Source organism: Protopterus annectens, chromosome 3.part1, assembly GCF_019279795.1.
Source record: "Protopterus annectens isolate FY-2018-M chromosome 3.part1, PAN1.0, whole genome shotgun sequence".
In the NCBI taxonomy this organism is placed as follows: Eukaryota; Metazoa; Chordata; order Ceratodontiformes; family Protopteridae; genus Protopterus; species Protopterus annectens.
Window position 1 is genome coordinate 1,257,699,659 of NC_056732.1, and position 72,089 is coordinate 1,257,771,747.

Genomic DNA, 72,089 nt, shown 5'->3' on the forward strand with positions numbered 1-72,089 from the left:
GCTATCCAGACCTTGCTGTGGTAGCGGGAAGTCCTACTGCTAACCAGTGGGAGTGGTGAACATTGTACTGCCTATCTAATGCTAGAGGAGTGGTTTCCAGCTCTGAAATTGTAATTTTATTAGCCATTTTGGGCTGATTTCTATCTCTTTCAACTTTCTGGCTTAAAAATGCGTGTGTTTGCACATCTTTCACATCGTGCAGCACTGCGAGGCTACAGTTAAACTATTCCAGGTGCCAGAAAGTCTGCTCTTCAAATTTTCCCTTAGAACTAGCTGGTTTCTCAGTAGTAGCACTAAAATCTGAACCCCTGTGACTAGCACTTGCTCTAGAACCTGCTGGAAAGCACTAGGAAGCCTGAAACTGATTCAAGCACTCAGCTCTCCTTGTCAATAAGGAGAAATTAATTATAGGCACTAAACAGCCTATAACTGCAAAGTACCTTGCAAAGGTAAGGGAAAACAGCTCTTAAACTTTACAAGAAAGCACTACGAAGCCAGAAACTGATTCAAGCACTCAGCTCTCCTTGTCAGTAAGGAGAAATGAATCATAGGCACTAAACAGCCTATAATTGCAGAGTACCTCAGCTCTTAAACTTTACAAAAAAGCACCTAAACAGGCATGTCCAAGGGTCAGTTTCCGGAGATTTCTCCTATCCACCTGGTGAATCTGAGCATACTGGGGCAGTGCGGCAACTGCCTCATGTGCACAGACAATCCTCTCCTCCTACCGCCCAACACTACAAACTGCGAGAGATGCACTTACATAGCCAAACTGGAAGTTAAGCTCTCTCTGGCCAAGATTGTGCTAGACAGTCAAGAGGAGAAGGTTAACACCTGCATTACACCTCAAGCAACTCATAGCCCTTCAAAACCCACACCATCAACACCCACACAGAGCAACACTAAACCCACATATGCGGAGGCCCTTAACATTAACCTGCCCAAGCAACAAGGAACTCCGAAGCCAAAACGCAAACAAACACCAGTCACAACCAAAGTGACACATGGCTCACAACACCAGTGTGCCATCCAACAACAGCCCCTAAGGCAAGACAATGTACCCAACACTTTAGTCATAGGTGACTCTGATGTCCCACTCACCAGGCTGAACAAGGAGAAAATTACAGTCAGCTGCCTGTCAGGTGGCAGGATCCGCCACATAACGCATGCACTCAAGTCACTCCACAACAAGTACAAATACGACTCTGTCATTGTCCATGCTGGAGTGAATGACTTGAGACGTACGTCCCTGGACTACATGAAAAGTGACATGGAAGAGCTCTTGGATCATGTGACCCAGGCAGGTATGACCCTAGCCCTGAGTAGCATCCTGCCTTCACCCAGAATTATACCAAAGTATAAGGACAAAATATTGACTTCAAAAATTGGCTAAGCTTCTGGTGTCATTCAAAGGGGATCCAGTATTTGTCTGCCTGGGAAGACATGATCGACAAACCACAATGCTTTTCCAGAGATGGTCTGCCCCTGTCACCCCTAGGATTTAGGTTACTGGCTAAAGCTCTTGCCACCCCTATAGTGCCTTTTTTAGGCAAGGTTCAAAGGATAAAACCACCACTGTAACAGATACAAGCATGCAAAATCTGAAGGTAATGCTACTCAATGCTAGAAGTCTAAACCTCAAAATGCACTCTCTCGAGAACATTGATATCTGTGCAGTAACTGAGACCTGGTTCAAGGCTCCAGAGAGCACCCCTGCAATACCAGGCTACAATTCTTACCACACTTTTCGGCCACAAAACCAAGACCGAAACACTAAAGGTGGAGGAGTGTCCATATTCACCAAGGATATTCACACCTCCAGGCTAGTTGCCCAACACAATGCATCTGAAATTCTCCAGGTGCAACTAACACTAGGTAAGACTGCAATCCAAATTGTAGCTTGCTACAGATCCCCCACCATGCCCCAAGATTCTCACTACACCTTTCTAAACATACTGGAAAATATTAAGATACAACCAAACACCCTAATAATGGGTGATTTCAACTACCCTGTCATTAATTGAGAAAACTACTCGGGTACCAACTCCTTTTCCCAACGGTTCTTGGAATTCATAAATTCCAATGCCCTGGATCAACTAATCCATTGTCCCACCAGAGGAGCCAATATCCTACACCTGGTCATTACCAACATGGGAGATAGATGCTCCACACCAGTGGTTACCCACTCATTGGTCAGATCTGACCATAAGCAAATCACCTTTGACAGCCACATCCCACCCCCACCTCCCAGTAAGGAAACCTCCTTAAAAAACTTCTCCAAAGCCAACTTCATGCTACTGAAGTCAGAAGTGACAAACTTCACAGCACCCATGCAGATGGGATCTGGAAGTTCGACTGCAGAATCCCACACTAAGGCACTGTATGAGCACATCCACACGTGCATGAATCATGCCATCCCAAATAGAACCAAAATGCTCTTTCCAAAAAAAAGGAAGCCAATATGGTGGTCCCCTGCTATAAACAAACTATACAACAGAAGGAAGAAACTGTTGCAGAAAAGAAGAAAATCCCAGGATGCAAAAAACTCCCTCACCAGTCTCAGTAAGAAGCTGGGATCCCTCATAAAATCTTCAAAAGCTAGTTACGAAAATAAAATTGCCAAAGATTCCAAAGACAACCACAAGGCATTCTATAGTTATGTCAAGAATCTAAATGACAATGCTCAGATCTGCTCTGACCTACAACAGAATGACATTAAATATACTGATCCCAAGGATATTGCCAATATCCTGGCAGATTGATTTAGTGCCAACTTCACCCCCCTCTCACCCCTTAAAGGGCCCATCTCAATACCAAAAGATTGCCAAATTCCGATAATCATGGCCATACAGGTAGAAACCGCACTCTCCAAAGCTAAGAATACAGCATCAGTGGGACCAGATGACATCCCAGGCTGTGTACTACATGAACTACAAAATGAACTGGCACCTCACCTAAGTGTCATGTTTAATCATAGCCTCACCTCAGGCTTCGTGCCCACTGAATGGCACACAGCTACAGTTATCCCACTCCACAAGGGAGGATCCACCTTGGATCCCACGAACTACCGTGCCATCAGTCTGACAAGCCTGATCTGCAAGGGCATGGAACGCATTATTATGGAACTTATAAACAAAGAAATTGGCAACCTTCAAACAGTGGACCCCACCTAGTTTGGGTTTGTGAAGGGCTGATCTTGTCTCCTGAATCTGATTGACTTCTTTGAATCATTCTCCAGAGCTGTGGACGAGGGTAAGGTGGTCCACACAGCCTATCTGGACCTTGCCAAGGCCTTTGACACCATCCCCCACTCTGGAATCATAGATAAACTTACTAAGCTGGGCATAAATCCCTCCGTCACTTGATGGGTTGCCAACTGACTTACTGACAGAACCCATACTGTAAAAGTAGTCGACTCCAAATCCAGCTCCAGACAAGTGACAAGTAGAGTACCTCAGGGTTCAGTCCTAGGACCACTCTTGTTTGCCATCTACTTCTCTGAAGTACAGGCCAACACTAAGGGACTCTGGCTAACAAAGTTTGCAGATGACTGCAAACTGGAAGCCATTATTGAATCCCCAAATGATGTGGATATTCTACAAAAAGGCCTTACAGAAACAGATGCCTGGTGCCAGAGCCATGGGCTCAAGCTTAATGCCAAGAAATGTATAGTTATCCCCTTTGGAAAAAAAACATGTACCCATGAATTACCACATAGGTGGCAGGACGCTAAACATCGAAAGTGTGATGAGAGACTTAGGGACACAGGTGGACAGTGGTCTCACTTTCGATAATCTCAGCATTAGTTGGGCTATTCGATGTCCAAGCAGTTTGTTTAATCAGCGTGTTCTTGGTTGGTTCACTCTTTGGGATATACACGTGGCTGAAGACAGCATTTGCCATTCCAATATGGGCCTTTGGATTATACTCGTTTTTTTGGGCCTTGGACTACACCTATGAGGTTTCCCATATTTTTTGCCTCATATAAGGTATTTATTTAACATTGCATGCTATTGGGTTGCCTTGGTGTTTGGGAGCATACTACAAATGATTGAGCTTAACAACTTGTGCTTCTAAACGGAACATACTTTCATATTGCTACATTGTTTTTCGGATGTTATTGGGACCTTAAATTACTTCATGGTTGAGAGGAATCAGTCATTCTCAGTGTTTTGGGTGACATTCACTCATCAGCAGTTTGTTCTGCTTTAAACAGACTGTTATTCATATTTCAGTCGGGTTTTGTTTGGAACTGTGCATAATTTGCCTCACATCAGGTATTATTCTAACTTTGCATACTATTGGGTTGCCTTGGTGTTTGGGAGCGTACTACAAATGATTGTACTTAACAAATTGTGCTCTTAACGGAACATACTTCAACACTGCTACGTTGTTTTTTGGATGCCATTGGGACCTAACATTACTTTGTGGTCGAGAGGAATCAGCTATTCTCAGTGTTTTGGGTGATATTCATTTATCAACAGTTGGTTCTGCTTCTCATAGACTGTCATTTATATTACAGTCGGGTTTTTGTTCGGAACTGTGTATTATTTACAGTATTAGGTGCAGCCTTGCTACTCCTTTGTGTCAGTTCTCTATATATTTTTTTCATCACGACGTATTTCTTCATTGAACAGACTGATTTTGGATCCCATTGGTGCCAGCTTGAAGGATTGTTATTCAAATTATTGAACACACTGTTTTTTACTATTTGGGCCATTATATCATCATAGTGGTATAGTGAGCCTTCACTGTTATATTATTTTTGGAACACTGACATTTGCTTTTTGTTTCATACATGGACCAGTTTATATTTACATATTTGGAGTATATTATGATATATTAACACCGACTTTGTTAATTTTTTCTTATATGCTTTGTGTATATTTTGATAAATAACTATATTTTTTATCTGAGTTTTTTTTTCTTAAACTTCAGATAGGGAGACCAATAATTTTTAAATATAGTTCAACAACTAAAGGTCACTTTCAGATTTGTATATTTGTATATGTTTTTCCTGTACTTATTCTAATCCTAAGGAGGCCCCCCTTTTTTTTGTGTGTCTTTATGTTTGATATTAGTATATTAGGTCACAAAGCCAGATTTTATACACTAATGCTAATTATTTGAAATTAATATAGACATCAATGACAAGTTTATATTCATGTCATAGTGATTAGATTATTTGTATGATCTGGGCAGGTATTCTGGATCTATATCTAGTCCATTGTTATAGTAATACAAAATTTTTTGTATCTCTTTGGGGGCATTATTTTCATGCCTTCGGTTTACTAGTGGACAAGCAATAGCTCCTTACACATATATATATACATATTATTTTGTCTCAGCACACCAAGTGGTACTCCTTAGAGAGTTTATGTTCAATCATTTTTTTTATTTTTGTTTATGGGCAGAATGATAGACAAAAATTATCTGAAGAGACCTATTCTGTATTTCCTATGATTTATTGGGATTGTACATATGTTACACTACTGCCATTATAGTTTTTTTTGTTTGATTCTCTTTTATTACTGTACAGTATTTTGACTGTCAGATGTTCTTGATTGATATCTAAACATTTTTACTAGTCCCTTTATCATTGTTGTGCCCTGTTCAACATTAGCATTATTTTTGTGGGTTTGGTGTGGATCATTTTGGTTGTTGTCCTTGTTTTTGTCTTTATCTACATTGGCAGCATGGATTTGGACAAAATATTATCGGGTTTATGTGCCGATCGGGAAGACATTGCAGTTTTTGGCATTGGGTCTTCGCCAGGCAGTAACCCTTCTGAGTCTGGACAACATCTACCTTTAGATACTGATTTGGCATTTCAGTCCCTTACTAAGGGTTTAAAAAATTTAAGATCCAATATTTGGCACCTAAAATTATTTAATGCTTATTTAAATAAGAATATTGCCCCAAGAGGACTTAGGGTTCGGTTACAACCCTTAGTAGGCAGACCTGAGGACAGACTCAATTTAGAATGGAGAGAAGCCTTACAACAGGCATCCATGCTATTTGTCAATTTACTTGCAAAATATTATGGTAGAATGGTTGACATTAATATTCAAGAAGTCAAAATTTTGTGTGATCAATGTAAAAAATTTGAATCACTTCCCACTTTTCAGCAATATGTCAACAAACTTTCTAAAGAATTGACTAACCATGAGACAATAACCAAACAAAGAAAAATTCGAAAATTCAACAGAGATAATTTAGATTATGAAAGAGGACGACCATTTGAGGTCCAAAGACATGTCAAATTTGCAAATGCTGATCAGGGCACATCAATGACTAGGACCAAAAAACGACCGAGGTCGATTCTCAAGAATAGTGATAGAACAAATACTAGCACTTCAGGGGAAGATTCTTCCTTGACTGATAATGACAGTACTGGACACGGGGAGTCTCCTACACATAAGAGAACTAACATGTCAGTCCCTTTAGACATGGTTTCAAGCGTAGAGGGGGACGTAAACATAAATGCAAAACACAACTCCCTAGAGGGTATAATACAGAAATTCATAACGTAACCCTTACTGAATACCATAATGTTTTAAATTTGTCTGATGTTAATTTATCTGATGAACAGGAACAATTACTAAATAAAGGACTTGGATATGTACCTGGGTTTTTTTCAGACGAATATCATATTGTCAATGACATTATTAGTTTTTGTCGTAATCTTAATTTGAAATTATTTTTTCAGGATAGGGAATCTCAAAGATCCACAGATTTCAGGTTTCTCAAATCCAATTTTCAGCCACCAATGAATAAACATGTTTCTATCTTTATGCAATCGGTCCTTAGGGACCTACATTTTGAACACAAGGAATATTCCATACTTGGTCATAATTTATCATCACAGGAAATATTGGCTTTGGAACAACTACGACATAATCGCAATATAGCAATCTTACCCGCTGACAAGGGTGGAGCAGTTGTGATACTTAACATGGGTTATTATCTTAGTGAATGCAGATCACAATTATCTGACACCAAATGCTATATGCACATGGAGATTGATCCCACCCCTGTTTTTAAAAAGGAAATTGACTCCTTTTTAAATTTAGCTGAGGAAGAAGGTATTATCAGTAAAACTTGTGTCATGCACCTCACTGTTCAGGATCCTCAAAAACAGATTTTGTATCTCCTTCCTAAAATTCATAAATCTCTTTCCAAGCCACCCGGTAGACCCATTGTTTCAGGTATAGGTTCATTAACTGAACCATTATCAATGTTTTTAACACAATATCTTAAACCTTTATTGAATTTAGTAAGGTCTAGATTACAGGATACCACCCAGTTTTTGAATATCATACAGGAGGTCCAGTTGGAACCCAGCTGGCTTATGTGTTCTCTGGATGTCAAGGCCTTATACACTAGCATTCCCCATTGGGCGGGCCTTCAAGCCCTCAAATACTGGCTTGATCGATCTGCCTTATATAAGCCTGGCTTTAACACACTTTTACTATGTATGACCGAACATGTGTTAAATAAAAATGTTTTTTATTTTCATGGTGAATGCTATTGGCAGCTTCAAGGCACGGCCATGGGAGCTTCCTTTGCTCCCATATATGCCGATCTATTCATGGCCTACCTAGAAGAATGTATGATTTATGACCCATTACATAACATCTACTTGGTGGAAATCGACATCTGGCGGAGATACCTCGATGATTGCTGGATGGTGTGGCGTGCAGATGCAATCTATCTGGAAGAATTTTTGGGTTACCTCAATGATAATATCTGGGGTATAGAATTTATGGTGACCTATGATCTTCAATCTATCAATTTCCTGGATGTAACAGTCAGTAGAAATATGGACCATACATTAAATACCAGGACTTTCTGTAAATATCCCCAATATAATACTTTATTGCATGCTTCTAGTATGCATCCGCGCCACACCATCCGCAATATTCCCAAGTCTCAATTTATGAGGATGAAACGTATTAATTCTACCAATACGGAATATGAAAAAGCTAGTCAGGACTTATTCCACAGATTTGTCCATAGGGGTTACAAACAATTGGATTTAGTCAAGACATGGGATTGGACAAACAATCTGGACAGGAATACATTACTGCAATATCAAACTGCCAACAGGAAACCCTCTGCATCCCCTATTAGATTGGTGACAGCTTATGGTAGAAACCAGAATGCCATTCGTAGCATTGTTAATAAACATTGGAACATCTTAATGGCCAATGATCAACTTAGACCACTATTGGGATCTCAGTGTCAATTTAGTTACAGAAGAGGTAAGACCTTGGGCTCATTGTTCAGTCATTTTAAACACAAAGAAAGTGGTGGGGCTATATACCAACAACTTACACTATCTGGAGATAAGTTGTTGGGAACTTTTGCATGTGGACATTGTGGGTCTTGCAAACAAATATACAGATCTAAACATTTTTCAAGTCAGAATTCCAGCAGAGTATATGACTGTAAGATATTTGGGAATTGCAGTAGCAGTTGGGTGGTCTATTTGGCCACCTGTCACTGTTCTGCTTTCTACGTAGAAATAAAATTGTAAAACCACGCCAAACCAAATATGCAACAAAAGAGGAACCTTGTTAGCAGCACAAACATACAAAACATTTTAAAATGTCATAACATCAATAACATAAAATCGAAGTATAATACAGCATAGTATATTTGCAAGTGTGTATACAAAATGAAAGAAATGTTTACCTAATATAAATGCATGTGTATATGCAAAAATATGGACTTCAAGCAAGAGTTTTATGTATATTAACAAAGCACCAATAAAGGGAGAAAAACCACCCTACTTCAAAAGTGCATACATCTATAAAGTTGCTACACATAAGTGTAGCTTCCCAAAAAATCACAACCAGTAAGAAATATGCTTAACTGTAGGATTAAATAAAATAATGAAACTCCCAATCAGAAAAATCAGCCAAACTGGTTCCTTTAGTCTATCTTCTGTCTGGTGCAAAACACAACTAAGTGTCCAAATCTACCAGCAGTACCAAATACTTGGTCAGAATCAGACCCCAATAAACCATGGCTTAGTAATAAAGCCTAGCGGATTTTACCTAAAATAACTTTTTAATTTAAGAACAGGAGCAATGTTGCAGTTAGAATTTAGACCAGGATGACTAAAACTGCCATTCTAACTCACAATTTTCCAAAATTAAAAAGAAAGGACCTCCTCTGATCTTTAAGGGCACGTGGTCAATGGCCATGAAGTGGAAACTGTGGCCTGGGTGCAGGGCAATATGCTTAGCCAGTGCATTATCATCTTTACTGGTCGTCCGTTTTTCCTATGTAGAACACCGAGCAACAGTTGCACATGGCAATGTAGATGATAGATTTGCTCTCACAGTTGAGTGCAAACCTAATAACATACTTCTTGTGATATACTATGCTGTATTATACTTGATTCGATTTTATGTTATTGATGTTCGAATATGACACTTTAAAATGCTTTGTATGTTTGTGTTTTTAACATTGCTGCTGTTAAAAGGAAACAGGAAGATGTCACTTCCTGATGTATTAGTTTTAAATAGAGTGTTTGTTTTGTTGGGTGGTTCTAATAAAATTTTTCTTTCTGCTAACAAGGTTCTGCTTTCTACGTAGGCCAGACATCCAGACAACTGAGAACACGTATTAATGAACATAGGAGCGACATTAAAAATAAGAAGGAGCATAATGCTCTCTTCCGACATACTGTTAAGCATTCTACAGCCAAGTTCACCTTTATGATTATAGATCGAATTATTGGAGATCGCAACAACACCCAAGGATGGCATAGCATTCTTAATCACAAAGAAAGATATTGGATAACGACACTGGGAGCACTCTTTCCACCAGGTTTGAATGATCACTTATGATCATTGATTATTTTGTGTCATACATTTATAGTTATGGATTATGTAGTAACGTATAATATAATCTTTTTTATATTTATGTTTTTCAGATTCTTGTGCAACTCCCAGTACATGTTGGACAATCGTGTTCATTCATTAATAACCACATATTTATTGGGAACAATCGTATTACTCATACAATATGCTTCATTCATCATACATCTGCAACTTTTGATTTATTTTTCATTAACACTGTCTTTTTGGTCACCTTATTATTGGATGTTATGTGTTGAACCTATGGACACACTGAGTGTTTTTCATATTTTTACATATATGGTCTATCACATATATTGTCTTTTATATATATGATTTATAACATACATTGCTTTTTCATATATATTGTTTTTTACATATGTATAAGGTTTTCACAAACCAGCTTTTTCTATATATCTGTTCATTTATATATATGTCTTTTTACTAGTCTTGGTTTCCTGTGTAGGAATATACCATTGATCTCATTGGCTAGTCACTTGTATAAATAGTCATTAGACATGTGCTCAAGTTTTTTGCTGTATGTCACTGATGAAGGCTAAAATTTGAATGCCGAAACCGGTCTGATTATATTCTAATAAATTTTATTTCAGCAATCACTTGGTTTGCTATATTTTGGCTGTTACACGCTTCTGCTGGCCAACTGTGTTTTTTCTCACTTTCGATAACCACATCGCCACAACAGTCAGGAAATCTTTCTATGTGGCACACCTCAGCACTAAGGGCTTTTCATCTGGAAAAAAGGAGGTCATTGTCCCACTGTAGTCATCCCTCATTAGACCCATTATAGAGTATAATGCCCCATTTTGTATGTACCTCACAAGACATCTGCAACAGCTGGAAAGGCCACAGAAATACCTCACTAAAAGAATCACAGGCCTAAAGCAGATGCCATATGCTGACCGTCTAAAAAAACTCCAGCTATACTCTGTGGCATATCGTCTACTCAGAGGCGATCTCTGCTTAACATACAAGGCCATGTCAAACCCTGAGCTGTTGGACATGCTCCACTTAAAGAAATCCCAATCCCTCAGAGCCACACGATCCAGGGCTCTAAACCTTGTCATCACAATGAACAAAACATGCTGGAAGGATAGTTTCCTGACCCAGAGACTCCCCATACTCTGGAATAGACTGCCTATACATGTCAAGCAGAGCGCCTCATTGGCACTCTTCAAAGGGAACCTTAATGATTGGATGAGAGATAGGAAATTCACCCCGGGGATCATGCCAGTCACCCTGCTAGACAGGGGCCCAGAGAAGTAAATATTGTGGGAAGAAATATCCAGGGAATTGTTATGGCTACGCTTGCATAGGCCCTAGGGCCGATAGCCTACTACTAACCTATGAACCTATGAACCTATATTTTCAGAGCAGTTTTCAACTTGCCTCTCAATGGAAGACACACAGCATCTATTGCACATGCTAACATACCAGGCTGTATCCCACCTGTGGTCTGACAAGAATTACCAACACCATTGGGCAAACCTTGCAGTCATACTGACACCACGGGCTGCATACCAGCTGGGTGGACAATGGCAACTGTAAACCCTTGCACAGAGGTAGTGCATCCACTGAGCAGCAGAACTATACACCTCTTAGTCTATGTATCTATATCTGTATGCCCATAGAGGCAATCATAATGGAGCCAGCACACATATATGTGATCTACACACAGTTGACTGTACACAGTTTGGATATGTGACAGGGGAGCATGAATGTGGCATGTGGTGGACATGTCTGAGGCAGTCACCAAGAACATGGGTGAGGAGACATCAGGGAGTACAACCCCCAAACTGAGGCAAGCTGTATGACTATATCCCTTGCTTCAGAAACATTTACAAAGTACCCACTTAGGCATCCATGATATTGTCATTGTAGGGGTCACTAAGTGACCCATTGATGGCACATATATGCAACATAAGGATATCCACCTCCAATAGATGATCTGTACGCAGGAGTGCTCACCAGGATGCAGTGTTGGGTCCTCTAGTGCTTGGAATCCATTTAACCACAATATACATAACTACTGACTGACTGTGGCTAACAATGTTGGCTGATGCCTGCAAATTGTGAGCACTCATACAGTCCCTGTGGTATGTCACTATCCTGCAAGAGGGTATTGTGAACACATACCTATTGACATAACAATGGCCATAAACTCCATGCAAATATATATATGTAGTATCACTTCCATCAGTTATACCGATGTAACTGGTAAGTAGTACATCAGTGACAACACATGATGTACATACTCAGGGGTGAAAGAACTGGGCACACAGACCTGTCCACACAGGTTTACACTTAATGTGCCTGAGATCACCATGTCTCTACAGTGGTATGGCAGGAATCATATGGCATAGCTGAGGCCATAGTCACCAGTAAGTGACATACTCATAACCTCCACATACTCTACCCTCAGCATGCCAATATCTGAATGCAATGGCCATCCTATTGATCTACCTTTCCAAGCAGTACTGGCAATTGCACACAACAGTATAGTCCCTCACAAGGACACTTCATGTCTTCAGTATGTGTTCAATGGGGATCATCTGCAATGAGTGTCATTATAGCCTGTGGCATATAGACTACTCAGAGGTGATCTGTGCCTTGCATATGGGCAATGTGGGACCCTGCTTGATTGCATATGGTGCCTATCTGTAGGAGGCATAGTAGATGGATAACTCACTGTAAGGACATTAACCTCATATCTGACGGTAGTAATACATGCTTGTGGGAGAGATTTGTCTAGCAGACTTAAACACGCCCTTGAAACAGAACCCTGCCTAATGGCACACAAAGCACCTCAGTGCACATCAGCACATGCCATCTCTATGACTGGCTGGGTGCCCGTTATTTCAACACAGGACATCTGCCTGTGTCCCTCTTGGACCGGGGGAATATGTGCTGATTCTGTAACTACAGGTATAGAGTTGTCCAGGATTGTGAGGGCTATATGGCCATTATACTAGTGAAGTTTATCAATGAGTTACTTCTAGTGTACTTTAACGTTCAATGTAATGTTTAAATTTCATTACTAATTACTGAGTTGTACTAATTCTGCTCCTGTACTATATGTCATCATCACTATTACTGTATATACACCTTTGGCTTTATTGTAAACCACTTATCATATACAGCCTGTGGAGCTTTTCTCCCCAGGCCTCCGCTGAAAAAGGACCTGTGTCTATTTGGAATTTCCTGGTAAACAAATGTAATAAATAAATAAAATAAATAAGTTCAATTATCCTATGGTTCCATAACATGATGTAAAATGCTCTAGCAGCCTCACACACAAACATGGCTACATTGAGGCTAGCATCACTTCCAATCACTGCATACAGGACACACCAAGGCACACATGTAGTGCAAGTTGGCTGTATGTAGATTAGAACACTTACCTATGTTGTTGTACACACAAAAGAGCACAGCATGTGATGCACGTAACAACCTCATGTCTGTTAGTACTATCAGTTTTGGACATATAGTGCTTGATGACATCAGTAGGCCTTGTTGTTGTCAGTCATTTGGGAGCCACATCACCCACTACAAATAAAATACTGCAAAACCCTGCCTATTTCTAAGTTACCAAGGTAATCACATTTATGCCATATGGACATACACATGCACCAAGTAGTCCGGAGTGAGATTAGAACCCCCTACCTATCTAGCCATATTCACTATAGACCATAGTACTTATCACATGCACCACAGCTCAGATCTGATACTACCCTGGCAGCTGGTAGTCTTAACATATATGATGTCATCAGGCCTTGTAGAAGAGCACAGTTTGGAAGCCAGAAGCAACTTACAGGGCCAAAAAGTACATAACCATTGCAGGTGGATAGCCCATGAGGGCTTGTCCGCTGTTTTGCAGGGGGATACACACACACACACACACACACACACACACACACACACACACACACACACACACACGCACACACGCACACACACACACACACACACAAAACTACACACACACACACACACACACACACACACACACACACACACACACACACACACACACACACACACACCAAGTAGCCTGGAGTGAGATTAGAACCTTTACCTATCTAGTCTTATTTACTATAGATCATAGTACTTATTGCACATGCCACAGGTTGAGTCTGTTGTATATGTGATTGCAGGCACAGTACTTGTGTATTACACAAACTAGACTTGTGTTGAACAGCATCTGTGACTTGCAGAGTGATATTGCTTTGTACTGTTATCTGCATCTAGTATCCTAGCAGTGGGATAACTGTTCTGTTATTATCCTAACTATGTGTGTACAGTTACCAGTATGGCCTTATGTGGCTGCTTGCAGTTAGATAGGCAAACCTGTGGGCAGGAACAATGTGCCCTGTCCATGCGTGCATTGGCAACATTATACATTACACCACCTGCTCACTGTCTCTGTTTACGTGGTGACATCCAGCAGGCACAGGAATCTGTAGGTGAGTGAATTATGTAATGTTGTGCCCTTAGTTTAAATCCTTTGAGCAACAGTATGGATGTGTGATGGTGCAGATTTACTGACCATTCTTAGGGTATGTAGGACAATACAAAAATCCACACATATTTCTGTTTATAACAGGGATGTATATATAAATGTAGCTGTGTGTTTATGATATGTATATGTGTTATGTAGATATACAGGGAGAGTCTATGTATCATTGTAATATATATAGCTATATATATTGGTATATATCTATTTGACACTACATAGTGATATATACACTATGTATGTGACAGAGAGAGAGAGTAATAGATGGATATGTATACGTATATGTCTGTCTGTATAGACATATTTATACATAACAGGTCATTCTGATGATGGGATAACAGAATTGCAGTCATTTTAACTAAGTGTTTGGGCATGCCCAGAGGGACTTTTAGTACTTATAATGTGACTCCAGGCCACACCTACCTGTAGTCCAGTCTGGGATTTTGTGTGTTACACACCATGCCTCTCAACAGTCCAGATTTTCACAAAATGTCCAGAGTTTTGGCTCATATTTTTGGTCAGTTCTTCATAAAATGTGTGGTTTTCTGGCAAATCACTTGGATGATCTGAGGATTGAAGTAACTAAATAATGACATACATTTGAATTTCTGACTTCAAATCCTTCAGAAAAAAATTGTGTTGAAACAAACCCTGTTAATCTAGCAATTGTTTTAAGTTTGTAAGGGCAGTATTTAAAATATACCCCTATTTGTGGGCCTTTGTCCTCCCATTTTGTTGGGCTTTGTCCAGATTTCTTGCACTAAGAGGTTGAGAAGTATGTTACAGACATTGACATCTGTCTCTGTTTCTGTAGTACTGCCCTTTACTCGAAATGCCCACAGCATGCACCAGCTGTCTGCTGTACTTAATATGTGCCTGTGGTTCATAATGTTACACCACACACAGAATGACAGTATGTGAAAACACTGACATAATAATACCTCACATGCAAAAGATGTGAATACTTCCAGATTACAACCATCAACACCAACACCCATGCTAACTTCCCAAAGCCACTGAGCCACACAGACTGCCAAACAGCAAGGCGTCATTCATCACACAGCATAAATATGTACGTTATTTTTGCTTACATGGAACATATAATGTGTGATAGAGTACTATGTTACAGCCCTGAGATCGCCTGGTCTGCTGATACTAATGGACTGGGTAGCTGTAGTCCCATGTGGATGTTACTTCTGTACACACAGCCCACTGTATTTCCTTGCATAAATGCAGTTGATCCATAGGTTCATAGGTTGGCACTAGGCTATCAGCCCTAGGGCCTATACAAGCCTAGCCATAACAATTCCCTGGCTATTTTTTCCCACACTATTTACTTTACTGGACCCCTGTCTAGCAGGGCGACTGGCATGATCCCTGGGGTAAATTTCCTTTCTCCCATCCAATCGTCAAGGTTCCTTTTGAAGAGGACCAAAGAGGCACTTTGCTTGACATGTATAGGCAGTCTATTCCAGAGTCTGGGGAGTCTCTTGGTCAGGAACCTATCCCTCCAGCATGTTTTGTTTATTGTGATGACAAGGTTTAGATCCCTGGAGCGTGTGGCTCTGAGGGATTGGGATTTCTTTAAGTGTAGCATGTCCAACAGTTTTGGGTTTGACATGGCCATGTATGTTAAGCAGAGATCGCCTCTGAGTAGACGATATGCGACAGAGTATAGATGGAGTTTTTTAAGGCGGTCAGCATAGGGCATCTGCTTTAGGCCTGTGATTCTTTTAGTGAGGTAATTCTGCGGCCTTTCCAGTTGTTTCAGATGTCTTGAGAGGTACATACCAAATGGGGAGTTGTATTCTATAATGGGTCTAATGAGGGATGAGTACAGTGGGACAATGACCTCCTTTTTTCTGGATGAAAAGCCCTTAGTGATGAGGTGTGCCACATAGAAGGATTTCCCGACTGTTGTGGTGATGTGGTTATCGAAGGTGAGACCACTGTCCACCTGTGTCCCTAAGTCTCTTATCACACTTTCGGTGTTTAGTGTACTGCCACCTATATGGTAATTCACGGATACATGTTTTTTTCCAAAGGGGATAACTATACATTTCTTGGCATTGAGCTTGAGCCCATGGCTCTGGCACCAAGCATATGTTTCTGTAAGGCCCTTTTGTAGAGTATCCACATCATTTAGGGATTCCGTAATGGCTCCCAGTTTGCAGTCATTTGCAAACTTTGTTATCTAGAGTCCCTTAGTGTTGGCCTGTACTTCAGAGAAGTAGATGCTAAACAATAGCAGTCCCAGGACTGAACCCTGAGGTACTCCACTTGTCACTTGTCTAGAGCTGGATTTGGAGTCGGCTACTTTTACAGTGTGGGTTCTATCAGTAAGCCAGTTAGCAACCCATTGGGTGATGTAGGGATTAATGCCCAACTTAGTAAGTTTATCTATGATTCCAGAGTGGGGGATGGTGTCAAAGGCCTTGGCAAGGTCTAGATAGGCTGTGTGGACCACCTTACCCTTGTCCATGGCTCTGGAGACTAATTCGAAGAGGTCAATCAGGTTCAGGAGACAAGATCGGCCCTTCACAAACCCAAACTGGGTGGGATCCAGTGTTTGAAGGTTGCCAATGTCTTTGTTTATAAGTTCCATGACAATACGCTCCATGGCCTTGCAGATAAGGCTTGTCAGACTGATGGGACGGTAGTTTCCGGGATCCAAGGTGGATCCCCCCTTGTGGAGTGGGATAATTGTAGCTCTGCACCACTCAGTGAGGCTATGATTAAGCATGGCACTTAGGTGAGGTGCCAGTTCATATTATAGTTCATGTAGTACACAGCCCAGGATGTCATCTGGTCCCATGGATGCTGTATTCTTAGCTTTGGAGAGTGCGGTTTTTACCTGTGTGGGCATTATTACTGGAATTTGGCAATCTTCCGGTATTGAGATGGGCCATTTAGGGGGTGAGAGGGGGGTGAAGTTGGCACTGAATCGATCTGCCAGGATATTGGCAATATCTTTGGGATCAGTATATTTAATGCCATTCTGTTTTAGCTCAGAGCAGATCTGAGCATTGCCATATAGATTCTTGACATATTTATAGAATGCCTTGTGGTTGTCTTTGGAACCTTTGGCAATTTTATTTTCGGAACTAGCTTTGGAGGATTTTATGAGGGATCTCAGTTTCTTACTGAGGCTGGTAAGGAAGTTTTTTGCATCCTGGGATTTTCCTCTTTTCTGCAACAGTTTCTTCCTTTTGTTGTAAAATTTGTTTATGACAGGGGACCACCAGATTGGCTTCCTTTTTTTGGATGATAGCATCTTGGTTCTATTTGGGATGGCACGATTCATGCATGAGTGGATGTGCTCGTACAGTGCCTTAGTGTAGGATTCAGCAGTTGAACTTTCAGTTCCCGTCTGCATGGGTGTCATGAAGTTTGTCACTTCTGACTTGAGTAGCATGAAGTTGGCTTTGGAGAAGTTTTTTATGGAAGTTTCCTTACTGGGGGGTGGGGGTGGGATGTGGATGTTAAGGGTGATTAGCTTATGGTCAGACCTGACTAACAAGGGGGTGACCATCGATTTCCCATGTTGGTAATGACCAGGTCTAGGATATTGGAGCCCCTGGTGGGACTATGGATTAGTTGATCCAAGGTGTTGGAATTTATGAATTCCAAAAACCGTTGGGCAAAGGTGTTGGTACATGAGTAGTTTTCCTAGTTAATGGCAGGGTAGTTAAAAATCACCCAGTATTAGGGTGTTTGGTTCTATCTTAATATTTTCCAGTATGTTTAGAAAGGTGTAGTGAGAATCATGGGGCATGGTGGGGGATCTGTAGCAAGCTACAATTTGGATTGCAGTCTTACCTAGTGATAGTTGCACCTTGAGAATTTCAGACGCATTGTGTTGGGCAACTAGCCTGATGGTGTGAATATCCTTGGTGAATATTGACACTCCTCCACCTTTAGTGTTTCGGTCCTGCTTTGGTGGCCGAAAAGTGTGGTAAGAGTTGTAGCCTGGTATTGCATCGTATATCGTATGTATATGTTATTATATTATATTAATCCTTACAAGTAGTGTGTAAGTTACAGACTTACCTTGTGAAAGCAGCAGTTGACAGAACTGTAGTTCAGGGCTGCCTCTGTGTGATGCAAGCAGTACACAGCCAATACATGGATTGGTACAGGTTGCATGGGTTGCCTGGCATCAGCAATTTTAATATATGTAAGTGAGTAGGAGTAAGGTGTCAGTCCCTAGGGCCCTAGGTTGACAGTGAATGTGCTATGCGTTCTCTCTTAGCCAAAGCCAGGGTGTACTGGGCACACCTGTGTCTGCCTACAGTGACATCATCAGGGGATTCCACCTCTGAGTCTTCCTGTGAATGTGGCTGTGGTGGCCTAGGCACTGGTGGGGGGCTGTGTATCCCTTCCCATTGCTGAACTTGCTGCAGCTGTTTCCACAGGATCATATTGTGTAGCATGGCCCATACTATGAATATCTGGCTCATGTGGCTGGAGTATACGGCAGGGCTCCACCAGATATATTGAGGCACCAGAACCATGACTTCAGAAGCCCAAACACATGCTGTATGATGTTCTTAGTTTGTGCGTGTGCCTCATTATGGTGTTCTTCTGTGGGGTTGTGTGCATTTCTCATGGGTGTCATCATCCACATTTCCAGTGTGTAGCCAGCATCCCCAAGTAAATGGTCATGTGGGATGTTCCCCCATAGCAAGCATCTTGTACAGCTGTGATGGGTGCCAGATAGTGGAGTGTGATAACTGCCAGGGCTTCCAGCACATACATTCATGATAATGCCTGGGCATTGCACATGACCTGGCAGTTGATGGAGTGGTACCTCTTGCAGCTGACATAGATTCTACCCTCCTCAATGGGTGGTGACGTGATATGTACATGAGTGCAATCTATGGCACCCAGTACCTCATGATAGTGTGCTACATGATGGAAGTGTTGCATACTGCTGGCCCTCACCTCAGGGATGAGGGGAAAAGAAATGTGTTCACTGGTATGTGATAGCATGGCATCCAGGAACTGGTGGATTACCCTGGGTGCTGATGCCTGTCAGACCCCCATCATGTTCCCAGTTGGTCTTTGGAGGGTACCTGTGGCTAGTATCCTAAGGGCTACACATACTTTGTTTCCACTGGGATAGGTTCCCCTCTGTTGGCCCTGGGTCTGAGCTGAGGGTGGCAGAGCTCAGTGAGTTCTTGTAGTATGTCCATGTCCACGCTGTAGCACTCTGCAATCTCAAGCTCATGTAGCTCCTGGAAGGTTACTCTGGGCCTGAACACTCTTCTCCTTCTCTGCCTCAGCCTATTGTCAGCAGCAGCAGCACTGACTTCAGCATCTATCACATACATATGTAGCAGACCTGCAGCAGCCCCTAGCATTCTTTTAGTTAAAATTCCCAAGTCTGTACTCTTATGGCGCATAGTATGAGGGAACATCAAATTGTAGAGGGTATGCATATGTTCTAGTGCTCTGTTGTAGATGCTGGCTGCATGATTGGCTACCTATGATGCATTCCACCTGCCTAGTATATAATTAACCTCATTTAATGACCCTAGTTTAAATTAAATAGGGGTAAAAACTAATTAATATATCATTGGCTTTTAGATACACTCAGCACTGTTGCGTGCCACGCAAACGTGCACCCCATAGGTAAACAAAGCTTAGCACATAGTGTACATACCACCCAGACTTTCCACACTCAGCAAGGTGGTGCACTGTGCAAGCATGTGGAAACACATGCCCCTTAGCTGAACAAAGCTTATAAATTAGTGTACACACCTCCCTGAAAGGACACAGTAAGCACGGCGGCGTGCCACACAAACAGACACAATTAAGCTGAAATCAACTTAGAAGTCATTGGACACACCTCCCTGATGTCAGTTACCTCCTGTGTGAACACCAACATGGTTATCTGCCTACAAGAAGAGGATATATGGACACGATTACCCCTTTATGCTATTCAGTAACTCCACTCATTTGCATAGGGATCCGTGCTCACAGCCTGGAAATTACATGCTTCAAAGCCCTACCACGTTAGCAACAGCACCAGTGCACCATTGTAGATACTCCACATAGGGTCCTGTAATACATTTCTGTCACAAAATATTAATTTTGTTTTTTTCCATTTTTTTTTATTCTTTTATGATGTATGTTTGCACACTGCAGCGCACTGTGCAAATATGCTCAGATTATTAAAAAATAAATAAAATTAATTTAACTTATTTTCTTTAATTTTTCAGACATATGGAGGATGGTTTCACTCATATCTGTATATGGTATGCTATTTCTGTCCATATGTCTACATTTTTACAGCCCCTTTTGTCTGTCTACATTCTGTACAAGGAATTTTTCCATGTACACTATGGACTCTGACACGGGGTCTGCAGAACTGCCTATCTGCTTGCTGGATCACTCTACCTGCCTCATTTGCTTGAGATTCACATGCTTATGAGGCGATTTGCATGCCACAGAAATTCCCATGTTGGCGTGTGCCTGCAAGCCACCCGGCAGTGCTTACTGAATCTAAAACCTGCTTACTTTCATGTAAACAGTGCGGCACAATGCCTACATGATAAAAATGACCGTGTAGGCTTTAATAATTTCCCCTTCAGTCTAAACACACACACACACACACACACACACACACACACACACACACACACACACACACACACACACACGCGCACACATATATTCTTTTCACACAATTACTCTGATAGTTCTGAAGAGTACACGTCTGAGTCTTACAGTTTCATTGGACATGCTGTGGGGACCAGCAATGTAGAGTGCCCAGTTCAGGCCAAGGCTAAAGTTATAATCATAACTTTGAGAGTGGGAATGTATCTTTATAACTTGAAGCATGAAACCCCCTCACCCTAATGTATTTGTTCTCAGCTAGAATAAATTATTTTGTCTTACAGGAAATGCCATCCCCACCCGGGTCTTATTAACTGTCATTATGAGATCTGTTTCTCATTACCGGTATCTAGTTACAAACTAAACCGCTGTTTTATACAATGTTGGCTACAGCATGTAACTTACATGATGGATCATAATAACACTTTAAAAGAACAGCTTTGGTAAATGCATGTATATCGCCTCCTTATGTGCTTAGTGGTTTAACAGTATATATTACAATAAAGACGAAAAATGTTAGGTGACAAGTGCCAATGGAAACCAAATGGAGGAAATTTGAGCCATAATGACTGAATCCATATTTTCATTTTCAAACTGATCATTACATATTTAGCTTTTCATTCTTTGTCAGGCTTTGAGATACTCTCAGTTTTGCTTAGTGGAAGGGGGTGACATCTTTGCATTGGTGACATTCCCACTTTGCTTTCTGACATGTTTGCTTTTAGATGTTTTGCAGATATTTTGCATTGTACTTCTGTTGTTTCCTAAAGATGAAAGAGATGCAAAAGTAGAGTTTCCTGATGGTGCCTCAGAATTATAAGCTGCATCACTGAGAGAAACAACAGTAGCAATATCCTGCCATATAAGTGTATGAGTTGATGACAGAGGTCATGTATAGAAACCTGTACTCATTATTAAATGAAGCATATCAGCTTATAATAATACATTGTCGGAATGACAGTTATGCATAGGTTTAAAATGTTATTCGTGTGCACTAAGCGAGATAATTGGTAATATCAGGGAAAAAGCCTTATGGCAGTTTTTAATAATCTGATGCAAAATTTGTATTAATAAAGCATGCTCATTTTTTCTTTAAATTGTTATTAAAATTTGGTGGAGCAGAATATAGCATAGCACCAACAAATATATTTATTAAAGTACTCTCTTAAAATAAAAAAAATATTAAAGAATGTTTTCAGCAAGGAAATAAGTCAATATATCTATAATTATATCATCATCTTCTTTCGGCTGTTCCCGTTAGGGGTCGCCACAGCAGATGATCTGTTTCCATTTCTTCCTGTCCTCTGCATCTTGCTCTGTCACATCAATTACCTGCATGTCCTCTCTCACCTTCCTGTTACCTGGTAGCTTTATCCTTAGCATCTTTTTCCCAATATACACAGAATCCCTCCTCAGCACCTGTCCAAACCAATGTAATCTTGCCTCTCTGGCTTTGCCTCCAAACTTTCCAACCTGGGCTGACCCTCTAATACGCTTATTCCTGATCCTCTCCACCCTTGTCACACCCACTGCATATCTTAGCATCTTTAACATCCAGCTCTAACTCCTGCCTTTTTGTCAATGCCACTGTCTCCAACCCGTAAAACATAGCTTGTCTCACTACCCTCTTGTAGACCTTCCCTTTCACTCTTACAGGTACTCATTTGTCACAAATCACTCCTGACACCCTTCTCCACCCACTCCATCCTGCCTGTACTCTCTTCTTCACCTCTCTTCCACACTCACCATTATTCTGAACTATTGATCCCAAGTATTTAAACTCATCCACCTTCACCACCTCTACTCCTTGCATCCTCACCATTCCTCTATCCTCCCTCTCATTCACAAACATATAGTCTGTCTTAGTCCTGATGGCCTTCATTCCTCTTCTCTCTAGAGCATATCTCCATCTCTCCAAGGTCTCCTCCACCTGTTCCCTACTCTCACTACAGATCACAATGTCATCTGCAAATGTCATAGTCCACGGGGACTCCTGTCTGATTTCGTCCATCAACCTGTCCATCACCATTGCAAATAAGAAAGGGCTCAGAGCTGATCCTTGATGTAATCCTACCTCCACCTTAAACGCATCCGTCACTCCCACCGCAGACTTCACCACTGTCACACTACCCTCGTGGATATCTTGTATCACTCCTACATACTTCTCTGACACTCCCGACTTCCTCATACAATACCTCAATTCCTCTCTAGGCACCCTGTCATATGCTTTCTCTAAGTCTAAAAAAACACAATGCAACTCCTTCTGACCTTCTCTGTACTTCTCCATCAACACTCTCAGAGCAAACATTTCATCTGTAGTGCTCTTTCCCGGCATGAAACCGTACTGCTGATCACTAATCATCACGTCCCTTCTTAATCTAGCTTCCACTACTCTTTCCCATAACTTCATGCTGTGACTGATCAATTTAATCCCTCTGTAGTTACTACAGCTCTGCACATCACTCTTATTCTTAAAAATTGGTACCAAAACACTTTTTCTCCATTCCTCAGGCATCCTCTCACTTTCCAAGATTTCATTAAACAATCTAGTTAAAAACTCCACTGCCATTTCACCTAAACACTTCCATGCTTCCACAGGTATGTTATCTGGACCAACAGCCTTTCCATTCTTCATCCTCTTCATAGCTATCCTTACTTCCTCCTTGCTAATCCATTGCACTTCATGATTCACTATCCCCGCATCATCCAACCTTCTCTCCCTCTCATTCTCTTCATTCATCAACCCCTGAAAGTACTCTTTCCATCTGCTCAACACACTCTCCTCGCTTGTGAGTATGTTTCCCTCATTATCCTTTATCACCTTTACCTGCTGCACATCTTTCCTAGCTCGGTCCCTCTGTCTAGCCAATCGGTACAGGTCCTTTTCTCCCTCCTTAGTGTCCAACTATTCGTACAACTCTTTATATGCCTTATCCTTAGCCTTCGCCACCTCTCTTTGCCATACACCTCATCTCCTTATACTCCTGTGTACTTTCTTCATCTCTTTGACAGTCCCACTTCTTCTTTGCCAACCTCTTTCTCTGTATACTCTCCTGTACTTCCTAGTTCCACCACCATATCTCCTTGTCATCCTTCCTCTGTCCAGATGTCATACCAAGCACCTTTCTAGCTGTCTCCCTTACTAGCTCTGCTGTAGTTACACAGCTATTTGGTAACTCTTCACTGCCACCCCGTGCCTGTCTTAACTCATCCCTGAACTCCACCTCACAATTACCCTTTTTCAATTTCCACCATTTGATCCTTGGTGCTGCCCTCACACTCCTTCTCTTCTTCTTGATCACCAACGTCATCCTACAAACCACCATCCTATGCTGCCTAACTACACTTTCCCCAGTCAACACTTTACAGTCTCCAATCTCCTTCAAACTGGCTCTCCTACATAAGATATAATCCACCTGTGTGCATCTTCCTCCACTCTTGTATGTCACCCTATGCTCCTCCCTCTTGTTAAAATATGTATTCACCACAGCCATGTCCATACTTTTCGCAAAAATCCACTACCATCTGACCTTCTGCATTCCTTTGTTTAACACCATACCTACCCATCACTTCCTCATCCCCTCTGTTCCCTTCACCAACATGCCCATTGAAATCTGCTCCAATCACCACTCTCTCACCCTTGGGTGCAGTCATCACCACTTCATCCAACTCACTCCAAAATTTTTCTTTCTCATCCATCGCACACCCAACTTGTGGAACATATGCACTAACAACATTCATCATTACACCATCAATTTCCAGCTTCATAAACATCACTCTGTCCGACACTCTTTTCACCTCCAAAACACTCTTAGCATACTGTTCCTTCAGGATAACTCCTACACCATTTCTCCTCCCATCCACACCATGATAAAACAATTTGAACCCACCTCCGATACACCTAGCCTTACTCCCCTTCCATCTGGCCTCTTGCACATACAATATACCAACCTTCCTTCTGTCCATCATATCTGCTAGCTCTCTCCCTATACCAGTCATACTGCCAACATTCAAAGTTCTGACCCCCACTACCGCAGCCCTAGCTTTTCTCCTCTCTTCCTGCCTTCAGCCTTGCCTTCTGCCTCTTCTCCTCCTTCGGCCAAAAGTAGCCTTATTTCCACCAGCACCCTGTTGGCTAACAGTACTGGTGGCGGTCATTGTTAACCCAGGCCTCGACCGATCCGGTATGTAAATATTTACTGCTGTCCACATGAATGATTTGGCAAAGTTTTACACTGGATGCCCTTCCTGATGCAACCCTCCCCATTTTTCCAGGCTTGAGACCGGCACAAAGAAATGCACTGCCTTGTGCATCCCCAGTGGCTGGGTTATCTATAATTATATATATATATATATATGTGTGTGTGTGTGTGTGTGTGTGTGTGTGTGTGTGTGTGTGTGTGTGTGTGTGTGTGTGTGTGTGTGTGTGTGTGTGTGTGTGTGTGTGTGTGTGTGTGTGTGTGTGTATTTATACAGCTATTTTATATATATATATATATATATATATATATATATATATATATATATATATAATCCTAATGATGTACTGGGGGGGTCATGCTTTCCAATGTTCATCCAGAGTTTTTCTCATTTTTGGCCTACCCCTGTTTCTCCCCCCCTTCACGTCATCTAAAATATAATTGATGGGGTCAGGGCAACATATTCAGGTATACAAAATGTTGTAGCTGTGTAAGAGGCAAACATGTGAGACGTTTATTTTAGAGAGGTATATGAGTTGACAGCATCACTGTGATGGTTGCCAAATGAAAGAGAGTAATACTGAGAGGCACAGGTTTTGTTATATCAGCCATATTGTTGATGGGGCTATGATGCTGTCTACTTGTTAGGTGAACGTACCTTTTTTTTGGATGAGGGGACTGCATCAGGCCATTAAAGTGATGTTTTTTTCTACAGGTTACACCTTAAGTTAAGTGTAATGCTGGACAGCTTGTATTATTATTTAGACTGTTGTTTGTATTTTTTAGAGGTGCAGGTATGTTTCTGTTACACTTTACTATGCTGTTTACTTACTGTTGCATTGATATATTTTGTTCCATAACTGTAAACACTGTGTACTTTCCTGTGTGTTAACTTGTGGTGTGTGATATCTGTTTTTCATTCCATAACAACAGAAATATGATGCCTAAAATTATTAAAGGCACATCCTCGCAGAAGTCTCATTTTTTCAGATGCTCAAAATAAGATGATACTACAGGACCTTCATCTTCATGGTGGATGGCTCCTTGCTGCACATTTCTTTGACGTACCTTTCTGTGACCATGTCTGGCAGCTGGTGGTCAAGGATGTCAGTGCTGTTGGTGGCCAGGTCCATATATGTAGAATGGTCTGGCAGAGGACAAGTGACTTGATTCATGAAGCCAAGATCTGAAAAGAGGCTGTGGCATGGGAACAGAGGACAACTGTTGGTGGGCCATCTATCAAACCACCAGTTGCAAAGGCAGAAGAGTTCTTGACATCTATCAGGACTTCAGGCAGCTCATCAGAGTTCACAATGATGTACTTGATGTCAAGAAAGAGCTGGAGCAGCCCTCGGGTATTTCCACTAGTGATGCCCCAGTTATGCCATTCAAATATTTTTACATCCACCTTTACAAATGATAGTCATATATATGCTTATACTACCTTTCTCACATGTGGTGTACATCTAGCATTGAGGTCCAGTGATCGCCTGCACATGATATGGCCATACTTGAATGTATTAGTTATCTTTAGTATTTACTGAAATTAAAGCACATGCATGTGTTGTAGTTGTGGTATTTTGGCATAAGAATTTTTTATATATAAAACTGCAGCTGTCTTTTGTCAACTAATGTTATAATTGAGATATACTGGTAATCTACACATTTGAACTTGTTCTATAATCCTACCCTGACACAGAAAGATTAGTGCTGCCACTTGTATTGAGAAATAACAAACAGCAAGCACTGTCAGGTGGGATTTTTTTGGTTTATTGCTGGGATGAACATGTCTCTATCACCGCTGTCCTAGTCACTAGTATTATTCATTACTCTGTAGTGTGGAAAATTAGTGTCTGCTTTTCTCACTGTTTTCTAAGCTCCCACTTTGAACTGCTTTCCTCTCTCATTCTGTACGTAATCCTCCCCTCCTTTACCCTGTATTTCTGAACACCCATATCTACTCTCTTATCTTACTACCTTTTCCACTTTTATTCCCTCCCCCTCCTGACTTTGTTACCTTACTACCGAACCTGCTCTTTCTAACCTTGTTTTGTTTCTTTTTTATTTTAGTTTTCTTCAGCCTATAGCCTGCCTGCATTTAGCTAACACTGCTCATCTTACACCATTCTCCACACCACCCTCTGCAGATTTCAGCCCCTTGGAAGGTGTGGAACTTGGAAGTGCACATCAGCTCCATTTAAATAGTGCTGGTGTTTTTTTCCCTGCTGTACTATAAATTACTATCTAGTCTAAAGTGCTTAATTTAGCAAGGTCTGCACACACACTGAGCCCCCCAAGCCTGCTTCTTTTTTGTCTGCATTCCCTTACCAGCTTGTCTTCACAATCGTTTATATTTTTTATTGCTACACACTTGATGTAGAAGACCTAATCGGGCACTAGATGACAGTGTTGCCTGCAAAAACCTAATTCTCATACTGTTGCACATTTCAAAGCTGTTATTATACATTTTTGTATTTTTAACTTTGTTTTTTTTTGCTTTCTCCTTCTCTGCTGGTGCATGCCCTGCTAACCGCATGCTGTATTTCAACTGTTTTCTCACATATAGTTAAACACACCCAACTTAGCCAAATAGTCCATATGCTACATTTGTCCCCAAGCTTAGACAGTGTTTTTACCTTTACCTGCGGCCGTATTTACTGGTACACAGCACCTTTCTATCAACTTTCACCAGCCCTAACCCTCGTACTTTTTCTCCTTTTCACCCTGCACTTTGTCTCTCCAACATACCTGCACACTGAACATACCTTTTTGTATGATTGTTTTTCTTTGTGCTTCCTTTAATCAGGTCATCCCGCTCCATTCGCCCTCGGTTTGCTTGGGCTCTCTCTGCTCCCCTACCCTACCCTACCCCAATTACCACCCACCCCCACACTCCTACACTCCTCCCCTTCTTCCAATCAGCCAATCTCTCACACTCAACCAATTAGACCCCTCCCCTTCAACCTACCTCTCCCCACCCAACTTTCTATCTCCTCCCACTCAACTACCATTCTCCTTCTCTTAAACTTCTCACATCCTGTACTATCCATTTTACCAATCAACCTTAGCCCTTCTCTGCAGATTACTTACCTCTCTTATTTCAAAACATTTTCACTACTTCTCATTATTCTATTCTAAAACGCAACTTACTCACCACAACACTCAATCACCTTATACTTCCCTCACTATGTCACTACTTTACTTTACTATCCCTCTCCTCCTATCACTGTCTACATCCTATCATACATCTCTGAATTTCACATCACCAACTCCTACCTTCTCTCACAGTTACCACTCAGTCTGTAGCCCACCCACATTTCTTATCTTACCATACCTATTCCCAATTTCTCCTTCCAACCTCTTTACAATAAAAAAACAACCTTAATGTATCTCTTTCCAATTTTATAACACATAGAACTCCCTATACTCTTAACCTACTCTCCCCAGTACTTGGCTTCTTTGACTCACTACTTCTGGGACAACCACTCTGATTCACTACTCCTGGATGGGGACATACACCCCACCCCAGGACCTAATTCATCCACCTCTCTCTATCACCCCCTACCCTTCCGCATCACTCACTACCCCAAGCACTTTATCTTCCATCTAAATCTCTAACTATTTTTTCTCTAAATATCTAAAGCATTGTAAACAAAATCCCAGCATCACATGCCTGGCTCCATCTTAACTCTTCTGACATCATTACCCTGTAAGAAACATGGTTAAAACCCCACATCTCCACCTCTGAAATCCTACCCCAGGATATAACATTTATCACGTTGATAGAACAAACAAGAAAGGTGGAGGCATAGCCATCCTTTATTCCAACCAACTTACTCTTTCTCCACTCCCTACTTTCTTACCCAGTTTTGCCCCTGCTGAAATCCTAGTTGTAAACTGCCATCTCAACCCTCACAAAAAAATTGCCATTGTATCCAGTTATATCCCCCCAGGTGACAATATCCCTATTCTAGAAAGCTGTCTCTCCTGGCTAACCCAACATGTTCCCTATGAAACTATTATACTTGGTGGCGTCAACATTGATTGAACTTCACTATTCCCCTCTTCTTCAACTCACAGCCTCAATCTATTTGGTTTCCACCAACTTATATCCTCCCCTACCAGGACAAACAAATCTCTACTACAGGTTCCATAACGGATTGGATCCTTACTTCTGACCACAGTCTCTATCATAGCCCTGGCATCCTTCCCAACTCACTCAGCGACCATTCCCCTACCTATATTTATTGAACTTATAAACATTCTCCCAAATAACACCATTACAGAGAATGTCATAATCTAACTCAATTTGACCCGATTAAGTTCAGCTCTATACTGTTCAACATCAACTGGACCTTCCTTCATAACCACCCCCTTAATGACACAGTAGCTACTTTCACAAGGCATTCCTGATGTTCTCAACTCTTTGGCTCCAACCTGAAAAATTAAGGTAAAATCAAACTGTGCCCCCTGGCTCACTAAGCAAATACACTCTATTATGCATCAGAGGGATATTGCCTGGAAAACCTGACTCAAAAATAAACCCCCTACCTTACTTCAACATTGCAAACAACTTAGGAACTTGAGTAAAAAAAAATGGTCATTAAAGAAAAAAAAAGAACATTCTTTAACTCCAGCCAAAGTAGCCCACACAACAACCCTAAGAAATTTTGGAATACAGTTAATAGTACCTCACAGTCCCCCTTCCCCCATTACTATCTCCTTTCAACCTGTTACCACTGCATTCATCAAAACATAACTGAACAAACTCAAAGCTTGTTTTCTCTTAGTTGATAAATTACCCCCCAATTCCTCAAAATCACTGCCAATTCAATGGCTTATCCTGTATGCATCATTCTAAATCACTCTATTACCAAAGCCGTTGTCCCTGACATTTGGAAATCCTTTTTCACAACCCCTCTCCACAAAGGAGGTTACTCCACAGACCCATTCAACTATCACCCCATTGCCTTTCTCTCCCCACTCTCCAAAATTCTTGAGAAATGTATCCACACCCAACTACTTAAACATTTGCTAGATAACAATTTTCTTGCTCCCACCCAACATGGATTCAAACCCAACCACAGTACATCTACTGCACTACTCTCTTTCACCCAAAATGTATCAGAAGCCCAGGATAATAACTTCCTAGTTTCCTGTCTATTCATTGATCTTTCAAAGGCTTTTGATACAGTCTCTCACCCCAAAATGCTATCCAAACTTTCTGATCTCCACCTGTCTACCCATTCTATAAACTGGTTCTCTAGTTACTTATGAAACAGACAACAATCTATATGCTGGCAATCGGTCACCTCTCCATTTCTACCCATCAACACCGGTGCTCCCCAAGGTTCCATCCTGGGACCCCTCTTGTTCAATATCTTCCCTAACATACTACATACCACTACTAACCTCTCTACACTCTTACAATATGCTGACGATTCAACCCTTATCACCACTGCCCACAGTATCCCAGAACTCCTTGCACATACCCAAGATATCTTCACCTTCATTGAAACCTGACTCACTGATAATCAATTAATATTAAACCTAAAAAAAAAGCTTCTACTTTTCCTTCCAAAAAATGATTCATCTTAAATCCTCTTTCTCTATTATCTCCTTAACAATACTAACATCACACCTGAACCCTATACTACCTTTACTTGGTGTAACTATCAATGATGAACTAAAGTTCGATATGCATATCAATCACTGTATAAAGAAAACCAACCAAAAACTTGGACTTCTGTACCGTAATCATAAACTACTCTTACCTTCCACCAAACTCTCCCTTGCTGTATCTCTCCTCTTACCCTGTCTTCTGTATGCACCTCCAGTACTCATTAACCTTCAAGTAATCTCTCCTCTCCAAACTAGAACAAACCTACCACAAAATAGCTAGATTTGCCTCCAACCAACCATTTAAATCACACCACTGCCATGCTCTTAAGTCTTTACTCTGGCCTGAATTCCATAAACAACTACTTCTTCCACAATTACACATTACACACTTTATACTCTACAACCCTACAGCCTGTCCCTCCATCTCAAACCTAGTATCACTCTGTAACCCCCATCGCCAGCTTCTCACATCTGACAAAAATCTTCTTAACATCTACAAACCAAATAAAAATGTTGGTAAATCCCTTTATAAATTATCTGTTACTCATACCTGGAATGCCCTCCCCTATAATATAAGAATTATCCCCCATAAAGCCCAATTAAAACTCGAACTTAAAAACTACCTGCTAAAGACCTGGTCCTGTCCTTGTCAAACTCCTACTTGACATCTTACTGCTCTCCTGTTAATTCTATCTCCTGACTTTCTGCATGCATCATATTTTTCTATTTGTCTTTCTAATACAACTATTACTGTAGACCTATAACCTGATTCTTGTAAATACTGCTGTACATAGACTTATTGCTGAAACTGGTATATATTTCTACATGTGAACTTTTTATTGTTATTCTATAGTAACACTATACAACTTGTACACAACTCTGTAAAATGGTGATTTCTTATTTTCTGTGTATAACAACCTCATATTTTTACCTTTGTAAATATATCTCTGTCTTTATATTATGAAATGTATCTGGAGCTTTTCTCCTCGGGTCTCCACTGAAAATGGGCCCCTGGCTCAGTTGGACCAACCCGGTTAACAAATAACAATAAATAAAAATATAGATCTATATCTGATTATTGAAGTTCTGAAACTTCAAAATTCATATGGCCAAGACCATATGATTGAAGTTTCAGAACTTCAAACATTAAAAAAAAAATAAAAACAAAAAATTTTATTTTTAATGTTGCACCACCCATGTGGGTGTCTGTGCCCCCCACACCCTGTGCTAATTAAATATACCAACTCCACGATTGCACTACATTGCAAAAATGGGTAAATTTCCCATTCCATGCTGTACCTTGATATCATTTCATAACGTTTGAAGTTTCAAAACCTTTATCATATGGTTATATGGTCCTGACCATATGACTTTGGAAGTCTGAAACTTCAATAATCTGATATATAAATTTATTCTTGCTATTACCTCAGGTGTCACACACACACACTTCACCTATGAAAGACATGCCTGTCTGTAACCCCCTCACCCCACACATACTGAACAGATGATGATGATGACTGTGCTCTGCCCTTTGCACAATCTGTAACTTAAAGTTGTTTATGTTTGATGCACATAGTGGCCAGGCAATACATGGGTAGGCAAGATCTGCTTTTCCTGTGTGCACCCAATCATTTGAATGTGTGCTAAGTCTGCTTATGTTCAATGGAAGGAGGCCATAGTATCTTAAACATGGTCTGAAAACCCTATACCATTAGGGGCAACATCTGGCAACATTGGCAGCAGCCCCTTCTAGTACATTCTCTTGCAGATACAAATTTACAATAGCTGCACCAACCCTTAACATATTTAAAAAAGTGTTCTGGTGGCTGAGTGCAAGCATATAGGATAATAAATAAATACTAGGTGATCAGAGAGCAGAATCAAGTCCTTTATCTTGTGTCCATGAGGTAAAGATCTTAACCATTATATCAATATATTATATTTTAACTAAACTGAAAGCTAAAGTAAGTGCAAAGTGTTTGTGAGTGTTTTATACACTCCTTCATGCTTTTTTTAGTTCATTGGTATACAGCATGACTTATTATATGGTCATCAGCATACACGTCTGCTAACTGTTGTTTTCAAGCCATCTATATCATGTTGGAGTGATTCCTGAATTGCTCACGCTTTGCCCATCTCTGCTCATCGTGCAAACAAGGTTAGGGCAGCATGCTCGGTTTCTTTAATCCCTGCCATTGTCTATGAAGTAGCTGTACACTTGAAGCATACTGCTTCACATTGCCTGTTTAATCACTGTTTTTCTGCCTGATGTATCTCTGAGTGCAATGGCTTTACTCAGAGTAAAGTGCATGCTTGTGATTAACAAACCATTAAAAGTATCAAATATATCTGAATTATCCATAATTTGAATGTGTATTCAAGTCTTTGTCCACAAATGTACTGGTACGGAATGGTAGAGTTTGGGCTAGAATCTATATAAGCACAACACTCATATTTCTAAAGTGACATTAACCACTCAAAGCTTAACGAAACACAGTATCATGAGTCTTCATTTTTTTCAAAAAGATCAGTATAGTACCACTATTAAAAATCCTAAATAATGCACTCCTGTGTCATCATCTATATTCTGTAAAATTATTTTCTAGGTTGTTGTACGGTTTATGGACTTCTTTGTAGAAGAAAAAGCATGACAGTTTCACAGAAGTAAAGAAATATAAAGTTTCTTTCATTAAAAGCCATGATCCATAAACATAAGATCATACGAATGAAAAGAAATGATAACCTCTTTATTGATATCTGTGTGATGAAAATGCCTAAGAATATACATATAGCTGAAAATTATTGCTTAGCGGAAACAAAACACGTATCAGAAGGAGGAAGAGAAGGAGGCAGGAAGAATGATTGATTATTTTATTTCACAGTCAACAATGCAATTTTCTGAAATCGCAAAAGTAAGTATAAGGAAGGTACAACAGAATATGCTTATTTTTGCAAATACATGCAAACTGGACTAATATTTTTGTTAATGTTTCATAATATTTGTCCTTCAAACAGCAGTTTTAATAGATCAAATTCAAACTGTAATCTGAACCATGCAGTTACTTTTTTTCTTTTTTCAGTTACTGTCCCTATTGTTATTATTAAGTATTATTTATTGTTATATTAAATTTGTTAACCAGGATAGAATACTAATCAGATATTACTAGTTTCAGTCTCATCCAGGGTAGGAATAGAGAGATGTACATTTCAGGGGGAAAAACAAGCTTGTGAGGACATCACATGGCAATTGTATACACTTTCATACCTCTCAATTGTCCAGATTTTCCCAGAATGTCCAGATTTTTCCCTCATATCTTTGGTTTATTTCTTATAAAATATGTAGTTTTCTCACAAATTACTGGGATGATCTGAGGGCTGAAGTTACTAAATCATGACATACATTTGAGTTTCAGACTTCATATTCTTCAGAAAAATGTATGCTAAGACAAATCCTGTTATTCTAGCAACTTTCTAAGTTTATAAGAGCAATATTTAAAATCTGCCCTATTTTTGGGCCTTTGTCCCCCCTTTATGTCAGAATTTGTCCATATTTCTTGTGCTAAGAGGTTGAGAGATATGACACTTATTAATAGCAAAACAGGATTGAAGAAGTAAACAGAATATTATTATACAATGCTTACAATAAGATAAAAACAAAGTGAGCAATATGATGCTCAAAGTTTTAAGAGGATTAGAAATGTATAAATTCATCAACAGGTTAGAAGTATGAATGGTAGCTATGGTGAAGTGGAGGGAGAATTACAAAGATGATTTGAGAACAGTTCTGTGAAGATCTCTCTTGTTCTTCCTTTTGGTCTATCTCACTCTTCATTGGCCCTTTAGTTATCATGTTTTTATGCATCAGCCCAGCAGGGATACCATACCACATATGAGTTGCAGTCTTGTTTCTGTTCATATCTACTGATGACTGGGCAGGGTACATAAAAGGCTAACTGAGTTTCTCAAGGGAGCACTGCAGAGCTGTCAATCAGCAGAAGTAACAAGAAAAGCTGGACAATGAATGAATTAACTACAGTGTTTTATAATCAGTGCAGTTTGTCTTACCACATGTCTGAATATAAAGCAAATAAAAAGTTTCACCTATGCTTTATCTAAATTAATAATTAAAAAAGGGAATATTTGGTAAAAAATATTAAGCTTTTCAAGTAACTAAAAGCAATGCATAAATGAAGAAAAGTTTGGGGTAAAGTGAGTGTCTGCCTTCAGCTTCCCACTCTTACTTCAGTCATACTTTTATTAAAATGTTTTGTGTCATGAGAATATATACTGAAATTTCAATTCCAGCTTGGCTACATCTAATATTTAAGGCTTAGAGTTCACAAGAACAATCCAGGAAGACATGCCCTGATGCACATTATTTTGCAGATTATTGTATGCCTTGTCATCTGTGTGATTTTAAAGAAAGCTGTTTCACCGTGCTTGCTTTTCCTATTTTACTTAATTTCATAAAATACTGTGTAAGTTTGCCATCTTACTTATCAGAAGTCTTGTTACTTATTATAATCACTTTTACAAGTGTGTCTTTCTTGGTTAAAGTTAGTAAATCAATACTCATGTATAATTGCTCAACCATAAACACGCACGCACACACACACACACGGGGTACCATTTCTATATCTTTTTCAACTCATCCATTTATTTTGTGTCTGCCTTCCAGTCGTGAGGATTATTTTTGCTGAGGTATTGTATTAGCATGTATAATTGATACAATCAGCATTTAATGTATTTTTCAATTTTCTGGACCTGGAGGTGCATCCATGCAAAATTCAATAACTGTCTCAGACATTTCAGGCCTTTGCAAAAATACATAAATATTAAACTCAGGAAAGAAACAATCAATTGCCTCTACAAATCTACTTATTCAAATCTCTGGAATTTTATTTCCTCAAAATGTATTCCCCAGAGTAATCTGTTGCAGACTTTGTTGGGTCTGTTGCACTGCTTTGAAGATGTCTGACATTTGTTTATTTGAAGCTTCATCATGAAGTTAATTTTATGCTAATGTTAACCAAATAATTATTCTGATTTTATCCCACACATATTAACAGATATCTGTTAATTTATTCCCAATTAGAATTCATAGTTTAATAAAAAATTACATTCATTAAAAAATTACATAACAGTTGTTGATTATTAATAGATTCATTTGCATATTTAATTTCAAAATTTTATATCATCTCCAAATAAGCTATTAACTAGCCATGGTATTTGTTTATGTGCATCTTATATACTGCATTTACTTATTTATGCATTAACAGTAAATTAATTATTCATTGAGGCATTTTTAGCCATTACCCAACCACAAGGGCAAAGATGTATCTGGGCATTTCAGAGTAGCCAATCAACCAGCATACTTCTGTGAGATGGGCTGATACTAAATTAACTGAACAAACCACCCTATACATATATGAAGAATGTGCAACAAGCCATATAGCAACCAGCTGTGCACCCCAAACCCTGGATCTGTGAGGTAACATCACTAACTGCTGTGCTATACTGTCATCCATATCACTTTTCCAAGGTCAATACCAAACCATTTACTTATTGCAGAATAAATTAGTAAAATTCGATCATTGCTGCAGGGTTATGATTTCTTAATTTTAAAGCCATATGCATTTTAAAATACTATAAAATTAATTATATTCTTTGAAGTATACGATGCAGTTAATAATTAGTTTGTGCTATTGGATGTCCAACCTGTGAGTCTTTGTTTCTGAACTTGATTTGAACAATAAGTAATATCGGGATGGTATTCATACTCTTGCACTGCATGAAGGAGCAAATTAAGCATATAAGTGGTGATGCTACACCTATATGCAAAAGTAATACGTTTGAATCAGCAGCAGTGGTTTTCACATATGTGAAGCTAGTGAAAAATTACTCACCTAAACTGTGCAGAGATGAAACTGTGTAAATGTGGCTAAGATGTATGCAGGGATGTATGTTTAGCTTGTACATGTATGTAACTGCTGCCTGCCTTTGTAAGTTCTTTTATTATTTGGTAGTTGAGAGTCAGGAGTAGTAGACATACATGCAAAACCATCAAGGAAGGCCTCCAAGAAGCAGGAATGCCTACCTCTAAAAGATTATAATATCTTGTTTGCACATTGTAAATCTGTTTAGGCTCCCATTTATAATGTTCCATCATGTTTCTGATGGTTTCCCCAAATAAAGCTTTTCCAACAGGGGACTCCAGAGATAGGGAGCCTTCATCATCAGAGGTCACTTGACCTGGAGAATGGATCTAAGAAGAGTAGGCCATGGAGGGCTCATCAGAGCCTAAGCCTGCCTCCACTTCCTCAGAAGTAGATTTGAAATGTCTGTTTGGGGTGTAACAAGAGAAGGAGCAGATGACGCAAAAGATGGAGGCTTGAGTACCATTATGGCCTTAAACAACCCTGGAAGAAACCCATCCACACCTTTTACTTGGACATCTTGATAGTGCAAACATTTTTAGTTTTCTGGGTTTTTTCTTTTTAGGTGTGAAATCCATTTTCACAAGATGCAAAGGTTCTGACCCCCTGATGTACCTTAATAAGTGACCCTGGAAATACCTCTCTAACTAAAATTTGCAGTGTACCCTTGAGTACTTTGCATATAATTATACAGGGTCTCCCCCTTCTCAAAACTGTTGATAACATCAGTCATTCTGGGCATGTGAACTTTGGACACCATACAGGCCTGTAGCAGGATCACACTAGTGGGTATCAGAGATGGCATCGGGCATACCGCAGGTTCTGAGACCTCAGCAAGTAAGTCCAAATCCAACTGGGTAGGCATAATGTTGGGCTTAGTTCTCTTAAATTTCTTCTTCTTCAGTATAGGTGGGATTTCAGAGGTGGAAGGGTCCTCCATCTTTGTCTGGGCAAGGCACTTAAGACACTGGGTTTCCAAGCACATAATGAGGAAAGAAAGTCATGTCCATAAAGTTTTCAATACAAAGGAGTGTCAAATTGTACAATTCTTATAATCATGCTTTGCACCTAAAAAGAAGAGGCACTGGGAATGAAGATCCTTGTAGGGAGTCGGCCAACTACAATCACACTTTCACATGCTATCTGATATTTACTAAAGTGCTAATCAGCAATACCTGAAAGAAAATAAAGGGGGGATTCCCCAAATGAGCACTTATCGGAACCAGTGAAGGTCAACAGTACCAACAACCACAGGTAGAACAGACTGATGGCCACCGGTCTTGCATTCTGACTGATGGCAAGATAGTCTGAGGTTTTACCCTCATAATTCCACTTAAGTCCCCCTACCTCTGTAGGCTTAGGTCATAAATAAGACATATGGCTCTGTGGAAAGTTTTGGCTTTGGTACCTAGACTGGATGTCCAGGTCATTTGTTAAGATAAACCAACAGTTTGGAATATTTCTACAGTGATCTACAGAAGGACATCTTTGTGAGTTTTCATAGTCTAATGGAGAGCATTTCTCTGCACTAACACCATGAAATGTCAGTACAAGAACATGCATGAATCCAGGCTCAGCACTGCGGGCTAGCAGATTACAGCAACTTTGCTATTCTGCAGGTGTCCTTTTATGGAGACCAGTGCATGGCTTTTACAAGTATGGAAGGGGGCAGCATAAGAAAGTAGGAAAAATGGGGAGGGAGAAGACATGGGGAAATAGGTGGGAAAGGATGGATAATTTTCTTTTTGATAGGGATAGTCCCCCCCTTTTTCTGAAATATATTTAATGGAAGATGGTGAAACAGAATGGGTAGTAAGGGAGAGCACAAGGGTCAAGAAAAAGAAAAGAGTACCAACAATAGCATATAAATACAGACAGCATAGACAAAGGTTGTCACACAGTATGTTGGGTTCACAAATGGAAGAGAAGACAGACAAACACAGGATGAACAAATGTTGAAGGCAGGAGTTGTGGAAATGTCTAAGGCATGGGTTTGATACAAAACCATGGATGCACAAATGATGGCTGATGAGAAGTGTGGAGAAAAGGGACCACCACTGTTGTTATCTCTGCATGAAGACCCACAGATAGAGTCTTTCCTATGGGAGCCCGAGTGAGCAGACCCTTAGTATTAAGGCATCAAGGCCTCCAGTGGCTCAATGGTCAGTGCCAACTGGGACAGCAAGTCTTGCACCCACTGCAATAGGCTTTGAAACATGCCCTACCACCTCTCCACAGCTCTCTCAGCTACAGCCTCCACCAATTCCTGGAGCTGCTGGGTGTCAAGGGTGCTTCACTGCAGGCTGCCCACAGGGGAAAAGCCACTGCTCCTTCCCAGTAAAAGGAAGGACTATGATGAGCAAGGTGTGGTGATCTTTCCTGAACAGTAGAGGACTGCAGCTATGGTATCCCAGAGAAGGGAGTAAAAAAGAAGCCAAAAGTTAGAGAATGCAATGATTATTAAGTTATAGTACTAGCTATTATCAGTGTTATTCTCAGTAATGTTATAATACCAAGTAATATGACTTATAGTAGTAACATGCTTAATACAATAATCTGTTTATTATTAAACTTTTATCACACCAGTATATCTTCTTTTTCCCTGGTTAGGGGTCACCACAGCAGATTGCCTGTCTGCTCATGATTGGCAGTGGAGTTTTACAGTATCAAGTTACCAGCCCAGCACCCAGCCTTCCACAGAAGGCACACACATGCATGCACTCACATCTAGGGCCAATTTAGAGCGTCCAATCCACCTACAGCATGTCTTTGGGATGAAACCAGAGCACCCAGAGGAAACCCATACTACCACAGGGATGACATGCAGACTGCATGGAAGGCACCCCAGCCGAGGATCAAACTGGAAAACCTCTTGGTGTGAGGAAGCAACACTAACCACTGCACTACCACGGCCACCCTTTATCACACCACTATATATGATATGCATATATCAAATATAGGAATCAGTAAAAGTAATGTGTAATATAGTTATGGTAATATGGCATAATCAAATAAATAATTATTTTTACTACTAAATGGTACTAGTTTATTTATTGGCACAAGGATTACTAATGGGATTAAGGGACCAACAATGCTAGTGAAAGAGGCTAAAGTTGAGAGAAATTACATCCTCTGCTACAGAATAACACAAAAATGTGAAAATGGAATTAACAACCTTTCAAGCATTAGTTACAAATTATATCTGCAATGGTATCTACAGTTTGATATGTCAGCTTTAAAATATGACTTTCTCATAGTAGCATTCATCTAATTGCAGTTGAACTGCTGCATATAAACACTACATGTATTGCAAAGTGGTGTGATTACTCCTCCAGCTTACATTGTGAGAATTGTGCATTCAAGCAGCATGAATCTACCTAATCTAAAAATGCAAATATACCACTGATGGCTGTAAAGACTACCTGTCGATGGAAATGCCCTCTTCAACCAAGAAAATGTCTTGCATGAGTTATTCAGTTAGTAAGCTTCTATAATAAGCTACATATACTGGGCTTTCAACTGTCCAAATTTTAACACCTGATGAGGAGTACCTGCTGTTACTATAAGGGGATGACTATGATGCAGAGATTGATGGCACTGGATTTATTCAAGGTGGTGTGGATTCCGGCAGTGTGCTATGCCTTCATCATGCACATGCAGGTGGTACAGAAGGTCAGTGCTGTCATGAGGTATATGCTAATATGGCAAGTATTCCTTAACATAGCGAATGACTGCATATACATTTGCAATGTTTCTCCATCAGGTACTTCAGCATTATAAACAGCAGCACTACAAGTGCAAACAGCACATGGTGTGTATGGACTGTATTATCTCCAACCTGTAGTAATACCTGTGAGGCATAGGATATTGAAATACTTATTATTTGCTCACAGGTACAGTAGCAGGACAGACATCAATGACACAGTATGTTGCAGCACAACAGGCTGATGTTGATAGCAGAATGCTGTCGATAATAGGATCATAGGATGATAAGGAAGTTACTAGGCTGTTGGTCCTGAGGGCCTTATAAGCCTAGCCAAGAGTTTAGCCCATGTTTAGACAAGTCAACACCCAAAGCCCCTGAAAATAAATGCTTAATATCCCTTCCAGATATTCAAACCCTGCACCTACTGACATAACTCTACCCATTTGTCTACGTGGATATGACACCTTTATTCTTTACTCATGATAGCCTGAGGACAGTGGCACAGTTGCAAAGTGTACTGGCAGGGCCTCCTCCCACAAACAGGTTAACTTCATAGTGACACAGACTCACACATAGTGCATCATGAAGAAATGCCATTACTAGGAGGGGTGGAAACATCTCATAGTTCAAAACCTCTTCCCTGTGGACATGATGAGCCTCTAGAGGAAGACACAGTAATGTCTGAGGTTAAATTACCCAATATGCAGCCTGTACACAGGAATTCCAGGCAAATACCTCAATCACAGATAGGAACAGATGTGTTGTGAAAGAGTGCAGACACAGACTACTGCAACTATGAGTCAGGTAGAGATGATTAGAGTACTGCAGGGAATATGGAAGGAAATTCACCAGCACATGGGAATGGTGTAGGTCAGGGACAGTGCCATGATTATCCACAGATGGAGCATGGTTGCTCACATGGGATCCATATCAGCCTCTATTTGCACACTAATGAATGCTTATCAGTCACAGATTGCTGACAGTGGTGGACAAGGCTGAGTGCAGGTTTGCATGCATGGTGGACTAGTAGGCCATGCACCGTGGATGCCCAGAGAAAAATGTTGTATCCATGGTTATGGGTTCCTCCAAAAGTAAGACAGTTAGGCATCACCAGACTTCCCCACTACACGATAGGAGCTCTGAGTCAATGTTTAGGTTATGTATCACTGTCCTGTCTCAAACATTCCCCTGCATGTAGTAGGTCTTGCCATCATAGCAACTCATTATCAAGTTCACATGGAAGCACCTACTTCCAATCAATGGGATCATTCCCAGCAGTATCTTTGTGGGTATTGTGTATGAAACAATGCAAATCTGACACGTAGTAACAGCTTAGATAATTCATACTTCTCAACTGTACAGATTTTCGCAGATTGTCCAGATTTTTGCCTCATATTTTTGGTAATTTTTTCATAAAAATTGTGGTTTTATGGCAAATTAGTGGCAAATCATTAAAGACTGAAGTTAGAAAATAACGATGTACATTTGAGTTTCAGACTTCATACCCTTCAGAAAATTCATGCTAATGCAAAACCTGTTATTCTATCAACTTTCTAAGTTTGTAAGAGCAATATTTAAAAAAATGTCCATATTTTTGGGCCTTTGTCCCACTTTTGTTAATGGCTTTGTCCAGATTTCTTGATCTAAGAGGTTGAGAGGCATGGCAGATATCATAATACATACCTCAGCCAGCACAAGCACCGAAAAGTGTCAGGAAAAAATATACCAAACAACAAAGTAGTTAAACCTAGAACAGCCCAGTACATGACATCTGTGGTAAGGAATGAGAACACTTGCACTTACCTCCATGGTGAAGTAAACAGATGAAGAAGAAACACAAAAAAAGTCATAAAGATAAATTCCTGGTGGCAATAACAATGACATGTGAATACCAAGTCATAGCACCTTTTTGTGACATCACTAGAGCATTACATTTCTTCAGCATGCATCTGCAGAGAAAGATTGTGTTCTGGATATATGCAGTGCTACACATCCCTACACAATTTTACAAAATAACAACCCACGTCTGCTGGTATACCTGTGCCTGTGCCCACTGAGCATTGAGCAAATGATGATGGCTATGACTGTATTAACTATATATTTGCGCATGGTATGTATGGAGGAATGTTTAATTCTCCATGTGAGTCAACCATGCACCACTCAGCAAAGCCCAAAGGTGACAACATTACACGCACCACGTATTATCTGTGTGACTTTACACTCATATAGTCAATGTTATGGCCCATAGTTGACAGCTAGATGCTCCCACTTCATCTGTGCTGCAGTGTACTATGCATGACCTGCCTGAATGGGTGCCATGCTGCTGCTTTTGTTGGCTGGCCACCATCGATGTTGTCACTCATGCAGCAAATGATATAGGGAGCTGCAGTGCCACCATCAGTCAATGGATGTGGCAGCTGCACACCAGATCAACACATAATCAGGTTATGCAGAAAACAACAAGCTATGAAAATTCTGCAAGTAGTATCAGGGTCATAATGACCTTCATGTCTTATCTACACAATGTAAATTTGCTTTCAGCAGGCTGAACACTTTCTCTGTGATTATTTATGTCTGGGACAGGATGGTGTTAAAAATGTCCTCTGCTACTTCATGCAGGTCACGGAATGGTGTCATTTGCCAAGGTTCATGTGGTAGCCTGAGTCAACTGAAAAAAGATAGTGGCAAGTTGACACATGAAATAAAGGACAATGGTTGGTCAATAAAACCTTACTCAATACTTAGAGGACCAGCTACGAGGGAACAAAGTAATTTGGAGTGCACTTACTTACTAGGTATACCTATGGTATCCCACCATGCAGAAAGAGGTAGTACAGAAAACGTATGAGTTATATACAGGAATCATTTGTACTGACAGAATGTTGGGTCAATACACTGCTGATATAGACACATGCATCATATACTACCTGGCAGTTGATGGAATGGTAATTCTTCCCATTATACTACCTCTCCACTCCACATGGTCCAAGTGGGATTCTGATAGCCATATGGGTGAAATCTACAGCAGCCTGCACCTCCAGAAAATGTGTCATTATGTAGAAGAGAGCATTGTGGTGACACTGAGACATAGATAGATATGGTCATCCACATGAGCCAAGAGTACATTGAGGAATCGCTGTACGATCATCAAGGTAGAAGCCTGTGAGGTACCTAAGGCGTCTCCAGGTTTTCTCTGAAAGGTCCCTATGGCAAGCATAGTGAGAGCTATACACACCTTGGAATTCACATTACTTAGAAGACTAGGCATTCTCCCATTCCCACTCTCTGGGCCGTACAAGTTCACCAACGTCTTTATAATTTTACTGTCCATTCTAAATTAGTCAAGCATGTCCTGTTCCTCAAAGAAATAATAAACCACCCTTTACCTGTATCTCTTCCTCCTTGGAGGCTCTTGAATGCTGCTGCCTGTACTGGGCTGCAGTACAAAGGGAAGGAAGCAGCGCTTAGTAAGATACAGCAACACTACAGCAAAACATGGCATCTCTGCTGATTGCAAAATGAGTAGAAAAGGTGTGGCTTCTCTTTTAATAAGTTATCTGGGAACACACATTTGTAAAGGAAAATGTGACTCTGAATCTCAAATGGTGAGAATGGCTCCCTATTATAACATCTATTATAACACTATAGGCACAGCATTTGCATAACATTTCTCATTTAAATGTCATACAGTCATTTGCATTTCACATTTAAAATGACTTTTCAACTGCCATACATAGGTGTAACTTATCTCTATGAATCGCATCTTGCTTGCACTTGTGTGTGTGCAGTTAGATCACATACCCACTGCATGTGTGCATTTTCTATGAATACCGTGCAACATTTGCTCAGAAATTCTGAGTATTAAAATAGTATGCAGATGGCAGTGAATGTTCTTAAAGTGTAAATGATATGCCAAAAGTCATCACTTACCTGTAACATTTATAGCATAGGTATAATCTTCATCCCTGATTAACCAGAACTAAATTTTGCTGGCATGGTAATGCACTTACTTGTAATCTAGTGTGGGAAATGTTGCTGGTACTGCAAATGTACAAATGTTTGTTACATATCTTTCTTCAGATACTATAGTCCAAGATAAAAATTATGGAATAACATAATTTTTATTTCATGTGGCTGAATCAGAAATGCCATTTATGTGTAATAATGCTTATTTCCCTATTTATATAAGCTATAAATCATGATAGCATGTACCTGGGAGAGATATTATGGGCACAAGTATAGTGGCAGACAATATAATATCCTGACAAATAATTGTTTTACAGCCTCCAGCTATGTGAAAATCCAATGGCATGTCTACTACTAAAACAAGGATATAATACACTTATAAAATATATGCATATATTTTTATACCTTCTGAAGTTTAAATGAAAATAAATATATCAATATTTTGCTTTCATATGCAAAAGTTATGAAAGTAGAATATGCTTCTGAGATATAAAAAAGAAATACAAGACTGGATTTTCCACATAACCGTTGCACATTATGTTTTCCTTCTACTTGCACTGCTCTCTGATCTAACAATATTTCTGGCCATTAGACTAACCATGAACACAATATTGTTTTCCACAAGCTTTCTCTTTCCTTTTCTTATTTCAGTCCTCTTATCCCTCTTTCTAACTATTCTTATCCACTGATTCTCTCCTCCTCAACAAATGCTTTGAGCCAGATTCGGTAAAGTTTACACAGATATCAGTGCTAAAGTTGCTTATAACAATATAATATGTACATGTGCCACAGTGAACTCAGAATATCTTGGCGCACAAAGGAGTATCTCAGTAGTAATGGCACACCAAAGATTACCTTCAAGTAATCCATAAGTAATGAAAAAAAAAATCACTGTTAAAGCAAGATATACATCAACAAAGTTACGGAAAGATTATCACAATTCAAGCCGTAGATGAGGGTAAGGTGGTTCACACAGCCTATCTAGATCTCGCCAAGGCTTTCGACACCATCCCCCACTCTGGAATTATAGATAAACTCACTAAACTAGGTATAAATCCCTATGTCATAAGATGGGTTGCCAACTGGCTCACTGACAGAACCCACACTGTGAAAGTAGCAAACTCCAAATCTGACTTCAGACCAGTAATAAGTGGATTACCACAGGATTCAGTCCTGGGTCCTCTCCTGTTTGGTATCTACTTCTCTGAAGTACAGGCTAACACATAAGGTCTTTGGCTAATGAAGTTCGCACATGACTGCAAACTAGGAGCCATAATTCAAACTCCTAATGATGTGGACATCCTACGAAAGGGCCTTGCTGAGACAGATGCCTGGTGTCAAAGCCATGGCCTCAAGCTCAATGCCAAAAAGTGCATTGTCATCCCTTTTGGTAAAAACTCTGTACCCATGAACTACCACATAGGTGGTAGTCTACTTAACACCGAAAGTGTGATAAGAGACTTTGGGACACGGGTGGACAGTAGTCTCTCCTTTGATAATCACATCGCCAAAGTAGTTAGGAAGTCCTTCTATGTGGCACACCTCATCACAAAAGGTTTCTCATCCAGGAAAAAAGAGGTCATTGTTCCCCTCTACTCATCACTCATTAGACCCATTATAGAATACAGCGCCGCTTTTAATATGTACCTCACAAGACATCTACAATAACTGGAAAGGCCACAGAAATACCTCACAAAGAGGATTACTGGCGTCAAACAGATGACCTACACAGACCGTCTCAAAAAACTCCAGCTTTACTCCGTCACATATCGCCTACTCAGAGGTGATCTCTGACTAACATACAAAGCTATGTCAAACCCAGAGCTGATGGACATGCTCCACTTAAAGAAATCCCAATCTCTCCAGGCTACATGATCTAAGGACCTAAACCTTGTCACCACAATAAACAGAAAATGCTGGAGGGATAGATTCCTGTCCCAGAGACTTTCCATACTTTGGAACAAACTGCCTATCTATATCAAACAAAGCTCCTCATTAGCACTCTTCAAGAAAAATCTTGATGATTGAATGGGAGATAGGAAATTCATCCTGGGGATCACTTCTGTGGCTCGGCTCGACAGGGGCACAGGAAAATAATTTTCTTGGGTGGCAAAAGCCAGGCTACCTTTTTGCTAGGCTTATATAAGCCCTAGGGCCAATAGCCTAATACCTACCTATGAACCTATGATAGTGTTAAATACATATCTGTAACAGAATTTCTCCAGTAAGCTTAAGGACAGCTAATTATCCCAATGTAAGCTGTATGGCATTCGTAATATATATCTTCAGCAATCTCACTATGAAGGTTAGAGGTAACTATGGATATCTCCATAAGTCATTTGCTAATAAAATATGCTTGCTTGCACTTATAGATTCCAATGGAATCCATAACATTTCTAATAAAAAATTAATAAAGGTGAAGGGCAATTGTGGTCACATTTCCACAGCTAACATTTGCTAACAGTGGGTGTGAGACTTGTGTGAAGAACATAGGTAATGCACACACCCAAGGAACTTGGGAATTAGAAAAGCAGATGTGGGTTATGGGTGAAGGAGATGGACACACAAGAAGGATGTCTGAACAGGAAAATCTAAGGGAAAGTCAGAGTGGCATGGGCAATTTATTTTGTGGGATTATGCCCCCTTTTTTGTTTTTTAAGAAGAGAAGGAAAGTTGCGCATACAGAAAGAGGAGTAGGAGGCCTTTACAATATCCAATAGAACAAATATTACAACATATGACTGAAAAAAGATTGGAAACAAACAGTAAGGCTGGGTAAGTTAAACAGATAGCACACTGCACAATACAGCCAATGGAAAAAGTTGTCAAATAGAGTAGGGATGCACACCAGTTATGGTGAAATGCAGAAAAACATATCTACCTATGCACTATCACATTACAACATGTTAAAAACTGTGGGTCAGTCATACCTGAATGTGTATGACCAATGGCAGAGGTGTGTTGTAAGGTAATAAATAAGGATCACAATACAAATTGGATAAATAAACACATACCCAAGTAGTCTGTCAGCAGTGCAAGTGTAAGCCAAATAACATCCCAGACAAGTAAATGCAGATCTAAGAATGTTAGATAACTCCAGCAAAGGCCAGAACCAAATCTCTGACCATGCACGTGAAATGCAAGCTACCAATCACAGTGCCTAACAGCAGTACTACAAAAGCTGCAAAATGGCTGCTAAATGTACAAGTATGCATACACAACCCAAGCAAATGTGTAATGGAATGCATATATGTGACACACATATGCCATGTCAAAGGCAGACCCCAGGTGTAGGCGTATATGTATGACTATCAGTGACCTAGATAGGACATACATGGAAGCAATGTCAATACACATACATACATCAATGACATGGGAGAATATTTGCAAAAATCTAACACTACATCTTAAAAATACATCAGATTGTGCACATGAATTTCAACTACATTAACAAACAAGTATAATGAGAACAAGACTGTATTGCAAGCAGTAGCCAGCGACTTGTGTGTGGATGTCCTGCATCTGTAAGATGGCCATACATTTGGCACATGTAGACCATGTAACAAAATAGTACATGACAATGATCAATAACTGCAACAATGGTAAATGTATCTACAAAATATAATATGGAAATATGAAGGTGGAAAGGAGGTGGGCAACCTGAGCCCACAATCAAGGAAAAGCAGGATAAAGTAAGTTGACACACTGCAAATGCATGTGTACAGCACACAGGGTGCTGTAGAAGCCAACCCAAAATATATTTAAGCAAATTGCAAATGTATGTCACATGGGCAGAATGATTACTGATGTCTGCAGAAATGGGTATGTATAAATCACACACGCACACAGTAATGTGCAATCATATAACATCAACAGGCACAGGTAAGCAAGATAAGAATTTCAATCGCATAAACATATACTGTCATGTAAACGCTGGATAAACAACCTCAGGTATATGTCACGTACCCTGCTCAATAGTGAGCACAGGACACTCCTGTGAGCATCATTACAGCATGTCAGTGGCAAGTCAGGGAATGATTACATGTCAAAGGTACAATTGTGTGTCAGTATGTTTCCCACTATGTGCGGAGACATGTACAATCAGTTAATTAGTACAACTATTTGTAGACGGTATGAACTTATGTGAATAAGTATTGGATGTGGAAATATAACATACAGTAAATGTGACACAATGTACTGTTATAGAATGAATTATCTCTACCACTATGTATACATTAATGCTATATTTGTGTTTGATGCAGTCAGAAAAGAAGGACTTCCCATATCTTTGGCAAACCTGCATATGACCCCACATGGCATCAACATTGCCAACATATAGTGCACAACACCACATCATGCCAGTGGGATATCATGACAACTATCATACAAAACACAAGGGAAATAACATGTCCTTCTGTTGCACATACATGATATGGCAATAGTGCTGGACTATGAACAACATATTGTCTGCCATTTCCCTTCAGTAAAACATGTTTACAGACTATGTCTTGCAGCACTAACTGCAAGTTAACTGCCACAATTCATGGACAGCTGAAAGGTGAAGGAAAGTGTAATGTGTTAATGTGTGTCATGCACACATTGAAACATAATTAAATATCATGCAACAATAACACATAAGCATGTCAGCTACATGGTAAGCATGTACAAAAGTGCATATACAGTCCAGTCAGTTATTTTGCAATCAGCATGTTGGCAGCATAACACAACTGTAGCACACAAACAATACTTATGGACCTGAGGGATCAGGCTGATGGTGGTGAGCTTCACAAATGATTGCATAGGCTATCTTCCTGAATAAGCTGTGCACAGCCTGTGCCGTACCCTAGCAGAAGTTCCACATCTCGTCCCTCATCTGTGTTCAAAACAAATCAGTCACAACCTCATCAATCTCCTCCTGATAATCATCTCGTTCTGGTCCTACTGTCATCTCCTTTGTGGTGCAGCAGGCATGCTGGCTTAGGCAGGTGCAAGTCCAGCTTCCTCCTCCTCCTCCTCATAATCATCATCACCATCATTATCTGAGGACTCTGGCAATGGCCTAGCATGTGCTTGTCATCTGTGTCTGATCGGCGGTTATCCACATATCCCATGCTCTGTCAAGATGAACTGCAAAACATGGCAGAAATGAAAAGTAAATGTCTTTCACGCAGTACATTTTCATGAAGATCATATCTGCCCCTAATATGAAACTGATGTGCATATCTGCAATCTAACATAATTAACATACCATCAAAGACAAATATGAGCATATATCAAACTTCTTATTTAAAACACAGTTCAATTTTAAATGGTGAAAATATTAGCAAATAGAATTACAATCAACACAATTGTTACTAGAGAATGGCTCATAATCCACACAACACCTTCCATATCAAACTTTATCTATAGTTATGGGCAGGACTAATAACAGAACATGTCAGGGAGAATGTATCCATCACCAATGTGAGCAGTTCTATCGAGGTCATGCAATGGCATGCATAACACAGCTTGCCAGTGGGAATTATGACATCACCTGAACATTTGAATACTAGCCAGCACAAAGCATGGCAAACACATGCAAAGCAAGCACATGTAACATATCCAGCATTTCAATGGAATCATGCCTGACACTGCCTCATGCCACGTTAACATAACTGAACTTTGATAAAATAAAAGCTTGTAAGCAGCAACATAACATTATTATTGGGGCCTGTACTATTTAATAATGTTATCTGCCTCAGTAAACTGTTCATCTGAGTGTATGGCAGTATGTCATTACTTCCTTTCTTTTTCCATTGCATGTGTTCCTTGAACAGTTATGTCTATGTTTGACTGTGCACACAGCTTACCTTGACCTGGCTAAGGCTTTTAATACAATACTCCACTCAGGCATTATAGACAAGCTCACTAAATTAGATATAAACCATTTATCACCCACTGGATAGCTAGCTGCCTCACTGATAGGACCCAGGAGGTCTAAATAGGTGAGTCCAGTGACTAGTGAAGTCCCCCAGCACTCGGGACTGGGCCCACTTCTTTTTTGTCATGTATTTCTCTGAAGTGGAAGCAAACACTGAAGATTTATGGGTGTCTAAGTTTACAGATGATTGCAAGCTAGGGGTTGTCATCGATTCCCATACAGACAAAAGCATTCTTCAAAAAGGCCTATCTCTGCCTAACAAATTGTGCCAAAGCCATGGTCTTAAACTCAATGCTAAGAAATGCAAGATTGTACCCTTGGAAAGTCAACTATCCTGGCTAATAACCTTGTTGATAATATGCCTCAAGAGTCAATCCAATGGTCAGGGATCTGAGTATGCATGTAGACCGTATCTTTATGTTTGACAAGCACATGTCCACAGTGGTGAGGAAATCCTTTTATGTTGTGTAACTTATACATAAGGGCATGGTATCTAGGTCCAAAGAGGTCATTATCCCACTGTAGTCTGCCCCTACCACATCAATCATAGAGTACAATGCTACCTTCAGTATGTACCTAACCAGGCATATGCGGCAACTACAAATACATCATTGGTTCATTACAAAAAAATACAAGGCATAACAAACCTGCCTTACACAGAGCACCTTAAAGGCCTTTCCCTCTACTAAATCTGATAACGATTGCTGAGGGGTGATCTATGCCTGGCTTACAAGACATCGGCAACCCCCATGGCTATGAATCCCCTGCATATTCGTAAATCAAAGAGTACCAGAAATATAAAGTCTAAGGACCAGAATTTTGTCTGTGACATAAACAGAACACGCTGGAGAGACAAATATGTGTCCCAGAGACTGCACCTCCTTTGAACAGGCTTCCTCTCCATGTAAAGATAATTTCATCAGTTACCCGGTTTAAGCACAACCTAAACCACTGGATGCAGAATAGGAGATTTTCACCATGCGTGGCATCCACGCCCATTATGCACAGAGGTACCTATAAATGTCTGATCCTCAATGTCCTACTTGGATACAGGATGTCATTATTCTTTCATGAAAACTTGACTAGGCTTAGAAAGGCTCTCAGGCCATTGGCCTAGTAACACTCTATGAATCTAGGAATCTATAAATTGGAGTCTCTGCATGTAAAAGGTCATGTGAAAAGCCACCAACTGAGGTTGTTAAATGAGGACAAAGTGAGATGACGATATTATGGAAACTAGGCAAGCCATAAGACAGACATCTGAGTCAGGCAGCATGATAATTGACTGAACACACATCTATATGATGAATATAATAGTAATGCCAATTTAAATAACAAAACAACCTTTAAGTGCCATTGGTATTATGGGACTAATTAGTAGCCAAACTTAGGATCGACAAAGTGTAGGGTACCCAAGTAAAAAAACTAAGTCATGAAGTCAAATGATTCATGATATCCCAGTACAAAATAGGAATCAGTAAATCATGGCTAGCTCTGGTGTAAAAGCCCATATTTGCTTAATAAAGATAATCCTTAAAAGGGCGTTTTAACCCTTATATTGGCAAGAAAAACTATACAAGTCCCAAATAGTTGGATTTTCAGTCATGAAAGGTGTCCTTAGAAGGATGTTGAATGTTAATAATAAATTAATGTTAGGACTTATATTGCCAAAACATTCATCCTTATAAGGACGTGCTGTAGCCTTATTTTAGTGATCCCTTCATTCCTTGAAAGTAAAAGAAGAAAAAAGGTAACTCAAATAAAAAGAGTCTGGAGACTGTAGTTCTTTTTGGTAGATTTATTGACAGATGAGGGCTGTTTTCATCAATGAATCAGCATTGGTACTGTACTACTATTTATTACAACCATTTAAATCCATAGAAATTTCTTTGTTGTGATCCACTGTTAAAATCCTTGTATATACCTTATTATGGTTAGATAGCATGTCTGTGACTTCTGAAGATAGGTTTGTGGGGAATACGCATATCCTGTGTGAGCGGTCATCTCTATTTCTACCATCTTATCACATGCAAATCATTTATACTTTGTTTTTGCGCATTTTTTTGTATTATTGGTTAACAGATCTTAATGAACCTAGATTGGTGTTATGGCTAATGTCATAGTAGCCCGTGAGTTTATAGTCAGTCCCATCGCCTTGTACCCTAGATTTAGGTTGTCACTTAGGCTAGAGGTGAGCAGCCTGTAGGGTTATGGGATCTAAATAATTTTATGTTTTATATCTAAGTAATCAGTTGTTATAATTGTGAGGAGTTTTCTGGGGGATAACAGGTAACACAGTTACTTTAAATTAAAAACATTAATTACTGAATTACAATAAAGTCACAAAAATTACAGTTTATAATTTGTCTAAAGCTTCATGGGTACTAACCATTGTGGAGAGAGTGAGGGTGCAGCCTTATTGTTATAATTTTAAAAATGAGATAAAACTTGGCCATCCATGGTGTCCATGGGAGTATTATTCCACGTGGTTTGAAGGTTGGCTAGAGCATGCCGGTAGTTTTGAAACAACAGGCTAGAAAATCCCACAGATAAAATCCAAGTGGAAGAATCCCCAGTTCTTTGAAAATTAAATCTTTATAATTAAGTTTAGAGACTTATTCTATAATCTTATTAAGTTATGAATTATAAAGGTTTAATCTGGCTAGCGTGTCAGTGAATTTTCAAGATACTTTTGTGGGGGTTAAACACATCACTTGTGAGGGGTTGTCTCTCTTTTTACTGTCCTATCAAATGTAATTCAATTATGAGTCATTTTTACAACACGGGGGAATGTATATACTCCCATTTCACTGACATTTAAGACATAGACTTGTTGTGGGTTTTCCTTAACCTGTGACTTGCTTGTGATAAAAAGAATTAGTGTAACATATAGTGCTGATTGTTAGAATTCTGATAGTCATGTAGAAAGTGGTGCTGTGGTGTTTCTAAATGAGGGTTTTTCTATTTACATTTTTATGGGAAGTATCTAAAGTAATTTGGCGAATATTTTGTGCATTCCCAGCAGTAGTGGCAGCGTGTAGAGGCAAGTTAAAAGAATATGCTCTTTTTCCCACTGTAGTGTGATCCTGGAGTTAGTATATATAATTGGGGGGAGGGGGTGAGGGGCACAGTTTGCTTGTACATTGTCCTGTTTCTATTGCAGGTTAGTAAGTAGTTTTTAAGTTCTGGAAAGGATTAGTTATTGGTGTTCTAAGTGTGCTTGTCTATGGTTTAAGATTTAGTATGTTGAAATGCTGCATTGTAAGCTGTCTGTCAAATGGGAGTCAGTCAAATGAGTTTTAGGTCAAATGAAATTTAGGTCAAATGGGTGTCAGTCAAATGAGATTTAGGCCATCTGAAGTAGACCCGTATACATACATGCATATATATATATATATATATATATATATATATATATATATATATATATATATATATTCACTTCAGAAGCTTGAAATACTGAAATTTCGAATTTCAGTATCTCGAGCCCAAGAGGTCGAATCCACAAAACCACGAAAACTCAAAACCGCGAAATTCAAAATCTTGCACACCAGAGAGTTTGAATTTTGTGGTACTACTGCACACACACACACACACACACACACCATTCTCCCCACACACACACATAACCTCTCTACTACATGAAAGCAGGGGGGCAAGCCCCCCCCTGCACCCCCCATGTGGGGGGCTGTGCCCACCACACCCCCCCTACTTAATATTCTCACTCTGAGGTTGCACTACATACAAACACATACAAAACACCACCACAAAAGCTACATTCTCCTCACACACACACACACACACACATCACAGCAACAAAACACACTGACACACACCACAGCCCCTACCCAAAACCCTTAACAGACACACACACTTACCTGAATACATAACCACAGTGAAAGTTCAGAAGTGTGAAATTCAAAACCTCTGGTATTCGAGGCTTTGAATTTCGCACTTCTGAACTTTTGCTGTTCTGTGGATTCGACTTCTTGGGCTTGAGATACTGAAATTAGATATTTCAGTATTTCGAGCTTCTGAAGTGAATCCATATAGATATATATATATATATATATATATATATATATATATATATATATATATATATATATATGGGTCTACCTCAAATTAAAGAAAACCCACTTAACCAAAGACAAAATCACTGAGACGAGATGTCTGAAACCTGATTTTAACAAATGACTGTATTGCTGACACATTTCTCAGGGTAAGTATCCAGTTGAACAACCAGGAACCAGAAGACCACCAAAAAATCAAAAAGGAGAACGAAGTCCAAGCTGAAAAAGGAATTTATTGCAAACGAACACCAAACACAATGATTTACCTAGGTTTCGTCCTTACACACGGACTTCTTCAGAATACTAAAGCCTGCATAACGCCACTCATTATATAAGAAAAAATACACACATAACAATTTAATTAATTGATTACAATAATTGAATAACAATCTGTTAACTATTAAAATAGTTTTTATACAATGTTCCCAAAGCAAACATATTAAAATACCTAATACTAAACTGTAATACAATCAATAAGGAATAAAAACAAAAAAAAACATGTTATAAAATTGAAAAGTAAATGCTAAATGTACAACACCAAATACGTTAATTAATTATGTATGTACGTGTATATAAATGTATTAACCCTTACCTGTGATATGTTTAAGCTTAAGCACGGGCTTGATGGTGCAATAATCATTAAGACCAGGGAAATTTGGTGCATTCAATCTCATTTGCCATTTTAATTCACTTAAATCCAAGTGTACATCTAAAATCCTACCCTGTTGGTCACAATTAATCTGTTGCAAGACACAAAATTTAAAAGAGTGTCCAGTGTGACCAGCAATATGTCTAGCTAAAGCATTGGTAGGCTTAAGATGTTTAATATCTAAAAGATGTTCCCTAATCCTCTCCCTAAAAAGCCTACACGTTTTGCCCACGTAAAAGGCCATACAATCTTGACATTTGGCAAGACAGACCACATTCTTGGTATAAGAATCAAAGTGTCCCATGATAAAAATGTGGTAATCATTCACAACTAAATTACGACCTGTCAGTAAAATGTGGGAACATATGGAGCACCTTCCACATTTGAAATTATCAAGTACCCTACTTGTGGAAACACCTTTGGAAAGGGGACATCTTTCAAAAATGTCTTTAAATGATAAATCTTTCCTATAAATAAATCTAGGTTTCTTATCAAATTTGGGTCCAACATTTTTATCCAATTGTAAAATGCCCCAGTTCTTACCAACCATCCGTGTAATCCAATCAGAATCCCCATTATAGGTCAAAATAAACATTAATGGTGAATTCCCTAAAAGGTGTGGTGTAGCGGGCACTACACAAGATGTGATGGCACTATCAGAATTGAGAATAGACTTGTAAAAACCACTGTCCCTTTTGTTTTTGACCTCATTAAACAATTCCAAACATAAATTTTGAGGATAACCTCTATTCAAAAATAAAGAAATCATAAAATTTAATTCATCCACAAATTATTTTTCATCACTAACCATCCTGGCTGCTCTGACCATTTGGCCTTTGACAATAGCCCTTTTCTGATGGTTAGGATGCCAACTGTTGTACTGGAGGTATGAGTTCGAAAAAGTAGATTTCCTATAAATGTTAGATTTAATCTTATCATGTGCCCTATCAATAGTAAGTCTAACGTCCAAATACGTAATAGTATCCGAATTATATTCATGCGTGAACTTTAAAAACCATACAGTATTATTGATATATTCAATGAAGGCATGCAGGATGAGCAAATCCCCCTCCCAAATAATGAAAATATCATCCAAATATTGTGTGTATGCTTTAATATACTTACTAAATTCACTAGTGAATAAAAAAGGACAAAACCTAGGTAAATTGTTGTGTTTGGTGTTCGTTTGCAATAAATTCTTTTTTCAGCTTGGACTTCATTCTCCTTTTTGATTTTTAAGTATCCAGTTGGCCAACATGGGGAAATTTGCACTTTTCCCACTGTAGTGTGATCTCAGAGTTGGTATATTTAGATAAGTGGTAGGGTGGAGATAGTCTGGTGTGCTTCTTCATGAAATGTTGATCGACTGGATACTTACCCTGAGAAAAGTTTTGGTAATACGGTCATTCATTAAAACCAGGTTTCAGACATCTCGTCTCAGTGATTTCATTTTTGGGTAAGTGGTCTTTCATTAATTTGAAGTAGACCCATATATATATATATATATATATATATATATATATATATATATATATATATATATATATATATATATATATATATATATATATATATATATTGTTGGTCATCCAGTGAAGGCTAATGAAGGTCGATGTTATGGCTAACGCCATAGTATCTCATGAGTTTTTAGTCAGTCCTATCACTCTGTACCCTAGTTTTGGGTTATCTCGTAGGCTAGAGGTGAGTGCCCTGTGGGGTTATGGCATCAATATCAATTTATGTTTTCTATCTGAAAAATCAGTTGTTATGATTGTGGGGAGTTTTTTGGAGGATTATGGGTTACACGGTTATTTAAAAATAAACAATAAAACAAGACAAAGTTGCAACAATTAAAGTTTAAAGGTTGTCTAAAACTTAATGATAAAAAAACACCATGTGGAGGTTGCAGGCTTATGTTTATAACTTTAAATATTTTAAAAAAGAAAACCTTGGTCATACGCGGTGTCCAAGTGGAGTGAAATATTTCACATGGCTTTCAGGTTGTTTAGAGCACACTAATATTCTTGAAAATATGGGTTAGAAAATCCTAAAGATAAAATTCCAGTGGAAAAAGCACAAATCTTCTTCAAGTTTAACCTTTATAATTATATTGTGAAACCTATTCTATACTCATATAAAGGATCCAAATGGTAATATTGTATATGAAACTTTTAAATAATTTTAAATAATTTATGTAGGGAGAACTGCATCTTCAGGTTTAATTGTCTTGGATTTGCAGGTTTAGGTGATCAGAGCATTTCCTAGTTGTGGGTTATCTACCAGGCTAGTGGAGAGCCCAGTGTGGTTATAGGATCTAACACATCCAATGTTACAATTGTGGGGAGTCTCAGGGGGATTATGGGTACCTTTAAACATAACTATTTAGTAATAATAATCAAATAATATAAATATATATAAAAACACCAATAAAATTAAACCGTGTTTAAAGTGATGAGGAAGGCACAGGATGAAGAGAGACTTATTAGAATCTCTTTCACTGTAAAATAACTTTATACATTTCTGTAATAATGTGGTTAGCTTTGGGTCAGAAATGGTATCTGTGTGTGGCTTCAAATCCTCCATGAGGTTATTTACTAAGGGGGTTGTAATAATCTGTTATATTAAATTAAACTACAACAACTGTCTTTCGGCTTTTCCCGGTTAGGGGTCGCCACAGCGGAACTCCGGTCCGCTAATGATTGGTAGTCAATTTTTATGTGCTGGCTTGCTGGGCCTAACGCACAACCTTCAACGAAGGAACACCCATCCACGCATGTCGACACACAGAAGACGTTCTAACTGAGAATCAAACGGGCAACATCTAACTGTGAGGTAACAACGCTACCGCAGCACCACCACCTTATATTAAAATTGTTCTATTAATATTAGGGGAACTTTTATTAGGTCTTAGTACTGGTTATGATTTAATAAAATGCTTATGGTCATTTTTTTTCTTTTATTGTAATGTTTTTAATACAGTAGGTACCTGCATTGGCTTCCACTAGGGTAGCTATAGAGTATCTCATGGATACTGAAGAGGTTAAGCCGTAAAGTCCTCTGGAAATGGGTTCTTCATTAAGTTAGGGGGATCACCCCAAAAACATGTAAGGGGTTTATTGTACTGCTGCGTATTAATGTTGTTAATTTTACCACAACTATATGGTCTTAGTTTCATAGGTTCATAGGTTCATAAGTAGGTACTAGGCTATCGGCCCAAGGGCCTACGTAAGCTTAGCCAGCAAGGTTCTATAGCTTATGCCACCCAAGAAAGTTATTTTCCTGGGCCACTGTCCAGCAGAGACACAGAAGTGATCCCCAGGGTATATTTCCTATTTCCCATCCACTCATCAAGATTTTTCTTGAAGAGTGCTAATGAAGAACTTTGCTTGACATAGATGGGTAGCTTGTTCCAGAGTATAAGAAGTCTCTGAGACAGGAATCTATCCCTCCAGCATGTCCTGTTTATAGTGGTGACAAGGTTTAGGTCCCTAGAGCATGTAGCTCGGAGGGATTGGGATTTCTTTAGGTGTAGCATGTCCAACAGCTCTGAGTTTGACATAGCTTTATATGTCAGGCAGAGATCACCTCGGAGTAGGCAATATGTTACGGAGTAAAGCTGGAATTTTTTGAGGCGGCCAGTGTAGGGCATTTGTTTGAGGCCAGTAATCCTCTTTGTGAGGCACTTCTGTGGCCTTTCCAGCTGCTGCAGATGTCTTGTGAGGTACATTCCAAAAGGGGCGTTGTACTCTATAATGGGTCTAATGAGTGATGAGTAGAGGGGAACAATGACCTCTTTTTTCCTGGATGAGAACCCTTTTATGATGAGGTGTGCCACGTAGAAGGACTTCCTGACTACTGTGGTGATGTGACTATCAAAGGAGAGTCTACTGTCCACCTGGATCCCAAGGTCTCTTATCATGCATTCAGTGTTAAGTAGATTTCTGCCTATGTGGTAGTTCATGGGTACAGAGTTTTTACCAAAGGGGATGACACTGCACTTTTTGGCATTGAGCTTGAGGCCATGGCTCTGACACCAGGCATCTGTCTCAGTGAGGCCCTTCTGTAGGATGTCCACATCATTTGGGGACTTGACTATGGCTCCTAGTTTGCAGTCATCTGTGAACTTTGTTAGCCAGAGGCCTTCTGTGTTAGCCTGTACTTCAGAGAAGTAGATACCAAACAGGAGAGGTCCCAGAACGGAACCCTTTGGTACTCCACTTGTCACTGCTTTGAGGTCAGATTTGGAGTCTGCAACATTTACAGTGTGGGTTCTGTCAGTGAGCCAGTTGACAACCCATCTTGTGATGTAGGATTTTAAACCTAGTTTAGTGAGTTTAGCTATAATTCCAGAATGGGGGATGGTGTTGAAAGCCTTGGCGAGGTCAAGATAAGCTGTGTGAACCACTTTACCCTCATCCACGGCTTTAGTGACTGCCTCAAAGATGTCAATCAGGTTCAGGAGGCATGATCTGCCTTTCACAAACCTGAACTGGGTGGGATCCAGAGTTTGGAGGTTACCAATGTCTTTGTTTATGATTTCCATGATGATACATTCCATGGCCTTGCAGACCAGGCTTGTCAGACTAATAGGTCGATAGTTCCCGGGATCAGTAGTGGCTCCCCCTTTGTGGAATAGGATAACTGTTGCTGTGCACCATTCAGTGGGCACAAAGCCTGATGCATGGCTATTATTAAACATGGTGCTTAAGTGGGGAGCCAGTTCGTTCTGAGGTTCGTGTAAAACGTAGCCTGGGATGTTGACTGGTCCATGGATGCTGTGTTTTTGGCTTTAGAGAGTGCAGCTTTTACCTGCGTAGTTGTGATTACAGGGACTCTGCATTCTTCCTGTATAGATATGGGCCCTTTAGGGGGTGAGAGGGGGGTAAAGTTAGCACTGAACCTATTTGCCAGGATGTTGGCAATATCAGTTGGTTCTGTAATTTTCGTGCCTTTGTGCTGTAACTCAGAGCAGATCTGGGTGTTGCCATCTAGATTCTTGACATAGCTATAGAATGCTTTGTGGTTGTCCTTGGATTTAGTGGCGATTTTGTTTTCATAGCTAGCTTTGGAGGATCTTATAAGGGATCTCAGCTTCTTACTAAGGCTGACCAGGGAGCTCCTCCACTCATGGGATTTTACTCTCTTTTGCAACAGTTTCTTGCTTCTGTTGTACAGTTTGTTTATGGCAGGAGACCACCAGATTGGCTTCCTTTTTTTGGAGGATAGTGTCTTGGTTCTGTTTGGGATAGCATGATCCATGCACTCGTGTAAGTGCTTATAGAGTGCATTCATGTAAGATTCAGCAGTTGTAACTGTATTGCCCATCTGCATGGGTGTCATGAAGTTCACCACTTCTGTCTTAAGAAGCATGAAGTTGGCTTTGGAGAAATTTTTTACTGTGGTTTTCTTAATGGGGGGTGGGGGCAGGATGCGGATATCAAGGGTGATAAGCTTATGGTCGGATCGGACCAACGAGAAGTTGACTTCAGGTGTAAAACACCGGTCACTCATATTGGTAATAACTAGGTCTAGGATATTGTTGCCCCTGGTGGGGGTGTGGATAAGTTGATCTAGGGCATTGGAGTTTATGAATTCCAGAAAGCGTTGAGCTAAGGAGTTGGTACATGAGTAGTTTTCCCAGTTAATGGTTGGGTAGTTGAAGTTGCCCATTATTAGGGTGTTTGGTTGAACCCTAATATTTTCCAGTACATCAAGAAAAGAGGAGTGGGAATCCTGGGGCATGGTGGGGGATCTGTAGCAAGCTACAATTTGGATTGCAGTTTCCTCATCTCTATGCTGTTAGTTTTGAACCATCCCTAACCATCATATTATATATTTGTGTTTAATCAGATAGAAGATAAATACATTAATAAAAAAATACAAATACAAATAACAATACAAATAAAAATAGAAAAAAGTAAAAAAAATCTTTAACAAAACCTTCAATACCAAACAATTTTAGGGTCACAATTTTCTAAGGGCTTATAAAATATGGAAAATACAGGAATTAAGTAAGTCCAGAAACATTTTTTTTAAATGGAAGGTCTATGAGTTGGCCATCACTATGCCCCCTACTGTTTGGTATCTGTTTTTCAGAAGTCCAGGTGAAAATAGATGGCCTATGGCTTAACAAGTTTGCTGATGACTGAAAACTGGGTGTAATCATCCAATCCCCCAAAAATGTCAACATTATACAAAATGGGCTTACACAGGCAAATGATTGGTGTCAAAGCCACGGGCTTAAACTAAGCATAAAAAAATGCATTATCATCCCCTTTGGCAAAGGAGAAACCCCTGCTAATTACAACATTAATAATACCCCCTAAGTTCAAACAAAGTGATGAGAGATTTAGGAATGTAAGTTGATAGCAGTCTTAATTTTGATCATCAGTTATCCACAGTAGTAAGGAAGGCCTTCTATATTGCACACCTCATAAGCAAAGGTACAGCAACCAAAGCTAAGAAGGTTATAACTCCCCTGTACTTGGCTCTCATCAGACCAGTAATAGAGTACAATGCTCCCTTCTGTATGTACCTCACCAGACATCTGCAGCAACTGGAGAGACCGCAGAGGATTCTCACCAAGAAAAGTCAGTGCCTACAATACATGACCTACATGGACAGACTGAAGGCCCTATCACTTTACTCACTCTTGTATAGACTGCTGAGAGGTGACTTGTGCCTGGACTACTGAGCAGTCTCAGTCCCCGCCTTGATGAAGCTGCTGCACATCCACAAATGCAATGGGACAAGATTCACTCACTCTTGGGATCTTAACCCTGCCTGCGATATTAACAGGACATGCTGGAGAGACAGCTATGTCTCCCAGAGGTTGCCACTCCTCTGGTACAAACTCCCAAGTCATGTAAAACAGAGCTCCTCAATGACCCTATTTAAGTGTAACTAGAAAACTGGATGGAAAACCATAAATGTACACTAGGGCTTTCCCCTATGTCCCTCTTAGATAGGTGCAGCCAGTGCTGATCTAAGATGTGCATTCAAACATAGACTATATATCTTAGTCCGTGAGGGAACAAGGTTATAACATTGCTTGGCCTGAAGAGGCCTTAGAGCCAATAGCTTAATAACCTCCTGTGATTCTATGGTCCTATGAATCATGGCTTTTCTCTCTGTGACAGAAAGTTGGAGCAGACTATCCATTTTGAAAATTATATTGTCTCCATTGCCCTACATTGAGTATAAAGTAGACAAGGCTGGGATGGATGGAGCTAACCTATTTATATGAGAGTGCCTGATCCTTTGGCTCAGAGCAGCCTAGTTTAAAAAAAGTGCACTTTTAACAATAAAAAATCAAAAATTATTTTTTAAAGATCTTTTAATGCTTCCTACATTTCTGGAGAATTAGTTGGCTGAGCAGACAACTTACTATACACAATAATAGATCCAACTACCAAACAACTATAAACTCTGCTGGGTAATATAATAAATGAACTAACAGAAATCATCAGCAGAGTATCAAACGACCCTGCAGAACTCAAAGCCCTTACAGCTAAGAACAAAAAGGATATTCATGTATGGGTGGTAAGGCTGCTTTTTATTCATAATGCTGCATCGAAACTCAGGAATCTCAGGTTCACAGAAGAAAGCAGCAGATCATCATTAGATTGTTGCAGTAAACGCAGATGAGTTAGAGAAATGCCAGCATTAGAACAACCTTTGGTAAGCGGAATTGAAAGAGAGCACTAAAGATTCAGAACCAACTGTCTTTCTTCAAGTACAGATACCCAAATCACTGAACTGAGTGCAACAGGCAACTGTGGAAAGAGCACACAGATCACTGAGACAACCCATCTTCATGCTTCTGAGGCAGATTATTGTTAAAATGCTAATATTTTTCTGACGGCATCTCAGTATTATTGGTAGCAATAGGGGGAAAGAATTTCTGTTAGTGGTGCAGAATATTCCAAGACTTTTCATCAGAGGCAATGAATAAATGAATGTCATTTGTAAAGTTTCTTTAGTAAATAGTTTATGTTACCCACAGTCTATAAGTTTCCTACCACACTCTACATGAAGTGGAAAAATTAGAAAAAAAAATATTTGAATTCTCCAGATGCTGTACTGATCATTTTACAGAAAAATGTATTTACTGTGGGAGTTCCAAATAATATTCTAGTTCTAACAGAAGTGACAGAGACAGCAATGCCTTTCATTTCTGAAATCCAGCTCATTCACCCCAGGATTCCTCTGGGCCCTGATAAATTGTCAGTACTGCCAGGATCATCTGAAGGATTAGCCCCAATCATTCTGATGCGGTGCACACCAGCAGGAGAAGTCCAGAATCTTTACCAGTTAATGGAAGTGAATCAACAGCTGTTTCCAGTAACAACAGAACCCAAATATGAAGTACTTTGTCAATTCACAACAAAAGTAGGTCTGCAATAATATTCACTAGAACATGAAAAAGAGAAGAGCCAAGACCCAACACCAAACAGCCCTGTATCCAAATTGATGCACTGTTTCTTCATGGAGAGCTTAAAAAACTGAAGAAAACACTCAGGAAAAATGTGGGTAACTGGATGGCAGTCTAAACTGCTTTTCCTAGGTTCATAGGTTCATAGGTAAGTACTAGGCTATCTGCCCAAGGGCATTTATAAGCCTAGACAGAATGTGTTGGCTTTCTCCACCCCCCCTTAGATTAGTTCCCTCTGCCTCTATCCAGCAGAGCCACTGCAGTGATCCCCAGGGTAAATTTTCTGTTTCCCATCCACCCGTCAAGATTTGTTTTGAAGAGTGTTAGTGAGGGGCTCTGCCTGATGTATATTAGAATCCTGTTCCAAAGCATGGGGAGTCTCTGGGATAGGAATCTATCCCTCCAGCATGTCCTATTTATCGTTGTGGTGAGGTTTATATCTCTAGAGTGTGTGGCTCTCCGGGATTTGTTTTTTTTTAGGTGGAGCATGTCCATCAATTCTGGGTTTGACATGGCCTTGTATGTCAGGCAGAGATCACCTCTGAGTAAGCGGTATGCAACTGAGTACAGCTGGAGTTTCTTGAATCGGGCTGCATAGGGTATCTGTTTGAGGCCAGTAATCCTCTTGGTGAGGTATTTTTGTGGTCTTTCCAGCTGTTGCAGGAGTCTTGCAAGGTACATCCCAAATGGGACATTTTATTCTATGATGGGTCTAATGAGTGATGAGTAGAGAGGCACAATAACATCTTTTGTTCTGGACGCGAACCCTTTTGTGATTAGGTGGGCCACATAGAAGGATTCTCTAACCACTTGGTAATATGATTATCAAAGGACAGATTACTATCTACTTGGGTCCCCAGATTCCTTATTACATTTTCTGTATTTAAGGGACTACCACCTATGTGGTAGTTCGCAGGTACTTTGTTTTTTCCAAAGGGGATGGCTATGCACTTTTTGTCATTTAGCTTGAGGCCATGATTTTGGCACCAGGTATCCGTCTCAGTGAGACCCATCTGCAGGGTGTCTGTATCAGCTGTAGAATCAATTATGGCCCCTAGTTTGCAGTCATCTGGGAACTTGGTCAGCCATAGTCCTCCTATGCTTGCCTGTACCTCTGAGAAGTATATACCTAACAGGAGGAGTCCTAGGACTGAGCCCTGGGGGACGCCACTTGTAACCGGTTTAGAGTTGGATGTAGAGCCTGCAACTCTCACCATGTGGGTTCTATCCATGAGCCAGTTGGCAACCCATCTCGTGATGTAGGGGTTTATGTTCAAGCTGGTGAGCTTGTCTATAATACTAAAATGGGGAAAGATGTCGTAAGCTTTTGTGAGGTCTAGGTAGGCTGTGTAGACCTCCTTTCCCTCATCTAATGCCTTAGTAACCACCTCAAAGAAGTCCAACAGGTTTAGGAGGCATGATCTGCCTTTAACAAAGCCAAAATGGGTAGGGTCCAAGGTTTGGAGGTTCCCAATGTCTCTGTTAATGAGTTCCATGATGACACATTCCATAGCCTTGCAGACTAGGCTAGGCAGGCTTATAAGGCGATAGTTCCCGGGGTCCGTTGTGGCTCCACCTTTGTGGAGTGGGATAACTGTTGCTGTGCGCCACTCTGTGGGTACGTAGCCTGTAGAGAGGCTGAGTTTGAACAGCGTGTTTAGGTGAGGGGTTAGTTCATTTTGGAGCTCTTGTAAGACACAGCCTGGGACACCATCCGGTCCCATTGAAGCTGTGTTTTTGGCTTTGGGTAGGGCTGTTTTAACCTGTGTGTCAGTGATTGACAGGGCCCTACATTCTTCTGGTATGGTTATGGGCCCTTTAGGGGGTGAGAGGAGGGGTGAAGTTTGCACTAAATCTGTCTGCCAGAATGTTGGCAATATCAGTCGGTTCAGTGTATTTTGTGCCATTCTGCACTAACTTAGAGCAGATCTGAGAGTTTCCACTTAGGTTCTTGACATAGCTAAAGAACGCTGTGTGGTTATCTTTGTAGTCATTGACAATTTTTCTTTTGAAACTAGCCTTGGATGATTTAATGAGGGATCGTAGTTTCTTACTGATACTGATCAGGAATGCCTTTCCTTCTTGGGATTTTACTCTTTTCTGTGCTAGTTTCCTCCTTCAGTTGTATAGCTTGTTTATGGCAGGGGTCCACCAGACTGGTTTCCTTTTCTTGGGGGAGTGAGTCTTGGTTTTACTTGGGATAGCACGATCCATGCATTCCTGCAGATGCTCATAGAGTGCCTTTGTAAAGGTTTCAGCAGCTTGGACAGCATTGTCCTTTAGCATGGGGGCTGTGAACCTTTCCACCTCAGTCTTAAGTAACGTGAAGTTTGCTTTTGAAAAGTTTTTCATGGTGGTTTCCTTGATTTGGGGTGGGGGCGGAATGTGGATATCCAGAGTGATTAGTCTATGGTCTGATCTAACCAGCGAGGGGTTGACCTCCGGTGTGCAACACTGGTCGCCCATGTTGGTGATGACCAGGTCCAATATGTTGTTCCCTCTGGTGGGGGTGTTGACCAGTTGATCCAGGGCAATTATAAATTCTAGGAAGCGTTGAGCAAGGGAGTTAGTACTTGAGTAATTCTCCCAGTTTATGTTTGGGTAATTGAAATCACCCAGTATTAGGATGTTTGGTAGGACCTTCATATTTCCCAGTGTCTCCAGAAATGCAGACTGGGGGTCCTGGGCCATGGTGGGTGATCTTTAGCAAGCTACAATTTGGATTGCAGTTTTGCCCATTGTTAGTTGCACATAGATGATCTCTGATGCATTGTGCTGTGCCACTAACCTGGAGGTGTGGGTATCCTTGATGAATATGGATACACCCCCACCTTTTGTGCTTCAGTCCTGGTTCTGTGGCCGAAAGGTATGGTATGAGTTATAGCCTAGTAGTGCTGGGGTGCTCTCAGGAGCCTTAAACCAGGTTTCTGTTACTGCACATATGTCGATGTTCTCCATACTGAGGAGTGCCTCGAGTACATGCATTTTGAGATTTAAATTTCTGGCATTGAGTAGCATTACCCTCAGTTTTTGGTTACTTGTGCTATTTATGGTTGTGGGTTTGTCTTTTGCACCTTGCCTAATAAAGGCACTATGGGGTGGCAAGAGCCTTGGCCAGTATTCGAAAGCCTAAGGGTGACAGGTGCAAGCCATCTCTTGCGAAACAATGTGGCTTGTCAAGCATGTCATCCCAGGTGGACAGATACTGGATCCCCTTTGAATGACACCAGAAACTTAGCCAATTGTTGAAATTTATATTTTTTTCTTTATACTGTGGCATCATTCTTGGTGAGGGCAGGATGCTACTCAGGGTTAGGGTCATACCGGCTTGGGTTACATGATCAGAGAGCTCTTCCATGTCTCTTTTCATGTAGTCCAGGGAGGTACATCTCAGGTCATTCACACCAACATGGACAATGACAGAGTTGTATTTGTACTTGTTTTGGAGTGACCTGAGTGCTTGTGTTATGTGGCAGATCCTGGCACCCAACAGGCAGCTAACTGTAACCTTCTCCTTGTCCAGCCTAGTTAGTGGGACATCAGTGTGCCTGACTATAGATTCGCCTATTACTAGTGTATTGGGTATGTTATTTTGCGTTAAAGGCTGTGATTGTGTGGTACACTGATTATGTGAAGTATGTGTTTCATGGTTGGTGATGGGATGTGGAGGTTGCTTGGATGTCTGCTTTGGAGGTCTCTGTTGCTTTTGCAGATTTTTATTTAGAGCCTCCGAGTGTGTTTTCATGTATTCATGTGTGTTATTTGCCGGTGTTGATTTATTAGGTCTATGTGAGACTGGTGGTGTGTTGCAAGTATTACCCTTCTCCTCTTGACTGTCAGTTCCAGTCTTGGGTTGAGAGAGCTTTGCGTCCAGTTTGGCTGTATAATTGCACCTCTCGCATATATTAGTGTTTGGTGGTACGAGGAGTGGGTTGTCTGTGTACGAGGCAGTTGTAACATTGCCTCAAAATGCCCAGATTCACCAGTTGGACTGGAGAGTACACCAGAAACTGCCCTTTGGACATGCCTGAATAGGTAGAGTAAGCTGTTTTTCTGATTGGCTGGTGGAGACAAATAGAGAGCCTTGTCCTTCTGGACAGTATAGGGGGGTCCAGTGCTAGGGTTAATTAGTGCTTGCTATGAGCTTTAAGCAAGAGCTTGACTGTGAAATGAATGGTTTGAGTGTTAAAGTTAAAAGTTTGTCTAGTTCCAAGAGAAAAATTGAAGAGTAGACATTGCGGAGCCGAGAATAGTTTAACTCTAGCTAAACGGCACTACCCGGTGCACAAAACTGCACAAATGCATTTTTTATAGCAGGGAAGTTAAAGAGATAGAAATTAGCCCAAAATGGCCGATAAACTACTAACTTCTGGGCTGAAACCACTCCTCCAGGGAAAGATGGGCTGCTCAAAGCTCCCCTCTCTCACAGGTGAACAGAGAAACTTCCTTCTATCCAAGTAAGGTATGGACAACACAGAAACTTGTAACACAGCCCTGGATTCAGCAATAACCTGAAAACTGGACTATACTAGTTCAGAAAGGCGTGAAAAAGTATATATATATATTTTTTTTTTCAGAAAATAGAGCAGATACAATCAAAATTAGCCCAAAATGGCCAATAAACTACTAACTTCTGGAATGAAACCACTCCTCCAGGGACAGATAGGCTGCTCAAAGCTCCCCTCTCTCACAAGTGAACAGAGAAACTTCCTTCTATCCAAGTAAGGCATGGGCAACACAGAAACTTGTAACTCAGCCCTGCATTCAGCAATAACCTGAAAACTGGACTATACTACTTCAGAAAGGCGGGTGATAAGTATATATATATATATATATATATATATATATATATATATATATATATATATATCTATATATATATATATATATATATATTTTTTTTTTTTTTTCAGAAAAAAGGCTACTGCACTGTAGTGTGTAGCCTACAACAGTTAAACAAATTATTTAAACACAAAAATGACTTAATTCAAGTGCAGGCAGCAAAAAAGTACAATATGTAGCAATATCAAACTTTTTACATCACAGATTCGCTAAAAAAACTGGCGTTTTAGGTGGAATTAGTTAAGACAGCAAGAAAAGCAGAAAAATGATACTTAATCACTCCAAAGTCACTCTTTTGTCTCTCTGCTGCTGTAGAGTCTGCAGAACACCTGGAAGGCACTTGCTGAGCAGAATACAAGGGCAAAAACTAGGCAAATGCTTATTTTATAGCAGGGAAGTGAAATAGATAGAAATTAACCCAAAATGGCCTGAAACCACTCCTCCAAGGACAGATAGGCTGCTCAAAGCTCCCCTCTCTCACAGGTAAACAATGAAACTTAATTCTATCCAAGTAAGGTATGGCAACACAGAAACTTGTAACACAGCCCTGGATTCAGCAATAACCTGAAAACTGGACTATACTATTTCAGAAAGGTGGGAAACAAGTATATTTTTTTTGTTTTGTTTTTTTTCAGAAAATAGAGCAGATACAGTCAAAACAACACTTTACCCAATTAACCAGTTAAAAAGCTCAAAACTGAGCCCTGTTCCAGCAGTCTTCAATCAGACAAGTTGTAACTGCACAGTCCTGCACTAGGGTACAGAGAAACCTTCTCCAAAAAAGATGGCCTGGATCAGTGCACAAGTTATACAAACAAAGCTACATCCAGACGGCCTGAATCTAGTCTATACTACAGCAAACAAGGTGTACCGATTTCAGAAAGAAACAGTTCAAGTAAGCATGCTCAATAAGCCTTTAACCAGAAATTCCCAGCTCAGAAGGGCAGAATCTAGCCTCTCCTCCCACAAGAGTGTAGACCACAAATGTTCTTAATGTAAAATAACTGGCCTGAAGCCCAAGTGCTTAACCCAGAACTAATACACTTTTAGAATAACAGACACTGAGCCTTCAATCAGCAGTTCCCAACATAGAAGGATGTACGCTACCTGTCCTGCCACAACAGTGCAGACCACAAACCTTCTTAATGTAAAACAACTGGTTTGAAGCCCAAGTGATTAAACCAAGGGCCTTAGAATAACAGTTACAATTTAATCAGGCTACTAACAAGAAGTAATAAAGGCAGCAGAATAAATTCAATTGAGTACTTTTAAGAAGAGGCAAAATCAAAATAAGGTAATAAAATAGAAGGAAATACAAATACAGTAAAGCAGATGAAGTGCAATTTTTTTTTTTTGGAGCAGGAGGAAACAGAGCAGATTAAGATACTATTGGGGAATATCCTTCCCAAGTGCTCTCTCTGTACACCGCAGAGGAGATGGGACTGGTAGGAGTATCTGAAATCAAAATATGATCTCACTGTACTCAGTTGAGTGAGCAAATGAGATGGGTCCAGGAGGAGTGTGTAAAAACAGATTTACAGTAGGGGCAGGCTATTCCAAAGCCACCAAGATTAACATCACAACAGGAAACAGGGAAGGGGTGGAGAACTAACTGCAGAGAGACAGAGACACAATATTTACTGAATCAAAGACACTCAATATTTACTGACTCAAATTTTAAATAAGTGCAGAGAAAAGTATACTTAATTCAGCTTGTGTCCAGTTGATATATGCAGACAAGTCTCAGTAGCCAGCAACTCCGATTAAAATGATTACTAGAAATGTAACCAACACAGATTTTAATGCTAGCAGAAACCCCCAGGTTAACTAACACTAACAGGAATTTCAAAGCAGTCTAACAACTTTCAATTAGCCCAGATGGCTACACTTTTTCACACTTCAGGCAACTAACTGCAGCGATACAGAGACAGAATATTTACTGAATCAAAGACACACAATGTTTACTGACTCAAATCTTAAATAAGTGCAGAGAAAAGTATACTTAAATCAGCTTGTGTCCAGTTGATATATGCAGACAAGTCTCAGTAGCCAGCAAGTCCGATTAATGGGCTAATTTAATATTCCGAAGTAATTTATCTGCCTGCACCTAAACAAATATCTATGTTTGTATATGAAATAGAATACATCAATTGTCACTTGGCACCTACTGAGCTATATGGCAATATTTGCACTCACTGCTGATCAAATAACTTACTTATCAACCAGCATATGGTAGGGGCACCACTACTCAGTACTTACTGTTCATAGTTGATTTATCTTACCTTAAGAGTTTACTGTCTGTCTTACCATTACTCCCTTCATCATTATTCCTAAACAAACGTAACTACGGTGTGTTTGTATTACATAGTTGTACCGTGTCTGTTTTCTATAGCTCAGAATGATTTCACATTGCTGAATTTTGAATGTGATTATCTGCTTTACTGTTTGTGAATACCTTTAATGCTTCAAGTCTGAATCAAAGTGGGGCTAAATCTAAAATTAAAAGAAACGACAGATTAAGTAATATTCTTTCAATATTAATTCACAAAGACCAAACCGGGTTTATCAAAACAGAAAGGTACAAGACAATGTAATTATATTACTGTCCTTAATAGTCTTAGCAAACAAGAAAAAATAAGCTTTCTATTTTAAGCCTTGAATTAGATAAAGCTTTTGACTCCCTAAGTTGGTCATATCTGTTTAAAGCTCGGCAAACATACAATTTCTTCCCAAACTTTATAGGATTAATTAAAAAGCTATATGAAAAGACCATAGCCTATGAAAAGATTGGATCTTATCTCTCTAGCGCATCTGAAATATTAAGAGGTATTAAAAAGGGGTGCCCCCTCTCCCCATTACTCTTTGCACAGGCTATTGAGCCTGTTGAGAATTATGTTAGAAATAATGACAGTGCTAAAGGATATAACGTGTCAGACAAATTATCCCCTAAGATACAACTGTTTGCTGATAACCTACTAAGAACTTCTAATGATACTGAAAATTCAGTAGATAGTGTATTACATATTCCAAACTTCTTTGCAAACATCTCGGGTCTAAAATTAATTCACAACAAAATCCAGGCACTTCTAATGAATAAAAATGTTACTCTGAAACTTAGATCAAAAAGAGGCATAAACTGGGAGGGCACACATATTACATATTTAGGTATCATTATTGAATCTAGTTACAAAAAATCACTCGCATCTAATTACCAACAACTTATAAACTCAATTACTAGTCTAATAGACAGTTGGAACATTTGAAGATAGACTAACTTTAATCAAAATGATACAGTTACCTAAAATTTTGTTCATTGGCCAAGCTCTAATAATTCCCCCACCTGTCAAAATTAAACAGAAAACTAATAACGTATTAATTAACTTCCTTTGGTATTCCAAAAAAACAAGAATTTCTCTTTTCTGGCACACCACGAGCTGGGATGAAGGAGGTATAGGGTTTCCAAATATTGATTTTTATTTTAAGTTCCATATTTATTAACATACCCCTGGATTCACTAATCTTCTGTGCAGAACTAATCTAGTCCTGCACTGCACGGAAGTGGCAGTTTAAGAGGAGGATGGCAGCGTGCCATGCATATTAAGGAAGGAGCACCACCTGAACTCCTAATTCTACATGGAGTGTGGACGAGTGCAGGGGATGTGTCTGAGAGCAGATCTCTCAGAATAAACACGCCCCTGCAAAGTAGAACAGAAGAATGTGT